Consider the following 72,089-nt stretch of genomic DNA (forward strand, 5'->3'; position numbering starts at 1 on the left):
GTGGTACAAAAGCTGGTACTAAAAAAGTGTCCAGGCTGAAGTCTTCCATGGGAACTGTGACCAAAAGCAATGGGTGCCATTTTGTCCGGCCACTCAGATCCACAGCAGAGGTTATTAAAGAGACGGGCAGGAGAGTAGAGACGAGGTGCAAGCCAACGTGCACATGCACATAGGTTGCAGCACGACATTAGACGCAAAACCCCCCCCCACATTCTCCAGAAAAGATACAACTTCGATACCCTCAGGATCTCTTCTTTTTTTTTTTTTTTTTGCTTTTGCAGTTTCATTTTTGGCTTTGTGCAAATGGAATCAAAGTGGTCTGGAAAACAACGCTACATTTATACAAATCCTGAAATGCTCACTTATGCATTTTCTCAAGAAAATATAGTCTTTCTATTACTTCAAATCAATTTGAGAGTATAAATTTCCTCATTAAAATCACTGAGAACGAAGATGAAAGCACAGGCATTGCATGGAAAAGTTCAGAAATGGCCTGGTAGGTAAAAGACAAACCAGAAATGGCATACTTTATCTGTCGGCACACTCCCATAGCAATATCCTGAAAAGGCAAAGGGAATGCATTTAAAGAATTCATATATATTTTACATAACTTAAAGCATCATAAAATAATCTGCACATGAAAATAATAAAACACAACTGTCAACCACCGAGACATAATTCTTTCAGAGAAGAAAGACTCCTACAATTTAGAATGGAAGATAGATTGGTTACTTTAGAAGCCAAACATTATCACTGTGAAGAAAAATAATGCCGTTGATGTGGAACAATAAGATAGAAAGAAAAAATTAAGTACAAAAGGCATAATAATAATAATAATTATTATAATTATAATAATAATAATAATCAAAGGACAACAAATGTATAGTTGTGAAAAAAGTCTTCAGTATCCACGGAAATATATCAACTGAAGCGTTACTCACTGAACAGGCAAAGTCCTAAGTTTATGTACAAAAGTAAAACTGAAAATATATATTTGTTCTCTGTACACAGCATTGTTCTTTTCAATTTTAAAAAGACCTTGATTCTTTTTTCTTTTTGAGTTTATATTTTGATGTGTCTATTTTGATGTGGTCTGGAGTCAGTCTAGTGAGATGACGTCAGGGATGGAGCCGTAAAGGGAGGTGGCCTCGGTGGTTGCCCGGGAGACCCCTGGGTGGGCGTGGCTGTCCCGGAGGCTGCTGGAGGAGACCAGGCTGCTGCTGCTTCCATTGCTGCTGCCTCCGTTGATGGGCACGAGGGCACTGCTGCTCACCGGCGTCCCTGGCTGATCCAGGAACAGCTGCGAGGAGCTGTAGGGCAGGAATCGGTTCAGCAGGAGGTCGTGGTCATCTGAGGCCGAGGCGGCCGCTGTCGCAGCCATCACCATGCTGTAATGCTGTGGAGGAACACATGCATACGCGCGCACAGACACACACACACACACACACACACACACACACACACACACACACACACGCACATATGAGAGCAGGTCTATAGAGATAGCTGTTGCCATCTGAAGAGCGTAGCAATTGAAATATGCAGTAGGATACAACCTTTTAGTTCATAATTCTGTATAATGCACTAGTCTTGCTGGGATCCAGCACATTCTTGATAATACAACATTCCCCTAGCACACAGTTCAGCCAAACAATTTCTGGTTTCAATATGATTAATGACTATTCAGTCCATTAACTAGCTGATTTGAGAAGAGGCGAACTGCTTTTAAGCTTAACTCCATGTCTCTCGCACCATATCAAAGTGAATCCTGCCTGCATTGATCTGAATTTTCAAAATTAAGAGAACTGACACTCTTGCATCGCACGGCTGTCAGCTTCCCCCAGCAGCCCTGACCAAGTATAATATTAAGAAGTGCAGTGATATTGCAAATACGAGGTTCAGCAATGCAGAGCGCTTCAAAAATGAACTGCAGGTACACAGGCGTGTCTGAAATGACTACAGATTTGAACACTACCATAGTGATCAGAAGGCAATGGCATCTGTAAGGCAACTGTTGGTGATGAAAATAAACATTAAATCCTGCCATGCCTCTATTTATCTATCTCAAATAAATTGTTGAAAGCTGGGCTTCCTCTTTCAATGGGCTGTCACACTCTAGGTGGGAAAACACTGCCCTCTGCTGGTGATAGGCTACTGACACCAGCCCAACATTACAAAGACAATGGCAACACTCCACCCTCCTCCCCTCTCAGTGGCAGAGACATACCTGATGATTGTCACCTTGTAAAAATGAGAAGAAATTCAGATCTGTGGAAAAAAATAACATAATGTATAATATTCAGTCCATGAAGTCCCAGTTCACTGATGTTTAGTGCGTCCTGAAAGATAACACTCAGTCATCATCAGACTGAACCTCTATAATATGCTGTAAAAAGTGACCCAAAAGTGTGTGTGTGTGTGTGTGTGTATGTATGTATGTGTGTGTGTGAATATGTATGTACGTGTGTGTGTGTATGTATGTGTGTGTGTATTTATGTGTGTGTGTGTGTGTGTGTGTATATGTATGTGTGTGTATCTCCCATCTACACGTACACACTGCAGGACGGTTCTCCATGCATCAGCCCGACAGCGTGAGCGGGGTCTGTACCTGATAGGTCGCTGGGCGTGTGGTAGTAGTGCCGGTAGTCCTGGATGAGGGGCGGTGGTGGGGGGATGTAGCTGGTGTCAATGGGGGGCATGCTGGGAGCTCGGGCCACCGGCGATGCTTGGGCGTGGAGGTTCAACACCCTGCAGGTGGAGACGGAAAAATACGCATTAACAGAGGAAGTTAAAGAAAGAGGAGTGGGAAAAACCCATGAAGATTAAAGCACGTTAACACAGAAAGAGTTAAGGGAAGAGTGAGCACATCGTAGTTGTGCTGTGGCTTGATCCCTCTTTAAGTCTCCATAAATTACTACACTGATTAAGTCTTTAACGTTGGGGGAGTAATAAAGAACTTCAGGAAAAAAAGGACCAAAGTGTAATGCAATTGGCAGTCTTTAGTGGAGCGCCTGAGGGTGTAGGCTTTTGAAATGAGTCTGTTGAAGACAACACATTGCAAGCAACCTCCAAATTCAGCAAATGGGTATTGAAACTACTCCCCCAAACACTGATCTTGGATCAGTACCTACCTACACCCAAGATATCTGGAGTTAGAATAAGGGGGTGGATATGCTGATCCTGGATCAGATAAGCTGTTGAACTAGAGTCTGCTGGACTAACCCTTTATTGATGGGAGGTGATACGGGGGACAGAGAGGGACAGGTCCTCTTCGGGGGCGGTCGGTCGTCGTCCTCATCCTCCGAGGAGCTATCCAGTGTCAGGTCGATTACCTCCACCTTCTTAATGTTGCTGTTGCCGTGGGACGAACTGCTTCTCTGCTCCGGCACCGCTGCCCGACACGTCCCTGCTGTCAGAGAGGGTTATGGTTACGTATAGAAGCTCTCCACACCTCAGCTCCATCACGCTTATGAATATAGAACAGGAGAGTTTAATGAGAAGAACAAGCTGCCCTGCCTATCTTATCACTGGGACACGCACATGGTTTTTCTACCCTGTGCCTTTTGTCCAGCTGCTTAAGAGTTACACAGCAGTGGACTGACTGCCAGCATGCTTTGGTCTCCTACCTTCCAGGCCATTATATGTTGCAGAGACCTCCTGCACTTCCTTCTTCGACCTCATGGGGGCCCAGTTCCCATCCTCCTTGAACTGGATCTCGTCGCAGTCCACGCAGCTGTTGAGTATCTCCATGAACAGCCTGACCCGGGATAGCGGGGGGGAGAGAGAGAGACCACCCACAGTCGGGTCAGGGCACAGGCTCTCCACTCTGCTCCTTCACCCGCACCCTCCCACTCACTACACCCACTCACTTAATGGAAACACAGCCTTCATGCCCTCTCCCACAGGAAAGGTCTTAATGCTGGCCTACTGTAGCAATAACAGATTCCCCGGCTAGGAGCAGCCTGTGTGAATTGTCAGGGCGGGGCATATGACTGGGAGCAGCCTGTGTGAGTCATCATGGCTGGGCATATGACTGGGAGGAGCTTGTGTGAGTTGACGTGGCAGGTCAAATGACTGAGCAGACACGGTGTGATTGTCATGTCAAGGTACATGACTGGGTGGGGCCAGTGTGATTATCATGGCAGGCGTCTCCTGACAGGGCGGGGCTCACCCGTCGATGATGAGGTGCTCGTAGGGGGCTTTCTTGTCGCAGACGGGACACACCCAGGTGGGCTTCTTCTCGTTCATCTGGATGTAGAGCGTGGCGTCGAAGCACTGCAGGTGCGAGCAGGTCAGGGCTCGACATGGGATCATAAGCCTCATCTTCCCCAGCTGCCACGCAAACAAAGGCACCGTGTTAACGCCGCAGTCATTACCGCTAAAACACTGCAATTTAAACAGCTCTGCAATTACGCTTTCAGAACTGTAGGATTAGCAACCCCCACCGCTGCCCTAACTGTGAGAACAACTACAGTTTCTTTTCAATTCTGAAAATCCAGGCAGAACTGCATCTCTCTGAAAAAAACCACTGGAAATGGAGATGTCAGGCTTACAAACAAAACAGTGAAGTAGAGATGTTGTAGCAATAAATTTCAACTTAGAGGAGCAGAATCTGAATCCTTTGAACCCCTCTGACTCTCTACCAGTATTTTGGTGAGCTGTTAGAATGGTAATCTTTCGACAGCTGAATAAACACCGCAAGCACATTCACGTACAAATGTACACATTTAATGTACGCTTTTGCTCCTTTCTTTATACAAAAAGATAACTTTGCATGGATAGATCTGCAACTCTTTGTAACAGCATAGCTTGCCCACCTGACCCTACTTATAGCAGCATTTCCAGTACATTCGCTGGCCAAAGATAATTGACATGCTTTTTCAGTGCTCACTGCACTTCAGTAAACCTCAGTGTTTACTGCATGTGGTTGCGATTCTTGGAGTAAATGTTTATGCATGAATAATCTGGCTCAAAACACGTCACCACAGAAGAATGCAGGTGCTGTATTCATTTCAGATACTCCTCCCGAGGCCAAGGTCAAAGTTCTGGCAAGAACAGAGGAGATACGGAAACAGTGTGTATGGTGTGTGTGTGTGTGTGTCTGTGTGTGTGTCCGTGTGTGTCTGTGTGTGTGTCCGTGTGTCTGTGTGTGTGTGTGTGTCAGTTTATGATGTCCGTGTGTGTGTGCGTATGATGTTTGTGTGTGCATGTGTGTGAGTATGAGTGTGTGTCTATGCATGTGTTGTGTGTGTGTGTGTATGATATGTGTGTGTGTGTGTGTGAGACTTAGAGTGTCAGTGTGTGTGTGTGTGTGTGTGTGTGTGTGTGTGTGTGTGTGTGTGTTTGTCTATGCATGTGTCGTGTGTGTGTGTGTGTGTGTGTGTGTGTGTGTCAGTTTATGATGTGTGTGTGTGTGTGTGTGTGTGTGCGTATGATGTGTGTGTGTGTGTGTGTGAGCGTATGTGTGTGTGCATGTTTTGCGCATGGAGCTGCAGCAGGTGTTGATGTGTAGTACCGGGCAGAGCAGGGAGACACGCAGGCTGGTGGTGGCGATTTCGCTGTCGGGGTCGGCCGTCAGCTTCTCTTTGACTGCGGAGAGGGGAGGAGGCGGAAATACAAACAGGCGGTGCTGGTTAGTGATCACCTCCGCGCTCACCGCGACATCGCTGCCTCTCACTTCAGCTTCTGCTCCAGAACCCCCCTGGATGGGAGCGAAACAGTGGGAGTATTGTTTCAACCCCCACCCCGCCACCCCCCCACCCCATACACATACACACACACACACACATCCAACCCCGCCTCTGTCTCCCCCTCCGTCTCCAAGGGTCAAGGATAACATTTACACAGCGTCTGAGCTGTGGGCAAGCACTTCCTGTTCCAGTGCTTTCCACAGGAACCACAAAGAAGTGTCAAAATTCATGGAACCCACAGTTTAGGAGGAGACGACATTAAATCCCCCCCAGACACCCCTTGATTCCCTTAACCCCCCCCGCCCCTTACTTAGGGCTCTAGAGTGGTCAGGGTTGCGGATGCCTTTCGACCGTAGTCTCTGCAACAGCACTGTGGAGGTCTGCTGTTTCACCAGGTACACGGCCATGGAGTAGCTCTGAGGACACAGACAGAGATGCTGCACGTTAGTTCACCACACACACACGCGCGCACACACACACACACACACGCGCACACACGCGCACACACGCGCACACACACACACACACACACACACTCACACACACACATACACACACACACACACACACACACATATACACACACATACACACACACACACACGCACACGTGCACACGTGCACACACACACACACACACACACACACACACACACACACACACACACACACAGTACAAACACACACCCCAGGGGCATGAGCTGCATTTTAGGATTTTGCCTTTTACATTTCGGGGTTTTAGGTCAGTTAACGATCCCAAAACTCTCATTGTTACAACGCCAGAACACCCTCACCGATTTTGACCGCTCAGCCTAGCCCACCTGCGCAGGTATTGCTGTAGCCCATCTGATAACTTGAAACAATTGAGCAAGAGCTCGCCCCAGGCACCGTTTACACAGTTTCTGTCTTTCTAGGTTTGAGGTGGTGGAAACCGCGAACGGGTAGATTTCACAGCAAAGGTATGCCCAGATGCTGTTAAGACATGTGTAACAATGACAAATACCAGGCCTGCCAGAGATGAGATCAAGGAGTGTTAATGCTTTTGTTCACGCAGATGGCTGAGATATCACAGAGTAGTATAAACAGCAAGGCAGCTGGAAGCAGGGTGCAGACACACCCGCTGAATGTAAACCAAGCTCAAAGCCAGCTCTCAATTAATTATTTGTGTTATCGTAATGAACAAATGCATATCTGAGTAAATGAGTAGGGGGTATTTGACAGAAACAGTACTGGTCAAAAGTTTGGACACACCTGATTATAACGGGAAACATGCATTCAAAGACATTTTGATATAAAGACTTATGCTTAAATGCTTGAAATTTGTGTCTTAAGCCCCTTTCGGACATGCACTGCAACCCTGAACTTATCTAGCCATTACAAGGAGGAACTGTATGTGAGAACGCAAATGTCCGAATCAGTCGGACTGGACATTAAACGGACTTTGGTCATTGCCCAGAGAATTGACAGCTAGCGAGTGGGCGTGTTGATGATGTTTCTATGATGCGACTGGGGCGAAACCGGAAGAATACAAACATCCGAGGGTGAAGAGGAAGTGTCATTTACATGAAGACGCCAACTAAAATGTTTAACGGGAGAGACGACGAGATGCTGGAACTTCTATCGGTAAGGGCTGCCGCCAAAACCGAGAGACTTGGTTGTTTATGACCAAATTACGAACCGGCTATGCTGTACACAAAATACTGCCATTTCTGCAGCATACTTTTTGCGTTATGTCCAGGCTCCTGCACGCTCTACCCAGACGCCACCCCTCGGCTAAACCAAACGGAGTATTTCCAGTAGGTGAGAACGTGTCTGACATGGACAATCTCCTGTTGTGTGCTACATGTGGGAAAGGGCAACTCCAGACAAGTGGACCTGACGCTGTCCGGAGTTCATATGAGAAAACGGCTTTAGACAAACAAAAAAAAATAGTTTTAAAAAATATTTTAAAATATTTTTTTGGCTACTTTGAAGAATCTAAAATGTAAGATAGTTTTGATTTGTTTAACACTTTTTTGGTCACTGCATAATTCCATTTGTGTTGTTGAATAGTTCTGATGTCTTTACTATTACTGTAATATGTGGAGTATAATAAAATAATATAATAATATAATAAAGAATAAGAAAAAAACCTTGTGAGTAGGTTTGACTGGTGCTGTACGGGCAGCAGCATGGTTTGGTGGTTAGCGATCTACAGTAGTAACCTGAGGGCTACATTTCAGTAATATCAGTTGCTGAACTGCTGTAAAACCTTCAGCTAGGAGATCAAACTGACTTGTATTAGTCAAAGTAATAACGTATGCAATGTAAGCTGGCCTGGATAAGTGTCCGCTGAGCAAGTACATAATATAGCGTTAAAAGCTATTAAGTGTGTAAGTTTTTCAACACCCTGGAATGCTTATTGAAAGATTTATGCAAATTGTAATTTACCAGTCAACCAAGGGTTTTTATTCCCTTTTCAACACATAATTGCTCATAACCTTTTGCTCTGGCATCCCAAAGTGAAATTTTCAGGGGCTGTTCAGATGTAAAATGCCCAGCTCGGCCTAGCCTTGACTTACCCTTCCAATTTCAGATGTCCACGACACCACAATGGTGTTGGGGACTGTGGTAGATAGTCTGACCAATGAGGTAATGTTGATGGGTCGGCTCGGTCGCTTTGGTTCAACACCATTTTTGGTTGGTGGAAGATATCCCTGGGAGAGAATGAGACAAAGTGATCACATGACAGACAACGACCAACGGCATCCACTCATACAAAGCAGTGCCTAATGGTGTCTTAAAATACCTCTACCCAAACACAATACCACAGCAACATCAATAAGACAAAGACTACTGAGTGGACTCCAAAATCTATTCCGCCATTTCGGCTGCTTAATAAAAAGAATTTTCTCATCTGTGGCAATACACACAGACAAACAATTCATGCTGGTGAGGACAAATGTAACGGGAATGTGGATTTGGAACAAAAGAACTGTTGGTGAGCATGTGGCTGCAGTGTCCTGACACTGTGGGCTTGTTCTTTCCCATCAGTGCTGCCTGGATTCCTTGCAGACTCGCTGGTCTTTACAGCATGAGGGTCTGCTGCTGTGGTGGCCTCTGTGAGCTACCGAGAGGACTGCAGGATCAGTGAATCCAAGCAGCATTAATTAGCCCTTTCCCACCTAAGTTCTAGAATATTTCCTACTGCCCCCCCCAGTATGACTTATTTCAGCTTGTGCACACCTGCTGTTCCAGAATTTGGTTATGATGTCATAATAATATTTCGAAATATAATTTTAAGAGTACATAATATATAAACTGCATATGGCAAATATTCGTATACTTTATTTTCGCTCTTGAGTAAGAACTGTGTTTCCCAGCTGCTTATGCTGCAACTTATGTGAATCTGCATTAAAAAATAAATAATCATATTGCATTTGTGGCACAACTTTATGTGAAAAAGCAGTGGGTTTAGAATGAATTTTGCTTTGTTGCATCACTTGTAAATAGCCATTCTAATCTAGTGTTCTAATCACACCGGTTTGGCCATACACTGTAGGGACCACTCTAGAACGATCACACCTGTTTGATCGTACGCGCTTAAGGGTTAAGAACGAAGAAAGAAGGGTAAACAAAGCACTGGATCTACACAGGTGGTCCCTGCCTGGTGTGGAGGCACTCACTGGGAGGTTGCAGGGCTTCCCATTCACTTTCACGCACAGGTTGGGAGGGAAATGGTCTTCCTGAGGGCAGCTCGTTTCTGACAGGCAAAACCTGGGAAGGGGGGGGAGAGAGGCAAGACCCTCTGTCAGCAACACTCAACTATAAGACAAAAAGGGGATGGAGAAGAAGAATCCCTCTATAACCCAGTGAATAAAACAGTATCGAAGCATGCTAAAAGCACTGCCTTTGGGTTCAGCGGCGTTGGAGTGAACCCTGAACATTCAAACCCATTCCAGAATACCGTGTTTGAGTAAGACAGGATACCATTTGTTTGAGACGGTTCTCAATTGCCCACTCCTGGTCCCATCATATTGATTGCGCTTGACCCAATTGTTAAGGTGTCGGCAGAGGTGTGGACCATCCTGTCAGTGTCTCTATGATGTCAAGCCATTTGGGATGACAAAATCTATTCAAATTAGGTCATGTCTGGTGGAATACACATTTTGGGGCAGAATGCTGTCATTTCTTACGCAAGCCTCCACAGAGGGGTGCACGTGGACAATACCAAAGAGAAAATCGCTTCACATGCCATGCAAGCAGCAATAACAGCACCAGGTGCTGACATTGTGGAAGGACAGGATGGAAAGACTGACAGTTGCAGCAAACATTTCAAGATTTCAAAAGGGAGGTCAAACAAAAGTGCCTGATGTTCCATGAGTCAGCTGAACAAGACTGCAACAACAAGCTCTACCAGACAAAGAGGGCTGGAGTGGGAGGATGTTGTCTACGGTTAGGGTCTATCTTTGCCTTTGAGACCATCTGTGTGTTATGGCTAACAGCATGGCAATGGCCTCCAGGCTCTGCTGGTGTGTGTGTGTGTGTGTGTGTGTGTGTGTGTGTGTATGGGGGGGGGGGGGCTAATATCATACCTTAGCTGGACTTGAACTGTAAAGTCACATTTGGTCCCAGAGATGTCCCTGCCAAGAGAGAATAAGGCAGAAACAACAGTCATTCCACTTCATCCAGCTACTGATGGATTAATATCCATCAATATGACTTAATTGTAAGAAGCACACTCTATCCAACTGTTGTTAGAGCACTTAAGACACTTCTGTAGAATTTCCCTGATTCATTCACAGGGAGCCATCACTTAATGAGAGACATAAAATCATTAAATTGCTACACTTTAAATCAGACGTAGTCTTCATGTGAGCCAAAAAAGAGGGATGAAAGGACCTTGCCCCCTCTAACCCCACCCTCCACAAAGGAGAAAAAAAAAGATACTTACATTGAGCTGCTGATCTGCTGGACTTGCTGAGGCGTTAAAGCAAAAGCGAAACACGTTTCCTGAAACCGTTGGCTGTTGTCTGAGGCTACAAAGGAAGAAAAAAAAAACAATGAGAGGAATAATTCAGCGGTTGAATGACAATGACAGAAAAGACCTGGTGGTTAACTGAGTCCATGAGAAGACTGACTCACAGGACGACTATGACAATGAGAGAAATGACCCAGTGGTTAACTATGACCAGGAGAGAAAGGACTCAGTAGTTAACTATGACCAGGAAAACAATGACTTGCTAGTTAACTACAAACAGTACAGAAATTATTCTGTGAATACCTGTGACTGAGAGAAAAAACTTTGTGATTAACAATGACTATGAGAGTGGCTCAGAACAATGGGAAGCCAATGGGTTGCAATATGGCCTTTCACAAATGACTAAGATTTCAGTTCGGCAGCCAGAGAATGAATGCTTCTAGTGGTAAAAATTGATGGGAAATGGGCTGTTTAACACTTAGAACTTCCTCTTCCTTCGAAAGCATCACGGGTGTGTTTTGTTAGAGGTGTGTACAACATGTTTTTGAGAGTGTGGGTGTCTTCGGCTGCGATATCAGTACAGATGGAGGAATCCAGCAGGTGATGACTTGATATGTGAGAAGGAGGCTCTAATCCTTGAGTCAGAAAACAAACTGACTAAATTCTGAAACAGCAGGAGATCAAAGTCTCCCTGCCACACTGCTGCTCACCAAGTCCGATGCAGCTGTGCACCAAACTACACCTCCTGACAAAAAGTGTGAAGAAGGCTGAGATAGGAAGTCTTATCTTACCACGCACACAAAAATAAACGCTTCCAGTGAGGCTCAGAAAAACACCCAGTTCAATCCAGGGCCACGAACTATGTCTTCAATGCGGCTGAGCAAGTCCACATGCAAAATGATATCATTGTGCAGAATGAGGAATTAAACCAAACATGGCCACAGCCTGGAGGCCGTCATTGTTCTTTCAGAGCCTTTGAGTCACTCTTCTCCTGCTGTGTTTGGACTTAAGTACAGCTAAGAGGCCCTCTCCCCTGTGAAAGTCCCCTGCAGTCAGTGTTGTGAAAGTGCTGGTCATAACCCCACCTCAGGACTAATCCCTGAGCAGCACCGCCCATCCCGAGCAGTGTTGGTTACGCAGCAGAGAGTGGTGAGACAGAGCCGCAGTTCCTCATGGGATAAGTGGATGAGAGCTTTGAGCTTCTGGACAGGGCTTTCAGTGAGGGAGCTGAGACTGGGGGGGGGGGGGGGGGGGGGGGGGGGGTGCGAGAGTGTCAGTACTGCAGCCATGCAGGCATCAGGAAATTACAAAAACTCAGTCAGGTTGACAATAACAATAACCACCCAGCAGAGCCCATAATTTTTTTTTTTTTCCTTTGACTTTATCTGTCAATCAGTCCCTTTCAAGACTCGTCGTAATTCAGCATAAACCATCATTCTGAAAACTGATCCGAAAGATGGCTATGCTCAATATTAGATGTCACTTTCATATTTACTGCTATTTATTGCCGTGTTGAATCAGTTCCCTTAACCTGAACTTCATCTGAATTTATGCATCTTATTACTGTTACTGCCATCTGTGTGACCTGGGCTTCAGACATGTAGAATGACACCAGCATCTGAACACTTTCCCTTCAGTGGAATAATGCTTTCCATACGCGCTGCTCTGTTCAGGGGAAGAGCCAACTAGGCACCCAGAAATAGCCTGGGATTACTCAATCCAATCTCTCTAAACAGGGAAATCTTCTCAGGACAGGAATCACAAGTCAGCGTACTCCCTGGCCTCTCTACTTGCCACACTGCAAACAACCCACAATGCACCTGCAAGTGCGCTGGAATTCACCATCAGTAACGACCTCTCTCTGATAACAGTGCTGACTAACTCCCTTTAATTGCACCGTTTGCTCCTAAAATACCTCCGCTCTGAAAATCAGAAACTGCTCAGCTTGTCTGTAGTGGGAACCGCGGAGGAGCTAATTGCTTCTCGTTTACAGGGAAATGCGTAGGGGGCCAAACCAATCAAAGCCCATGCCGATGCTTGCACACAATCAGAGCCTATCAACATGAAAGCACATGGTGCTCTTTCTCTCTCCCCTCTGTCTCTCTTTCTCTTTCTCTCTCTCTCTCTGCAGGTTTGGATCAATCATCTGGGGTACAATTAAACCTGAAAGACGGATTCTAGAACACATAATTAGCGAGATCTTTACCCTCGTCATCACTACAAAAACATTCTGTCCTCCCTCTACAGCTCTGGGGCTAAAAATAGCAGCACAATCTTAACCATCTGATTGTTCTTACAGCTGGGTGCAGGGCCCTTCTGAAGGTGGGAGCTCTCTTCTTATGATCGCTGTAAATTACAGCTCCAACTCCCAGCTCCTGCGTCCACGCTGCAGCCCCACCCTTTTCTTTAATTCTTGCATTTGTCTAGGTTTTAATGTCAGGCTGAAAACTCTCATAAACCAATGAAATGAAAGGAAAAGGAAGGGCCACTGAACCCACCAGCCAAACATCTGGGACCACATTACAAAGAAACCAATCAGAGGTAGAAGTTATTACAGTTTTTGGAGGCAAAAAAGGCAGGGTTAGGTGCTGTATACCATCAGCACAGACAAAGCCCTCAGCCTCTACTTGGGAAACTACCCGCATAGAGAAGTAAGTTGAAATGTTCAACCTTAGGCATACTGCCAAGGCATTCCAGAGCTACTGAATGATTTTTGGTAGAAACTTTGTGCTGGTGCTGTTGAACAGCATTGACCAGAAGATAAATGAATGAGCAGAACTTGTCAGAGATCAGTTATAGCCAGGGATCCTAGAGATAAAAAAGAATTTATGAAAAGCCCTTATTAAGCCCTGATTTTAATTGGCACCGCTGCCAATAAAAGTTAGGAGGCTCCTTTTGGAAAGCTCAAGTAAGAGGTCTGGCAATGCTCCAACCATCCCAAGAGCAGCGATTCAGCCATGTGCTACAAAATGAGGAAAGACATTTTCAAAGGCACTGGAGCTTTCTGAAGCTTGTTAGGCGAGACTAGGAGCCATCGAATCTCTTGTACAATAGGATTACAACTGAGCACTGAGGCAGATGATGTGAGTGTGTGTATCTGTGTGTGTGTGTGTGTTTGTGTGTGTGTGTGTGTGTGTGTGTGTGTGTGTGTGTTCTTATCAGGTTGTGTGCTCACTGGAGTTGGTGGCAGAGTGAAGGTCATGTTAAGTCATGTGGCGTAGATCTCTGTGTCTTTCAGGTCAGGTGGTACATGTTATGGTCATGTTTTGCATTCAGGTAAGTTTGTGAGCGCATTCTTTTCAGGTCAGGCTGCGTGTACGTTCAGATCAGGTTGTTGCGTGTGACCCGGTGAGGTCTCGGAGTGTGTGGAATGTCTGTGTGGTAACTTGTATGCTGACAGAGCACCGCAGTCTACAGGCATGAAATTGCATGTGTCTTAATGAAAACACAGGATGCAAAGTAATTCTTGCTTGCATACCAACAGAAATCACATTAGGCCCTTATACAGCTGTTCGATGGTGCTTCATCATCTTCCAGAACTCCATGTCTGATCACAGGGTAAATGGTTCCAGGCCTTTCTGTGGATATCGCGGCCATCTGAACCAAGTCAACATTCTAACAAGACATTGTTCATCTTACAAATGGACTTAACCAACCAAGGCAAACATTTCAAAGGCAATGTGGCTCAGGTTACACATATACAGAGGCTTAGGAATAACCATGCTGTTATGTTTAAGTTTCTGCGCAGAACACTTGCAATAACACTCCTTAAACCTTAAAGCGACATCTTCTAAACTTCAGTGTGTGGTAACAGAACCAGACAGAACACAGTTAAATAGGAAAAAACAACAAAACTCATCTGATCGTGTGAGATATTTAAGCACATGCAGATGCGTGAAGAAATATTTATACCTCCAACTAACCTGAACATTAACAAGGGAAATTAAACTGATAAAATCAAAGAGTATAGAATTACTGACTTCAGAGCTCGTGCTCTGAGGACAACAAAGATGAGTACATTCAACAGCACTGTTCACAGGTGTGCAACTACAAGACCACTGTACACTTTGCTACAGCAGAGAAGAGATGGGAATCACTTGCTTCCACTACAAAATATTTCATAACTGTTCGGTCTAAGCAGAGCTTAATGAAGCTGACAGGGACCTATTACTGTTAACAGGGAATGAGAGAGCGTAACAGATTTGGTTAACATCCCGGGAAGTGTGTCGTCTGGATGGATAAATGAGACTCAAGTCTGGCTGTAAGATTTCTCCATGTCACGGTCATCTGCGCAAATAACCCTCATGAAAAATATTCTCATGGCAAATATGGCCACTGTAATTGAGGGTAATTTTCATACTCCAATTATACCAATTATACCTCCCTGATGAATCTAAACGTATGTCTCTTCAGTACAAGAGAGACAGGTCATGCATCCTGCACGATGACACAGTGAGGCTTCATGAACCCCACAATGGATGGGACTACCCTCCACTGTCAATCACAGAATAATATGAACCAATCAGCAGAATGGCAAAACCCCATGACTTTGTCCAGTGTGACAGCTCCACCCACTTTAGTGTTTTATATGAAGCTTCCCTCTCTAGTCACTGTGTGCACAGTTCATAAGGAGCCAATGACAGGCCAGAGAAGTCAGCTGGCCCCTCCCCTAGCCCTGATGGGAGGCCGTGAATGGGTGTCTGCTAAGGAGAGGAGCCACCCGCTTGGCTCAAACACCGTGGCCGTGGGGGGTGGGGGGAGGGGCCCCTTCTTTCTGCATGAGAGGCCCCATTACAATTAATCAAGCTGCTTCATTACTGTCTCCCTGTCATTACTCAGATAAAGAGGGTCATCTCTAAATTATGAGTAATGAGTATTCATTAGCATCCACTTCAGCGGCAGAAATCTAATCCTTCGTTACATTCGAGGCGGCGAGTGTCACTCCGTTCTGTTTCCCGATCCGCGCACCCAGATACACCCAGATACCCAGATACCACAACCTGCGGAACACATGTGTTGACACACCTTCATGAACCATTACTGTGCTCTGTGTGTGCATGTGAGTGTGTGACTGTGTGAGTGTGTGTCATGTTTCTCTCGCACTGGTTTCTGCTTGCCCTACATTTTAATGTAAAATCATAACTTCTGGGTTCCTTCTGACAAAAGCAATAAACCTCAGAGGTAGAGCCAGACCAGAGAAAATCAGGTAGCTTGGCCAGACGGCCCCTGTGGATTGGGCTGGGTGGAGCAGGGCCTCCCTTGGGACAAAATTTTTATGCAAGAGACAAATGGCTTGTCTGTTGTTTTCCTGGCCTTTAACATGCAAATGTATGCTAATATATACATGCCTAGATATGCATAAGGAACTCATACTTTTTTTGCATTTTTTCCACCACAGAAATGTGAGTGACTATTTCAAGAATTATCCTTATTTATGGAGGCACAGAGGCAGGCTTAGTAACAGCCAGAGAGAGACAGGGACAGACACATTACATTACATTATTGTCATTTTAGCAAACACTCTTATCCAGAGCGACTTACATGGGATACAATTTTTACAATGTTATCCATTTACACAGCTGTATATTTACTGAGGCATTTGTGATTTAAGTCTTGGGTCTAACAGCAGTGGCCCACCAGGGAATCAAACCGGAAACCTTTCAGAGTCCTGAGTCCTTCAGAGTCCTGCTCACTACCAATACGCTACGCCCCCGCCCCCCTCACACTAAGCAGGACACAGACAAGACACAGGCAGGGAGAGACTGGGAGAAATACACAGATGCAGACTTAGAGACACATAAGACAGACAGAAACACACACAGCCGCAGACAGGCAGACGGGCAGACGGGCAGTCAGACCAACACTAACCCAGGCTGGTGGGCTTGATCAGCTCGTCCAGCATGTCGTAGAAGGGCAGCCTCTGCAGTTTGACGTCGGGGTGCACGGGGTGTAGGGCGGAGGGCAGGTGGGGCAGGCCCAGTTCGTGTTTGGGCCCCAGCAGGGAGACGGGCAACAGGGGTGAGGGGGCTCCGTGGCCGTCGTAGCCCAGCTGGGTGAGTCCGGCGGGCAGGGCGCCGGTGGTGGAGTGCATGCTGGGCAGTGCCAGCTCCGCCGGGGACACCATCTTGGTGGGGAAGCGGCGGCGGTACAGTTCTTTGATTTTCATCTGAACAGCGGGGCTGCAGCCGGCCTTCAGCAAGTGCAGTGCCTTCGTCAGAAGTTCGTGTTTGCGGCCGTGCTTGTTGCGTCCTGCGTATCCCAGTAGTACTTGGAGCTCCGATACTCGAAGGCTCATTACCATTTGCTGTCGTCATTGAAGGGGGCGGGGTTCCATAAAGCAGACAGACAGAGGGAAAAGGAGAGAGAGGAGGAGATTACAATACATTCAAAATCATTTAATTCTGTCTGCTATAATATTAACCAATTCAGACTGTATTGTCTTGACCTGCCTGGATTTCTGCCAGATGTGGTGCAGAGACAGACAGACAGGCTCACACACACACACACACACACACACACACACACACACACACACACACACACACACACACAGAGAGAGAGAGAGAGAGTACACTCTCACACACGTGCACACACACACACAGATACAGACACACACACACACACACACACACACACAGAGTACACTCACACACAAACACAAACACACCCACAGATACAGACAGATCTACTGCTCAATCGCATGGTCACTGGAGGTTTCATATTCCGCAAAATGGATTGTCACAGCTGGGAGTAAGAGTAGGAGAAATGAGACGTCTCAACCCAGCTCCACTCAACTGCAGCTGAGAGACCAGACTGCAACGTCCAGCACAGAACAGACTGTTATGCTAAGTTACGTTAGGGACACAGTAGCACGTTGGCCCTTTAGCAAGTGAACTAAACCACGTGTTCCCAGCCTTTCCAAAACCGGGCTCACAGATAGCACTCTACAGCAGTGGGTGGAATAATCCATTGGTGAAGACTACCATGAAGAGAGAGGCCAAGTTCTGCCTTGCTCCCTCTCCCTCTCAGTTTCACTCTCCCTCCCTCTCCCTTCTTTAGACACGCCAATAGAGACGTCTGGGAGAGGTGGGGGGGGGGGGGACACAGAGCTCTCGCCGACTCCTTTATACGCCGAAATGAACAGCCCCTCTCCCCTGGGACCTGCCTGCGCAATGACAACATTACACTTCCTGTACCGAGCCCAGACTGTTTACTGGCCAAACACACACACACACACAGACACACACACATAATCCACACACCCCCCCCCCCCACAGAGAGGGAGCACTGAGAGGGATGCTCTGAGTAGGGATGAGAGAGCAGGCTCCAGCCCCGCTATATGAAATATGCATGATGGCCAGGCCTGCTCCGCAGTGTCTACGTTAGGATGTGTAACATTCCTGATGCCCGAAAAAAAAACCAGGAATTAAAACAAACAGGGGAGGGGTAAACACAAAGCGCCGAAGCGCAGGGAGGCACCATCCTCGTGACCGCCCTATCTGTGCCACACTCTCTGCAAACTCACACAGCTGAGTCCTCTCTCTCCCACACTCTCTCTACAATCTCACACAGCTGAGTCCTCTCTCTCCCACACTCTCTACAAACTCACACAGCTGAGTCCTCTCTCTCCCACACTCTCTGCAAACTCACACAGCTGAGTCCTCTCTCTCCCACACTCTCTCTACAATCTCACACAGCTGAGTCCTCTCCCACACTCTCTGCAAACTCACACAGCTGAGTCCTCTCTCTCCCACACTCTCTGCAAACTCACACAGCTGAGTCCTCTACCACACTCTCTGCAAACTCACACAGCTGAGTCCTCTCCCACACTCTCTGCAAACTCACACAGCTGAGTCCTCTACCACACTCTCTGCAAACTCACACAGCTGAGTCCTCTCTCTCCCACACTCTCTCTACAAACTCACACAGCTGAGTCCTCTCTCTCCCACACTCTCTCTACAATCTCACACAGCTGAGTCCTCTCTCTCCCACACTCTCTACAAACTCACACAGCTGAGTCCTCTCTCTCCCACACTCTCTACAAACTCACACAGCTGAGTCCTCTACCACACTCTCTGCAAACTCACACAGCTGAGTCCTCTCCCACACTCTCTGCAAACTCACACAGCTGAGTCCTCTACCACACTCTCTGCAAACTCACACAGCTGAGTCCTCTCTCTACCACACTCTCTCTACAAACTCACACAGCTGAGTCCTCTACCACACTCTCCGCAAACTCACACAGCTGAGTCCTCTACCACACTCTCTGCAAACTCACACAGCTGAGTCCTCTCTCTACCACACTCTCTCTACAAACTCACACAGCTGAGTCCTCTCTCTCCCACACTCTCTGCAAACTCACACAGCTGAGTCCTCTACCACACTCTCTGCAAACTCACACAGCTGAGTCCTCTCCCACACTCTCTCTACAATCTCACACAGCTGAGTCCTCTCCCACACTCTCTCTACAATCTCACACAGCTGAGTCCTCTCTCTCCCACACTCTCTACAAACTCACACAGCTGAGTCCTCTACCACACTCTCTGCAAACTCACACAGCTGAGTCCTCTCTCTACCACACTCTCTCTACAAACTCACACAGCTGAGTCCTCTACCACACTCTCCGCAAACTCACACAGCTGAGTCCTCTCCCACACTCTCTCTACAATCTCACACAGCTGAGTCCTCTCCCACACTCTCTCTACAAACTCACACAGCTGAGTCCTCTCTCTCCCACACTCTCTGCAAACTCACACAGCTGAGTCCTCTCCCACACTCTCTGCAAACTCACACAGCTGAGTCCTCTCTCTACCACACTCTCTCTACAAACTCACACAGCTGAGTCCTCTCTCTCCCACACTCTCTGCAAACTCACACAGCTGAGTCCTCTCCCACACTCTCTGCAAACTCACACAGCTGAGTCCTCTCTCTCCCACACTCTCTCTACAAACTCACACAGCTGAGTCCTCTCTCTCCCACACTCTCTACAAACTCACACAGCTGAGTCCTCTCTCTCCCACACTCTCTGCAAACTCACACAGCTGAGTCCTTTCTCTCCCACACTCTCTGCAAACTCACACAGCTGAGTCCTCTCTCTCCCACACTCTCTACAAACTCACACAGCTGAGTCCTCTACCACACTCTCTGCAAACTCACACAGCTGAGTCCTCTCCCACACTCTCTGCAAACTCACACAGCTGAGTCCTCTCTCTCCCACTCTCTCTACAAACTCACACAGCTGAGTCCTCTCTCTCCCACACTCTCTGCAAACTCACACAGCTGAGTCCTCTCCCACACTCTCTGCAAACTCACACAGCTGAGTCCTCTCTCTCCCACACTCTCTACAATCTCACACAGCTGAGTCCTCTCTCTCCCACACTCTCTCTACAAACTCACATAGCTGAGTCCTCTCTCTCCCACACTCTCTCTACAAACTCACACAGCTGAGTCCTCTACCACATTCCCTCTGCAAACTCACACAGCTGAGTCCTCTCTCTACCACACTCTCTACAAACTCACACAGCTGAGTCCTCTCTCTCCCACACTCTCTGCAAACTCACACAGCTGAGTCCTCTCCCACACTCTCTACAAACTCACACAGCTGAGTCCTCTCCCACACTCTCTGCAAACTCACACAGCTGAGTCCTCTCCCACACTCTCTGCAAACTCACACAGCTGAGTCCTCTACCACACTCTCTCTGCAAACTCACACAGCTGAGTCCTCTCTCTCCCACACTCTCTGCAAACTCACACAGCTGAGTCCTCTCTCTCCCACTCTCTCTACAAACTCACACAGCTGAGTCCTCTCTCTCCCACACTCTCTACAATCTCACACAGCTGAGTCCTCTCCCACACTCTCTACAATCTCACACAGCTGAGTCCTCTCCCACACTCTCTCTACAAACTCACACAGCTGAGTCCTCTCCCACACTCTCTGCAAACTCACACAGCTGAGTCCTCTCTCTCCCACACTCTCTGCAAACTCACACAGCTGAGTCCTCTCTCTCCCACACTCTCTGCAAACTCACACAGCTGAGTCCTCTCCCACACTCTCTGCAAACTCACACAGCTGAGTCCTCTCTCTCCCACACTCTCTCTGCAAACTCACACAGCTGAGTCCTCTCTCTCCCACACTCTCTGCAAACTCACACAGCTGAGTCCTCTCTCTCCCACACTCTCTGCAAACTCACACAGCTGAGTCCTCTCTCTCCCACACTCTCTGCAAACTCACACAGCTGAGTCCTCTCTCTCCCACACTCTCTACAAACTCACACAGCTGAGTCCCCTCTCTCCCACACTCTCTGCAAACTCACACAGCTGAGTCCTCTCTCTCCCACACTCTCTGCAAACTCACACAGCTGAGTCCTCTCTCTCCCACACTCTCTACAAACTCACACAGCTGAGTCCTCTCTCTCCCACACTCTCTCTACAAACTCACACAGCTGAGTCCTTTCTCTCCCACACTCTCTGCAAACTCACACAGCTGAGTCCTCTCTCTCCCACACTCTCTCTACAAACTCACACAGCTGAGTCCTCTCCCACACTCTCTACAAACTCACACAGCTGAGTCCTCTCTCTCCCACACTCTCTACAAACTCACACAGCTGAGTCCTCTCTCTCCCACACTCTCTGCAAACTCACACAGCTGAGTCCTCTCTCTCCCACACTCTCTCTACAAACTCACACAGCTGAGTCCTCTCTCTCCCACACTCTCTACAATCTCACACAGCTGAGTCCTCTCCCACACTCTCTGCAAATTCACACAGCTGAGTCCTCTCTCTCCCACACTCTCTCTACAAACTCACACAGCTGAGTCCTCTCCCACACTCTCTACAAACTCACACAGCTGAGTCCTCTCCCACACTCTCTGCAAACTCACACAGCTGAGTCCTCTCTCTCCCACACTCTCTCTACAAACTCACACAGCTGAGTCCTCTCCCACACTCTCTACAAACTCACACAGCTGAGTCCTCTACCACACTCTCTCTGCAAATTCATACAGCTGAGTCCTCTCCCGCTCACACATCTGAGGGCTATACCAGCAGCACAGACCCATCCTCTTCCTGAGAGCTGGGCCCACTTTCTCTCACCAGGGCCACTGTTTCTCAGACTAGAGCTTCTCCACTGGAGTTTTAAAAATAAATTCACTCCCGTGCTGACTCTTCTTACACAAACATTCAATTCGGAAAATCTATAAATAAGCTATAATCAGATCATTTCAGGTCACCACTTAAGATGCTGAACCACCGCCAAGTTTGTGATTGACACGCAAATCACATGAAGGCGACCAGATATCTCTCTGTCCCCATCTATGACTGAGTATGACAAATCTGTCCAATTTGAAAAAGGTGTGAGTTTGGGATTTGAGAGGTCTCTATATAAGTAAGGGGTAGCTATGCTCTTTTACAGTCAGTGACAGAAAACAGTGAGCAAGCTCTGGCCTAGATTTGATGCACTTCTGACAAATGTGGTGAAAAATCTGAAAAGAAGAGCCCCTTTTTTAATCAACCACACCAAAACCAGTGTTCACTGTGACATCTTGGATTTGGGTATAAAGACAGTCTTTGTATTGGCCATTCATATCAGCTTAACCAGAAACCTAGTCTAAGGCATAACATGCATTTTAAAAAGGGACAAAAAGTTTTCTTTCCAGGTTTCACATGCGAAATTCCAAATGAAGATTTCCCCTTAGGGGTCAGTATTAATTTAGACACTGTACGGATGAGAGGGGAATGAGGTCACTGCTAGCCAGAACACTTGCAAAACTCTTCAAAGGCGCCACCTTTGCTGAGATGCAATATTCGAAACTACCACAGTTTACACCGCTAGCCTGACCTCCCCTCCCCCAACCTCCCTGGTCACATGCCACATTCTCTCTCGCTTGCTCTCTCTCTCTCTCTCTCTCTCTGCAGTGGCAGCACAGTGCAGTTTCTAAGGATCTCTGTAAACTGTGCAGCACTCTGATACATGACTGCTGCAGAAAAAAAACAAAGAAAGAACACCATCGGGAGGCCGCATTTGAAGAGATGAGGCTATGTCTCTTAACAAGTAACAGTGACACCTGCTCTCACTGCACACTTTCTGAGAGGGGGGCTGCATTACCCTTTGACCTCAGCTTTTGGGGGCATTTACAACTCTCACCCAAAGCATGTATGCTTAAAATGCAATTACAGTTCCACTGAGAAGATAAGCTGATGTTGTTAATGGCTGTGGAATGCAACCTACATATTTCAATTCAAAATATATTCAGTTGCACAATCTACGGGTCCAGCTCCCAGATCCACAACCCCATCCATATGTATGGGGTTGCCAGTGCAGAAAAGGTGAGATTGAATGAGGCATAAAGATAATGTGACAAGACTCATTTAGGGAGCTTAGAAACTCATCGTGTCATCATGTAAGTACGGTGCAGTGCGGAAACATGCATCTGGAGCACACGGTGTATCTGTCACTCTGCATAAGAGAGACTGTTCTGGTTAACTTACATGAAATTACCTCTTCTGATCTGATCTGTGGCAGTGACCATGGCACTATTTATTTGGGGGAATCAGTTCTGGAGGGGTTCGGCCATTTCTACAGGGAGCATGCAATAGGTAGACAATGAGGGGAAGGCCCACACTAGGCTTAAGCTGCTGAAGGCTAAAGTTACCCTATGAGCTGCTATCTTGAGTCTTTAATCAATTCTGTACTGAGCTGAGGCATGGCTCAGGCCAACAGGTATTTCTTTTCTGTCAGGAAACTTTTTCCCAAACGATAAAACTGATTTTCTGTGCATTCCCATATTCTTTCTTTCGGCCACGCTCACAACACTACCACACCTTTTCTGTCTCATGCTGTGGAAAAGCACACTACACAATGTAAATTTCACAAACACACAATGGTGTGTGAAGTGTTTAATTTGAATTGTGTTTGAGACACTGAACTCAGCTTTTATTGGTAAAGATTAAATACCCAACACTTCACATCTGACAGTAAATCACATGGGTTTCAAGCTACTGCTTGCATCCCTTAGGCATAGAATTTAAAGCACAGCTGAAGATCAGTCCAATCACTATAATGATAACAAACCTGTTCCAAAGCCACTATTTCATCATGCAGCCATTAAAAGAACACTCATATATACATGTGCCTTTCCAGCTTTTCCAAATATCTCATATGGAGAACATGTGGAATACTTTGCTGCACACTACTCTAAGAAAAGTAAGCGTCCTTAACGCACACTTTTGAGCACACTTCAGCTGAGTTGGTGCTGTCACGCTGGCAGGGAAACCAGTCTGTGTGGGGTGTAGGGGCGGCAGTGTAGCATAGTGGTTAAGGAGCAGGACTCGTAACCGAGGGGTTGCCGGTTCGATCCCCGCTGGGACACTGCTGCTGTATCCTTGGGTAAGGTACTTAACCCACAGTTAGTAAATATCCAGCTGTATAAATGGATAACATTGTAAAGAACTGTAACCTATGTAAGTCGCTTTGGATAAAAGTGTCTACTAAATGAATAAATGTAAATGTTTTTTTAACTTCTTTCAGCACACTGTGAGACTTCAGGTGAGATGCTGGAGTCAGATTCCCCCCGCCTCTCCGGCAGTGGCCTCAGACGAGTCCACAGGTGCGATGTAGGGCTGGGCAATATAGCCGTTGCGATATATATATATATATATATATATATATATATATATATATATATATATATATATATATATATAGCTATAAATCTAGCTATTTTTAGCGTAATAACAGTTATCCCCAGCGTTAGGTTTATTTTCCCTTCAGTCACACCTGATGCGGGAGCACACCTCCAGTTTCCCGAGGCCATGCGAAATGCTTCCGGAGAAAAAAAATGGAATATCTATTCAATATTGATATCACAGCGACAGCACTATGCTGCTTCCATGCGGTACACTCTTTATCTTTGTAGCCATGTACACACATGGCTACAAAGATAAAGAGTAAAAACATATGCTATGTGTTTTTCAAAGCTAATAAGCAAGTTAATCAACATATAGATACAAGTGATATTTTTCTGCCCCGGAAACATTTCCCTGAACTTTGGAGGTGTGCTCCCACATCAGGTATGACTAAAGGGGAAACAAAACAAGAATAAACCTAATGCCACATACTGGGGATTGCTGTTACTGCGCTAAAAATAGCTATTCGATATATATCGCGACGGCTATATCGCCCAGTCCTAGTGTCCTAGACAGCAAGAAGAGGGTCTGCACACATGAGCAGCAGGTAACGGCAGCTTACACAGCTCCTCTGGCACACTCCCCTGCCCTTCCTCTCTAACATAACCATCATCATCATCATCATCATCATCATCATCATCCTCACTCCTCCCGCTCCACAACTGCACACACCCAACAACCACACCGGTCCTGCTTTCCACAATCATTAATGCCATTAATGTCAATGCCATATGTTCTATGTGTGTTGGAGGTGAAAACATAATGAAACACCTTGAATTCGCACATATGAAACTGCATTTTATAAATTACTGAATCGAAAAACCAGTTTTAGCATAATTGTGAACCACAGCCATATCTGGTCTACCTAATAAAGGCAATTTCTATAAAAAGATACTGAGATTCCACCTCCGTAAGACATGCAGAAAAAGCCTTCTTATATAAATTTTATCTGTTTCTTAAATACGTTTGCCTGTTCCTCAGAGCTCAGCCGGTACTGCACAAAACGGAGCGGAGCACAGCATTTGCTCAGCAAGCTTTATCAGTCCATACCAATAATACAAACTGCTCTAATCCTTCCCCAGGCCCTCTCCAGACCTCTCCTGACCCACAGCACACAGTATGGAACCTGCCACAAACATGTTCTCACATCAACACAAGCACAGACATCAGCATTCTACATGAACACACAGACGCTGATATCATACACCTCACAATCACACTGCGAAAACAGCATGGTATGTGTACAGTCATTAACCCATAACATTCAAGCAACTTTCACTCAAGCGGAAGAAAAACCCATTTTCAACCATGTTTGAAATGGCAGAGTAAGATATTTCAAAAGCCGCTGATACTCTTTTTGATGTCACATAAAGTGTCCTACCTTGAGATATCTGTCCCTAAATGTTGAACAGACAGGATTATAAGGGAGGAGCCATGATGGGCGGGTGCTGTCTCTTTAAGCCAATCAAAACTGCTGTATAGAGGATGCTGATGGCGCCTGGATGACTTCAGTAACCGGATGCTTCCTCCTGTAGGCAAGAAGCTAGGTTTCAGTCCTGACGACAAAGGTGAAGGAAGCAAGCGAGTGCATTTTACCATAATCAGAGACAAGAGATCTCAAGGTGGAAACCCTTGATATGACATCAACGCAGCACTGATGGCTTTTTCAAACATCTTGTTGTTTATCGTTTTTAAAGATGGTTGGAAATGGGTTTTGCTCTTGCTGTTGCTGTGTGACGTTACCACTAGGAGCAACATACACACGCACGGTACGGGGTTAATCCGAGATGCAGATCTCTGTCATCCAAACACCTGGCACATGTAAACTTCAGCACTGGGCACATCTGGCCACAGGGGCAGGCCAGCCAGTTATGGTATCCAGTGACTAAGAGTCTATGGCATCTGGCTGCTGCTGATGAACCCCCAGCAGCTTCCACAGGAAACCAAGTGTCCAGTGAGTGGGAGTGTGTTTGTGTCTGTGTGTGCTTGCGGATGGGAACTGGGTGGGGTGGGGGGGGTGGTTCTGGTGGTCAAGCATCAAATTTCACATCTGTGACAAGGAAGGGAAAGCTGATCTACAAGCACAAAGCTGGTCCACCCTTACGGTCAAGAGCAGATGCTATGAATATCGGCAGACTACCACAGAGCCAGCACCATCCCCGATACACAATGGAGTTCCACGTCTCCTTCTTTTTACAAAGTCACCATTGTGGATTTTAGAGAAAAACAGGCTTGTTTTCGTGGTAACGGCTACCCACATTTGGTTTCTATTAAACGTTGTCCTTGCACAGAAAGGAGGAAAGCAGGGCGGGTGGAGGCGGGGGGGGGGGGGGGATTTGGGGGGGATAAGCCACTGAGCTTCCAAAACAAATGAAATTCACAACAGTTCCAGTGAAAACAGAGCACAGCAGACATGTGTGCTCCCAGGGGGACGGCTCACATTTCTCCCCGTCTGAGATCAGGGCCTCTGTCACTTCCCTGCTTCCCAGACTTGTATCAACACACATCCCACTGTTTAACGCTGCCCGCCACACGGCACTCTGTACATCCCCCTCACAGAACTGACCACCCCACACACCCTCTAACAACACTGACCACCCCACACATCCCTCTCACAGAACTGACTACCTCACACATCCCTCTAACAACACTGACCACTCTATACATCCTCTAACAGAACTGACTGCTCCATACACCCTCTAATAATACTGACCACTCCACACATCCCCCTCACAGAACTCACCACCCCACACATCCCTCTCACAGAACAAACCACTCCACACACCCTCTAACAGACCTCACCACCCCACACATCCCCCTCACAGAACTGACCACCTCACACATCCCTCTAATAATACTGACCACTCCACACATCCCTCTAACAGAACTGACCACTCCACAAATCTCCCTCACAGAACTCACCACCCCACACATTCCTCTCACGGAACAGACCACTCCACACACCCCTTTAACAGCACTGACCTCTCTAAACATCCCTCTCACAACACTGACCACTGTAGATGTCCCCTGCTTGACTTAATGTCACATTTATCATACTTATTTTTTTAGTGAAATTTTTCATTTCTAGCCTGTGTTAAGGAGCATACATACATACATGCATACATGCTTATAATATTGCCTGTATTCATCACCCTGATTACTGAACATGACATCAAACTAAAAAAAACATACTTAGTGCAACTGGTGTATAACCATGAGCTTGATTCAAAATCAGTTTTACTGCGCTATGCATGTCATATGTGTATGATAGAAAAAACATCTACACCATAGCTTAAGAGCACAGATCCTTGTTTCAGAGTTTTGTGTCACACCAAATCAAATAAAAACTCGTGTTTTAGACCAGGTGTATTCCATCCACAGTGGAAGTGAAACTAAGGATGTTCCAGTGCAGGGAGACAGCCTAATACCACCATGCTCTGTGTCACAACATTCTCAAACAGTACATTGGAGCACACAGAGCACACCTTCGTGTCATGGAAACGTACAATAATACATTACATCACAGAGTGTACGCCTCTATGTGATCAACACAAACAACACATTCCAGGCCGCCATGTACTACACCTGACAAAGCCAACAGTTTGCTGCAGCAGAGACTGCGTGTCAGTTTACAGGGCAGGGGGGGAAGCCAACCTCTATTCCATGCAACAAGTGGACAAGCTACAGGCACTGGAGATGGGGGTGGAGAGGAGATAAAAGGAACACAGTGAAGTGGAACAGGCGAGGCAGAGACAGAGAGATGCATCTCGTGCGGGCCCCTGCTGCTGAGGGTGGGGGTGGGGGTGGACAGGGAAGGGGGGTGGGGGGGTCTCGTGACACTGTAGTGTCTGGCATCTGAATGATGCCATATAGCATGCAGCCTCTCGCACGCAGACACAGGCGCTTTTAGCATGTGCCGCTCCGTTTTCACCCTCCGTTCCGACGCATACGAGACCCTTAACGAGCTGAAACAGCCTGCAAAACGCTGCTCTGAAGGATGTGGCGGGCTGGTAAGACGGGCCCTGCTCCGCGCAAGCTGCTTAATCTGTCAGAAAAATCCCCGTGCGACGTGACTGCAGCGGCTAGCGATCAGCTCCAATTTCATTTCTGCGGGAGAACACGGCCTGCCAAAACCCTGCTCTCTCTCTCATACATGCTGCCAAACACACGCACACACACACACACACACACACCCACACACACACTCACACACACACACTCACACACACGCATGCACACACACACACATGCGCACGCAAACACACACGAACGCACACACACACACGCACGCACACACACATGCACGCACACACACACGCACGCACACATACATACACACACACGCGCGCACACACACACGCACACATACACACACACATACAGAATACACTCTCATACATCTCAACCCATACACACTTACACACAGTCGACATACACACATACATGCACGGTACACACACATACATGCACGGTGCACACACAAGTACACTCTCACGCAAGCCAACCCATACACGCGTGCATGCACGCACACACACACATACACAGAGACACACAAAATGTACTCTCACGCAAGCCAAACCATATGCACACAAACAGGCACAAAGACCTGGACACCATCCAGACAAAGATTTCTTATCGCACAAAGGCTGCTCACTATACATCATTTGCTGGTTTGGCTGTAGAGCTACAGCCTATACTCACTGGGAAGGTGCGGGGGTACTGACTATAGGTTTAATACAGTAAAATGTAAAGTATTTAAAAAAAAAATCTTGTAACTGTAGAGAATCTTTGATCCAGAAACACATTTGAGCCAAGAGGAGAGGGGTGGAAGGAATTCAAAGCATTGCTACAATGCAATGTAATAATTCCCCACAAAAGCTAACAGTACGAGCATTTATGCAAATATGCTAAATATATCCTTTAAAGCCTCCAAACATCACAGAGATCAATCCATCACATATTTTGACATCCTTTTTGTGAACTAACCACTAAACCACACCCATGAATTTCTTTGCTGTTGTGATGATGTAAAAATATAATAACAAAGGCTGTTACATTATTTCTGAATGTCAGTGATAGAAGTGATATTAGGTTTTACTCTGAGAAACAAGCACTAACTCCCCTAAATGACCAACTGCATCAACTGCTCCACTGCACCTCCTGTAAAGACTCAGAATTAACTGATGTATGGAACCAGGTAGGTCATTAAGGCAGCAGATCCATGGTTAATCATGCTGCAAAAATTAGCCAAAGCTACACATTCCATCAAACTAGGACACCGAAGGGGCGTCTCTGTGTGCCACGGTTTGGATCCTCGTTACCGGGTTCAAACTGAGATACTAGAGAAAATATAAAACAAATAGATACAAATATAACCTGAAACAGACATCACAAAAGGTGCCTTTACATAACATAGCACTGCTTTCTTCAACCCTATCCTACCCTTTCAAAACTGGATGAAACTTGGTTTATGTAACCTATGTTCAGACAGGTCTCACAAACCATATTATTAGATATGATCGTAAATAATGAGAAAGAAGGCTTTCTAGGACAGAGCTAATGTAGCCAGCTAACATTTGACATATGACGGACTGTTTTCTTAACTATATAGTAGTAAACCTATGTTACAATAGTGATACGGTGAAGAACATGGCATTTAATAGTTTAAGGTCAAACCATACCTGTGTAACCGTACTTACACAGGAAAAATAAGTCAGAGGTCCTTGTTTTGCTTTGTCCCCTGAAATGCTCTCCAGAAACAAAACTATCAAACTTTGTTAAATCTCAACCTGATATTTATTTATAGATTATTTACTAATAACGTGATGCAAACACAGCTGGGCCACCTATCAGTGCACTAAAAGCAATGACCACCGTGGTTTACACGCATACAATCATATAGCACATTTTCAGCAAAACGGCCCGGGTTGCAGGGTTAGCCCTGAAATTTCACTCAGGCCGGTTCACTTGCAAAGAAAAAAAGTGACTTGATTTACAGTGTAGAGCTAGTTTCACAGGAGTGTGTGAAAGGGGATCAGTTGAAATAACATCATGTCAAAGCTGCCCTGAGAAGTCCTGAGTCCTCTACCTTCTTATTGCACACAGCCCTCGCTCCCAGCTGGATAGAGCACTGCTTTATTCTCCGTGCCAACGATGCCCCCGCCCCCCTTACACACTGACTCAACAGTCAAATACCTCATTTCACTATGTTCACTGGGGTGTGATGTCAAAGTCCTTAGTTAATTACACTCCACAAGACAACCTGCAATAGACGCGGAGGAGAAACGGCTACAACCCTTACCACGGGCTCGGCCCTACTGAGACAGACCAAGGCACGAAAACAAGGCGATGTTCCTTAGTTTAGAGAGCCCACTTCCTTCTGCAGCTCAAGTGAGAGACATCGTGTTTTGCCGATCTATTTGTTGACAGCGAGCAGTAATTCTAAGGTATGTCACTGGGTGTGGCATGCTGCCTCATGCTTATGTTCTCTGGTCTCGGCTTGGCACAACCTCAGCTGATATCCTCCCTGCAGGTTATTTCCCTCATACTTGTGTCAACAGCCGACTCTTAATGTTTATTGTTTATTGAAATCTCAGACGTAGAACGAACACCGCGGTGCAGGCTGTTGTTTTTGTGTGTTGGGCACACAGCTCAGACCTGGCTCTTGTTTTTTTTTTTTGTGTGTGTGTTAGTTAAACTCAGCTCAGAGCTGGACCTAGCTGTTATTTGTTACCTTTACATTTATTCATTTGGCAGATGCTTTTATCCAAAGCGACTTACAAGTGAGGTAAAATACAACACAAGCAAAAAAACATATAGTCATAGTCAACAATATTAGAAGTCAACAATACATACATATAGAGTCAACAATATTAGAAGCACTGCATGACCAGGTTTCAATGGTTGGCCAGGCAAGGTACAAACTAGCAGGTAAAGCTAATGAGTGCATTGAACCATTAGATTACTTTTTTTAAAGTTTAGTAGGAGACAGTTTTAGATATGAGAAGTTCATCTAGGGGGAAATGTTTCAGGTGCTCAGGTGAGAGTGGAAGAGCTGTGTCTTCAGATGTTTCTTGAGGACAGAGAGTTTGTGTGTTGGGCTAACAGTGTTCCGCTGTTTTTGATTTTTTTGTATGTGTTAGGTAAAGTCTAGTCAGAGCTGGCAGTCATTTGCATGCTGAATGAACTAAGCTCAGTGCTGGCCATGTTTGTGTTTCTTTCTGAGATGAACTCAGTTCAGGAATGGCAATCATTCTTGTGTGTAGGGGTGTAATAAACTTAGAGGTATTTGTGTGTGTGTGTGTGTGTGTGTGTGTGTTTTTGGTGGGGGGGGGGGGGGGTGAGAACAGATGAAAAACTACCTGTTAGATTATCGCTGCCCCGCTTTAGACCCCAGGCTGCCTGAACAGGAGCTATCAGAGGGCAAGGAAAGCGCTGGATGGCTGCCCACTTCCTCTCAGGTTGAGGAGGCCATGAGGACAATAGCAACACCTGATCTTCTCTATGGCCCTCCACAGCACCCCTGCCACAGCAGAGCCAAAACATGAACCCCCCCCCCCCCCACCCGCTGCATATCTGCGAGGGAACACCCAGATCAAGTTCCTCTTCAGAATGTCAGTGAAAACCCCCACATTTATAAGCACCAAATGAGAATCTGGCCCGAAGCAGCAGGCAGACCAGGGGGGACTCACGGCATGGCTCATGCTAGGAGTGGGGGTCTACATGACAAGCATCTGAGCTGCAAACCCCCCCCCGCCACCAGTCCCCAGGAGACTCTCCTCAACTTACTGTGGTCCAGCCCTGCACTCCAAGGCCAGGGCAATATACAACATGCCCAGACTGATGTGACCGGATGTGCATACTTTCTCTGCTTCGCCACCATGCTGGTGAAGAAGTGTGTCTATATGTCTGAGTCAAGACCAGAGTTTGCCTAGACCCTTTCTGTCAGGGACCAGGGTCATTTGGGCAGTGAACTAATGGTATCTCTTGCTCTAGGCCATGCTGTAGAGTCTGCAACTTTAGGTTGTCAGCATGATCGCTGCTAAGACCAAAATCAGTCACCTGGTCATGCTGACCAACATTTTTTTCCCCCCTCAATGTCACCCGAAGCAGTTCCTCTGAGTCTCGGTGATAGGGGCGGGCATTTAGGTGCTGATATTTTTACCTTTGGCTTGCCTGGCTTTACCTCTGTCAGATGGATTAGTATTAATAACAGTACTGGGATTAAAGCTCATGTCACAGAGCTCAGAGAGGAAGCTACTGTTGAAGGGGATGGGGGGAGGAAGCTAACTCCACAGAAGCAAACTCCTTGCTCCAAACTTCCCGAAAGAGTTTGAATCCTACTGCAAACACGGACTGAAAGGCTAAAAGTTTTCAAATTAATCCAAGACAAATTTGAGATTCTTTGCCCCGAGCGCCAGTGTCTTCCCGATAACAACTCTGTATGGAGGCTGTGCCGGCATAACCGGGCAATATGCTGATAGCGAAATACAGCACATTCTCTACAGGACGAGGTCAAAATGCAGACAATGGTGGGTTTTCAATTCTGATAAGCCACGGAACATTTCCAATGACTACATGTACGGCGAGATGGCATCCTGTTAGCACAACAGAGAGAGAGAGAGAGAGAGAGGGGAAAAGGAAAAACAGCGACAATGACATTTCTTTGCATACCTCCCCGGGCACCAAAGAGGACAAAGCCGCTGCTTGAGAATACAGTTTGTCCCCCTCATTACCATCTCCCAGGCTGAACTAAACAGGCTGAGATGGCTAGACACGGCTAGACACAGAAACACATTACACTAGTGGTCTACAGCAATATAACTCTAAACTCTGCACAACTTTAACATGGGGCCTGTCCAGTGCTGAGTGCAGCGGAAGTCAAAACACCCTGAAATGAGCAGCTCAGAAGAGTGAACCCAGCAGTCCAGCAGTCACTGCACCTGCCCCTGCCCCTGCAGATGAAAAAGCATGTGTGCTTGTGCACACACTGCACAGCTAGGAATTCCCCCATTTTTTTTTTCTTCTTCCACAGAGCACGGCTCCTCTTTCACAAACAGGCCGAGATGAGCTTTCAGAAGCAGCTGCTCTGTGTCGAGGTGCCCTCACCAGGAACAACAAGCGCAACCGTCAACATCAGGATCTGCGGATCCGCTCCTATAATGTTTCCTTAATGCTTCTGTGACAGAGTAAACGGGTGACCTTCAGCCGGCTCAGCGCTCGTATCGTATCGCGGACGGTTCCCGCGCCGCCACAACCTGTTCGTTAATACCCAAAAGAACTACCTTGAGCTTGACCTTTACTGTGAGTAAACAAGAGGAACTTAAGCAGCACAGGTCAAACTAAGGTGCACGGTACCTCTCGTATTAAATCTGACGGGCTGTGATGAGCTAAAAGCCACAAACTATATATATATATATATATATATATATATATATATATATATATATATATATATATATATATATATATTTTTATCTGAAAGGCTTTGTCAAGGATTCTTATCTTCATTTCATTTCTGGTGAATTTTTTAACAGTACTGCTCACAGTACAGAATGTCAGAAATGACTCATGTTCGTCTGATCGGTGGTTAAAAAAAAAAAAGAACAGAGAATAGGCCTGGTATTCTCTGCAAAAGAGACAACTTTCATTATTCCACTCCAAAGACATGCACGGAAATAATTAACTATACTTCCACAACCTCCCACTTACATGATTACATTACTAAGTACACTTACACTAATTAAGTTTTTACAGTAGTGGCAAAATATTAAAATTCATGAGATGGGAGAGAAAAAAAGATGCACAAGGAACATTGCATTTGTACATCCTGTGCTTTTCACAAACATGCTTGAAACATAGGAAATTATTCTTTTCAATTTTGTTCACTGCAGATCTTTACGATGAATACTACTGATCACCAGTCATTTAACGCAGGGATGTGGCATTTCATATCTGCTCGCTCACATTCTCCTTGTGAGGGTCTTTTCTGGGCCAAGAGCAGCAGCATGAATGGACCCTGTCCAGGAGAGTGGATGCCAGATCGAACAGAGGGGCTGGGGGCTACAGCGCGTGGATTATCCATGGCTACAGCCAACCCACAGAAGCTGCGATCTGGAATTCTGTGATCAGAATTCTGAAACAGAGTTTTGACAACACAACGAACAGGAATGGAATCAAAACAACAAAGCAATTATTACAAATATTACAACAATAAACAATTACTAAATGTGTGTTATTCGCAACTAATGAAGTTCCTTTGCAAAGTTAACGCAGACACACAGGCAATTTAAGATGCTTACTTCTCTTCCACAAAAGAATCTGCAGTTTGGCCTGCTATTCGAATAAAGGGGAGTGAATTTTTTTTTGTACACACTCAAAGACGCATGGCTCCTTACCGCATTTTATTAACTCGAAACAGCTGTGAAAAGCTTGATGATGATGGTGTATAACATTACAGTGAAATTTATCTGGACTTACGTGGAAACAAAGCACTGCATATAGTTCGGATTACCAACTGTTTAAAGTGTTCCTAAACTGCGAAATGAATACATATCTGAAACATTCTTTCACATTCAATTCAGAGGGAATTCAAATGAAGTGCACTAAACCATCTCCAAGGCGGAGAGCCATCCCATTAATCTTTCATTCTTATAACTGACATCACATGGTTGCATTGTCCTCTCCAATAAATTAGACGTGAATGGGGCCTTGATTTCAGGCTCCCTGCTACAAATTAATTTTTTATGACCTGAAAATGAGGCCTTAAAACATGTTCAGGCAGCCATTCCTAAATTATCTTGTTTTAATGCTTGAAAGACAGGTCTTTGGCATAGATCGCTACCACAGATTGTTACCAAAAACACACCTGTGGAGGATATATATTTGGAGCAAACAATCTTGAAGGAAACTGACTGATCACGTGGATTTTGTTCTGTCTGTGAAGGACCTCCGCCCCAAATACCAAGAGTTCTAACAGCCACAAACCCTTGTGTACAGTATCTGTTCATATGTATTCTTATATATCTCCTCCATGCCATGTTGATTGTTGTACCACTAGTGGATGGTATTTGTTGTTGACACCTTGAAAATCATTGTATGAACACACTATGAGAGACACTGGAACCAGAGTCAGATTTCTTGTATGCGTAAAAGCATGCTTGATCATTTAAGTCTGATTCTGATTATTCTCCAGAAGGGTGCACCGGAGAAACTAGTTTTATTTATATTCAGGTTGGGAATTATTTAACACAATTGACACATCAAGAGCAGAATGAAATGACATATATTACTCTGCTTTACGTTACTGATATGTGCCTCTTCTTGACGGCAAAGTCTGTAAGCGCTTAAGCATTCTACTTTCTAGCTGCAATCACGCGGTCAGCCCCGACTCCTTGTGTGTTTACAAGGTTTGTGTGGAGCCGGTTCAGGTTTACAACCCTGCCCTCTGACCAGCGGCAGGTCTCACGTCACAAACAAGGAACAGCGAACGTGCCAATCAGGCCATTTCTGAGCCAACAATAACAAACGAAACCAACATTGGGTTGTTATTTTTCCCCTCGAGGAGTAAGGAGGGGATCTTCAGCTTAGTTTTTCCAATAAGAGGGAAAAAAAAAACCCCTAACTGGTGGCAGCATAACTTTAAGTGCACTAGAATATTTCATTTCCAGCAATGGTTTTCTTGCCCTTCTCAGAGCACTAAGAGATGCACTTAGTGTTAAAAAGCTCCTTCCAAACGGGGAACCTATGAACAGTCACACCTGAGCTCATGAGGACATACTGCCCCTTACCTACAACCTGCAAGCCCATTAACCCAATGCTACGATGTACTACCACTACCAGGTGTATGCGTCACTCACGAAGTGGTCTACGCCAACCTCACATAGAGCCTTAGATTTGTTATGACTGCCTCAGCTTCTAATCAGAGTTGGCATGCTGAGGGTTAACACGTTAAAACAGGCTGTACAAAAACCTACAAATAGGTATCTGCCGCCCGGCTGGAAGCAATCTGACGAGCGGCAGACACCTCCACCCCCCTAACCCCCACCCCCCCACACTTTTCTTTTTCTGAGAAAACGTAATTGCATATCCCCACACATAGCAGGCTCTCCTGTTTAAAACTTCAAAAAGGAAGAAATCGAGACAAGATCAGGAGACAGGAGTGCAGTGAGAATGTGCGGTAAAAGCTGGAGTGTATAAGAAGGCCTCGTGCATTAGGCCATCCTTACTGTGAGCCTGGGATTTGGGGGTGAATGTTTATTTTTTAATGTGATGTCACAGTATTCCAAACTGTAAATTATCTGCATGCTACCTCACTGCTCATGTATATATGCCGTTCCCTCACTCCAAATAAAAAAAAAAAACTACAATTACTGCTACGTAAAATGACATATGTCCTTTTAAGTTGTTCTTTGCACAACCGTTTCGAGCAAGAATGACAGATAAGGGGATAAGACAAAGGGGATACAAACAGCAGGTATTCTGCTATACCTGCTATATAACTCTTGCAAATTTAATTCTGATTGGCACATTGTCACGTTTAACGGTAAGTGGGCAGAGCTCCTGAGGTGGGGCTGGGAGAGTTGTGGGACTGTGAAGTTAAGCATCAGCGTGTGGTTAACATTAAAAGCTAATGGGAAAATTAGCTCGCTTTGAAATGAAAGCTTCTACACCTTCCCTCCAGCGGAACACCTACAGAGACTGCATTCATTTAGTTCAATAGCCCAAATTTTGCCTAATTTCACAGCACTGCTGTATTAATTAAAGACACTAATTATTCTCTTTTTTTTTTGGACAGGAAAGACCAGACTAGAGGGAAGTGTTTGATTCACTTTTTACTCTTTACACTGATCTCTTCTCTTACTGTAAAAACATTTTTTTTTAGTATGAGGTATCTTAACAAATGCTCTACATTTTATGGCATGCTGGTTTTCGGTATAACCATACTATAGCAACCCTTCCCCCACACAGCCAGAGACAGCCAGCCTGTAGCAAAGAATGAGAAGAGGCATGCACTGGATGATGGGTAACCATGCCTGGACAGACGCTGATACAGACCCGAAGACTTGAATGGCACTCCCACATTTGTTCTGCGAAACCTCAGCAAACCTTTTTGCTAAACTTGCCCGGAGGGGGTGGATTTCACAAGCAAATGTTGTAGCAAACAACGTCTGGGCAGGAAACAGTCCGCACTCCTCACAGCAGATGGCAATGTTACGTTTTGGATCCATCAAAAGGAGAAGGCGCAGTTTGCGAGACCGCCATGGTTCTAGCAATCCACATTCTTTATTAGTTACAATTTTTTAAAAAAAAATTATGTTGCAAAAAAAGACCACAGATAGTGATTTTGCTAATATGAGCGCTAACAGGGTACGAAGGTACGGTTTTTGACTTTGCCCAGACACATGGAGCAGAGTATGATACATGCACAAAGTATGATCTTGGCAACATTTCCTCAATTTTGCATTTTGTCTGCTTCACTTCTTAACAGAACCGATCTGCTTTCAGTGAGCTGACTGCTTTAGGTTTATCATGAAGCAAAGACGCGATTCTGTGTGGCATAACTACATGTTACAACTGCAGTTCAACACGGACACTCTGTATGAATGCATGTGTGCACATAGATACACTGTATACATTTAACCCTGGGTGGGGTTAAGTTGAATCGTGACTTATGTTCAGTTCTGGTCAACGTCAGCTGAAATTATTTGGACTCAGAAAGGCCTTTGGATGGTACAAACACTGAAGCTCAGCAATGATTCTTCTGAGCCACTAGCTGGTGTTGTATGAATGTATCAATGCTTTTATCAACAGCATTTATAAATGCTATCAGCAGTGCACTGGTGTAGGGGCTCTGTGCTGTATTCAGCTTGCCCACCTGACTCATGTACATTTACATTTATTCATTTGGCAGACACTTTTATCCAAAGTGACTTACAAGTGAGGAACAATACAACACAAGCGAAACACCATACGGAGTCAACAATATTAGAAGCACTGCATGACAAAGTTCCAAAGGTTGGCCAGGCGAGGTACCAACCAGCAGGTAAAGCTAGCGAGTGCATTGAGCCATTACAACCAAACCATTACCACCAGACCATTGCGTTTAAACCATTACAACAAAACCATTACGTTAAACTATTACAGCCAAACCATTATTTTTTTTATAATATAGTTAAATAGGAGACGGGGGGGAAGTGTTTCAGGTGCTCAGATGAGAGCGGAAGATCTTTGACTTCAGATGTTTCTTGAAGACAGAGAGGGATGAGGGCAGAATGGATGAGGTGTGGAAGTTCATTCCACCACTGGAGGACAGTGGCAGAGAAAGTCCTGGATAGTCATTTAATGCCACGATGCGACGGGACCACCAGGTGCCGTTCAGTGGCAGAGCGTAGCAGTCAGGAGGGAATATAGGGTGGCAGCAGTGAGTTCAGGTACTTGAGTGCAGTTTTGTCTGTCACCCTGTGCGCAAGCATCAAGGCCTTGAACATGATGCGGGCAGCTACAGGGAGCCAGTGGAGTGAGACTAAGAGGGGTGTAACATGAGCCCTTTTTGGTTGGTTGAAAACCAGACGTGCCGCTGCGTTCTGTATTAGCTGCAGAGGTTTGATAGTGCATGCAGGTAGGCCGGCCAAAAGAGCATTACAGTAGTCCAGTCTTGAGATGACCAGTGCCTGGACAGGGAGTTGTGCAGCATACTCAGATAGGTAGGGCCTGATTTTCCTGATGTTGTACATTGCAAATCTGCATGATCTGGTAGTCGTAACGATGTGGTCAGTAAACTAACGATGTGGTCATGTAGCAGCAGTAACTTAGCTAAGCAACAGCCGCTATTCCAGTTTCAATTTCAAATTATGCTGTTTGTTTCGTTCACATGGGTAAATAGCTTAAGCTGATGAATTTAATTTTACAGTGAATGTAAGCTCACGACTACATTTACTTATGGCTAGAAAAACATCCATCATCAATGAGTTTTTAGGTGTTTTTTTTGCACGATGAAAAATGTTGTCTGAATCTTGTACACAGGAACTAATGGCCTTTCTTGTTTCATGCATGGAATACACGTTCACTGGCATGGCACACAATTATCATGATAACACCTAGTCAAAAAAAAAAAAAAAAACCACAGTCCGAAACACAACATTCCCTTGTTTATTCCTCTGAGAGCAAAGCTTTTAACCAAGGTGAAACTTAACAGCTTTATCTCTCCTTGGTGCTCTCAAAAGTGACACATCAAAGGATAGCAGGACAGAAAGTGACAGGAAAATGTGAAGGCTCCCCTCACGTCTTAATGGTACTGTACTTCAGGTTGGCCACTCAGATACGCACTATCTAAAGGACAGCGCTATCTGGCACTTCCAGCATTTTGGCTTTGTCATTTCGTCACAGGAGCCTGGTGAGAACATCAGCCTGTCTGAGGGGCACTGAGACAACACGGACCATGGAGTTGTACCAGGACACATTCAATCAGTTCACCTTCAACAGCCAAATGGAAGGTAATGCACCATCTATGAAGTGCACTTTTTTTTTTTAATACCAATCAGCGTAGTGTTTCCACTCCTCAAGGGTAGAATACAGCTGGAGAGCTCCTGAGGGCATGTGGTTAACTTCAGCATCACAGTTTTACAGCGATTACCTAGAAAAGGACGTGCATACTCTTATTCTAAAAGCTAATGGCCCTCCACGTTCCCTGCCTGACCTTTAGAGCATTGCAGTGATTTCTCCCAATGATTTCTAAAAGCTTCCACTGTTCATGCGGAAAACTGAGGAAAAAAACATCTGAGTGGCAGGACTGCAGAACTACAACAAAGCAAAAAAAAGAGGGAGAACTTTGAGGAAGTTGGGCAGCTAAGCTCCATATAGTTAGCCCACGTCTACACTTCCTTCTGTGTGAATTAGTTATTTAAAGATTAACCCAGCCCCCACCTCTGCCGCACCACCTAAACATCTCAATCTGAGCGACAGTTAATGTCACTCCAAATCAGTACGGCCGTACAGCCGGTCTGCCTGGACTGCAGAAAAATTAGGATAAAAATGGGGCCGAACATGACAAGGGGAGAGATGGAGAGTATTTCCTCTTAACTGTTTGGTCAAGGGGAGGAAAAACAGGACAGAGATCACTTGGCTTGTTTGTTACTCAGGAAAACGTGTCAGAATTTGCAGGACCTGCTTGCAGAAGCTGTGCTTTTTTTTTTTTTGAAGACATTGACTGAAGTCTATACTGAAGCCCAGCATTGCAATTTAGGTTCAGCACATCAGCACCGAGGAGACAAGAGTGTAAATTAGACAAATTGAAGAGCAACTGAAGGACAAACACCACCACACGTAGCCTTCACAACAGCACAAAAAACGCACACAACAAATCCATTCAACTCCCGGCAACACTTTCCATCTGAAAAGCCCTGTTTCAAATTCATTAGCTCTAGACGCCAACCCTTCAGAAGTATCAGAAGTACATTTACGTGTTCACACTTCAAAAAAATCAACCAGTGAGTCATCAAGCACAGAGTACTGATCTAGCGAAGGAGGGCAGCAAGTCTTCTCATAAAAACACACCGATCAGCTGACGATCATATGGTTGCAGCTACAGCCATCAACATTCTAGAAACACATTAAATATTCAGATTCAGTCCTCCAAGTACATCACTCCAGAGCAAACGATATGTGTATTTCTAGCCCAAGCAGATCTGTTGCTGAGCCCTTAATGCTGGCAGCTTTTCTACCCAAATGGGGAGAGACAAGCTCTCTCCCTCTCCGGCAGCACCCAGAGTCCAAGAGTGGAAGCTGCTAAATAAAATAAAGACAGCCCACTTCTCACATTATTCACTTTACCTCTGAAAAATGTGGACACCGTCATGAAACCACTGTGCTCGAAAGGCAGAAGCAAGTTCAGGACCTTGGCCTCTAAAAAATTAACAAAATCGATGTAGCCTTTTTTTTCCAGATACTCACGCTTAAAAAAAAAAAAATTATAATTTTACAAACATGCATTATCAACAAAACCAACAATTATACCAGGACATGTAAATAGCAGAATGCAGCACAGTTCGCAAGGAATGAAAAAGACTATGTATCAGAAGCACATATCTGAAGTGCCTTAAAGGAAACCTGGACAGGAAAGAAAACAGGATTTGTTCATTTCAACAAACCGAATCTTGAAAATTATTTAAAATACACAATGGAAAATCCTCCCGGGTATTAATCTCAAACAGACTCGCGTCGTCGCCAACTTTCACGAAACTCTGAGGGGGGGGGTCACGCCAAAGTCAAGTTAATGTAACATGGAATCAACCGTGTGGACTGTGTTGCCATGGATTAGCCCGCTAGCTGAGCTAACAAACAGCAATATGCATGGCTTAAGGTGACAGCCAACTCAAAACAAGAGCATGCACCTCAGATCTTTCTGGTGTGTGTGTGTTTAACAACACCACAGGCTCTTTTTAAAATCAACAGCCTGACCAAGACCCCGCAAAGCAGGCGGTACCAAGACAGGCCCTCACTGTAGCATCTCCATCTGACGTAGGGAGATGTGGTCCCAGAATAGAGCCGGTGGGCGCCTGGACTTCCGATCTCGCTTGCTAGGATCTGCCCACTCTCTGCCCACTCTGCGGAAGATGGAGCGCTTGCAAGACTTTCCACCCACAGGAGAACAAAAAAAAAAACCTCACAGGGCACAACTGCCTCAACTGCATAATGCGATTTATTAACCAAATGCCTATTTGCAACTGATTCTATTACAATCAACAGAGCTGAGAGGGCAACCACTAAGAGAGAGCACTCTAGAGAAAAAGAACGCATGAAGAAACTACAACAAAGAGCACAATACCTCCGAAATTGACACTCTTCCCATTTCATACACCTGATGAATGCAAACTGATCAGAATAACATCATATCAAGACACCCCCCCCCCCCCCCCCCCCCAAATTAGTACTGTAGCAACACGTGTGACTCACACTGATGTCTCAAGATGACACGATCAACTCAGATGGTCTAATTTTCACACAAATTCCAGCAAAGAAAACAAACCCAACTAAAGATAAGGCATTTCCATTAACTACCGCAAAGATCCCAGCAGGTGTGGCTGAAAGAATAACAAAAAAAAAGGAGTGAAACATAACATTTTGGCCCACTCAAGGACATCAGGAGACAAATGGGAAAATGCCGTATGCAGGTCTACCAAGTCTCACAGCTAAGGATATCACATGAGAGACGGGAACACGAAGAACACCCGGCCCACACCAGACCGTGAGCGCATTTTCAGCAAGAAGACAGGCCTAAAGTACAGCATGACATCATACGAAATATTACAAAACACCGGTGGAAAATCCCTGAAAATAGTTTTATTCCCCAGTTTTGGACACTCTTGAGTGGCGCCCGTCTTTTGGCTCCCCACACACTCCTGCCACGCCCACAAAAAGGAGGGGGGGGGGGGGCACAGAGCAGAGCAGACAGAGACAGACAAAAGGTCACCGTAACTCACCCATCCCACACGCCCCAAATCCTCCCCACAGCGCAGAAAAACGCTGACATCACTAAACTTCGGGCGAACCAAAGCCCGGCGCTTAAGACCAAGAGAGCGCGAGAGAGCCAAACAGTACCCTGCAGGTTCCCGACACGTTCGAGCAGAGGAGACAACGCTCCTCTGTACTCTGCTGGCGAGACACGGAAGAAAAAAGGATGATAAAAAACCACACCAATCCAGACCCCATCGTGGTCAGCACCTTTGTGTAAAACTCAAGTAAACGCATCATAAACAGCAGCCAGGAAAACAACTGCCACTGTTTCTAAATGCCACTGCACTTCCCTCATAAAGTGTTGGTTCAATCAGCCAGGCTTGCCGTTACTACACATTTTTTTTTTATAAGAAGGTGCTCTGGGCTCATAATACACAGTGACCTTTTAAAACCTCACAGACCCTGTCTTACAACCTGCGTTCATAGCTCGGGGTTTACAGTATTACCTGCCTAAATGCTAACACAGCTGGCCGTCTCTCTCTCCCCGTCAAATCCAGAGCTGATTCCCCCGCACTGATCAGGGACCGTGAACAGGTCAACCTGTTGTCAAAGTGATGACTTTATCAAATTTTATGTTGCACTGCACTATCTGTAATGGCATGCTTAAAGGTCTTGTCAAACAGCACTGACCTGTGCCTTTAATATTACAGAGAGTGGTCAGTTCAACTCATTAGATGGGTACCGTGCCTAGTGATGTTGCAAATGACCTGAATAAAAGCAGCACCCGTTTAAATTAACCCATGTCTTACAGTGCAAACTTTATCCTGCATTTAATCTTTGACATTTTAAAACATAATTCCTGGACTGCATAATTCCTTTGTTTTTAACTAAATAAACATTCACAAATAACAGCTAGCAGAGAAACCACTTGTAAACCACAACTTTCATAACACGTGTATCTATACTAGAGGTGGGGTAATAATTCAGACACAAACAGAAAATTTAGCAGCATTACATTTCGCTTGTCTACCAACACACCCGCGAGTGTGTGCGCGCACACGAACACACACGCGCGCGCGCAACGCGAAACATCTCAGTTCTCTGCTGCCTGCCGCAGAAGAGCGATAAGAAATATCAGGGATATCTCTTATTGTTTCTACCGTCCTCACCCAAGTTCCAGTCAGACATGCACCAATATAAAATGATTAACGAACAACCTTATGTGAACAGGCGCCGTGTTCGTACAGGCAATCCGCTTAATTAACTCAGCGACATCAGAACAGCTAGAAGTACATAACCTATCAACTTAAGCGCACATTAATAAAGCGTAATTGTAACTGACAATGAGCTAACTTAAACGATTCTGGACCCGGTCACGAAATAACGCCGTGTGCTCGTGTTAATATAATTAGCCAAAGCAATGAGTTACTTCACAACATGTTATAGTCTAACAAGATTATGTATTAAGAGGCGCACAGCTACAATGCAGCTTGCTAAAGCCACAATTTCCAACTGTTTGGACACGATTAGCTAACAAGTGAAGTCCCAAAAAGACTGTTTTTCCACTATCGGCAACTGAAGAATACGGTTCTGTGAAACCACGGCTACCAGCGGTAGTCAGTCGTCAAAATATCCCGAATACGCACATCGGCAGAAAGTTTTGCTAACTCCTCGGCTTCCTCCATCCAGTCTTTGAAGTCTCTGAAATAAAGGCAGCAAATTATGCGAGTGTCGGATTCGATCAATGAAGATCCATCACGCTGATGGGCTTGCAAAAGCATTCTACCTTTTTTACCTTGACAGTATGTCAACACCGCCCGCTGGTCTGTCTAACATCGATTCATTGTTAGCTAGCCAGTCTATGCCCACCGCATATGATCACCGTATCACTGGAACTGCAGGCTACGTTTCTGCCCGGTTACAGCCGAACGGGCAATGCTCAGTAGCTACCAGAGGGGAGAGATGTTCGTCAGTGTTTCTAGCTAGGTAGACAGCGACAACACAGACGTGTCTCAACATCAACAATAACATGCTCTCGACAGAATCGCTGGCTACAGTTTAACTTCGACTTCAGTCCAACACACAAGTTGTATGCAAAACAAATCTCGTTCTCCGATGTTTCACAGGCAACAAAGTTGACTTTGCCGAGTATAACAGCGACGAATAGCCAAGTATATCAACGTGATTTAGAGCTGCGCCTTACCTTTAGTTCCGCACTCTCCGCCATCTTGTTATTCTGAGCGCAAGCGTGACCAGCCCCCAGCACGTGGGACGGACGTGTGGCATGCTGACGCATGAGCCCGAAGTTGAAAAATTTAGCGCCAGTTTTTTTTTTTTTTTGCGTGATTTATTAACGCTTCTGTGCACTTTGAATGTTGTGGTGGCTTCACCACTCCCCGCCTTTACCGGTCAGGCCAGAGGTTCCTTTCCGATCTTGTGCCTTCAATATACTATTTCAAATATAGAAATAACAATCTCCAAATTAATACAAGTTTTACCTCAAAGTCTGATGTAAAAGGGTTTATTGCATATAGATCAAAGATCACATACAGTAAACCGGGCTGGTCCACGTGGATCAAAGCAGTCCATTCACCCTTGAGACCCAGGTCTGAGGATACCCCTCAACCACCTTTTCTTATATACCTTTTTCCTAGTCCTTCCCACTATGGGGTCCACCTGTTTACCCCCCTTTCCTTGGTCCTCCCTCTTTTCCCTTTTCCGGTCTGACCAAGCTTTTACACCATTATTTATGTATCTCTCATAACCACTCTTTATTTTGTCTCCGGCCACTCTGGCTTTTCTTCCATTATTTTCACGCTAAGCCATGCCATATTTTTTAAAACCGGTGACTCCCTTCCATATTTTAAGTTGGCAGTGGCCCAAGTTCTCTGCGTCCATTACATCTGGCCTACAGTGATCCCTAGGCCAACATGGTGCACTTAATACAATTTATGCGGTGGGCTCATGCTAATACATAGTGTTGCTAAGCTAATACAGTTTTTTCCTACTACAATGTGTTTCATCCTTATATATCAGGCTCCAACATGAAATTCAAATGTAGCACTCTGAAGAAAATTGAGTTTTCCCAGAAGTGTTCTTGCCATTGTAGTGACATAAACATATGAAATTGTTTCAAAATGGCTAAGAATTGATTTCAGGTAGTCCCCCAGTCTTTACTTTCACAAACCTTCTGTTTGTCATCCAAGAAAAAAGCACAAATATTTAACTGCAACATGAACTGATATCATGTCCTACTGGAGAAATCTGGTTTCCAGAGGGTTTATCACCACCTCTGAAAGAAAGGCCTTTGGAACAGTACTGTCTTCTTTTCTCAAATAAGTCTGCATCCTAAATAGCACTTTTGCTTACTTACTCTTGGCATCACCTCTCAAAAAGGCACTGGTGCTTGCTAATTCACAAATATGAGTGTCTCAGTCCTTACAACCCTTACATATCTAATCGCACAAAATATAGACAAATAAATTACAGCAATACCATTGCAAATGCTGACTGTATATTGTGACTTTTTTCTGGTTTTGTAAGATTATTTTTACTGTACATACTGTTGTATTGATAACACAAATTTTAATAAATTCTGATGGTACAGCATCTTTACTACCTGATTATTACCTGATGTTTCTCTATGCTGAAAGCCTTTCAGCACAGATTATGAATAAAATAGTTTATTTTTGGAGCAGGAATATAATTGTCTTTCATTATGCATAAAGCATATGGTGAGAGAGTATTCAGACCCCTTCACTTTTTGCACGCTTTGTTGTGCTATAGACTTAATCAAAAACTGGATTAAATGTATTCGTTTGGACATCAATGTACGCACAATTACTCATATCAAAGCACATTTATTATAATTTATATATATATATATATATATATATATATATATATACATATATATAAAAAATTTATTAAAAACCAGAAACTCTCATGTAATATCTCATTTATGTATGTATTCAGACCTTTTATTCAGTACTTTGTAGAAACACCTTGAGCAGCAATCACAGCTTCAAGCCTTCTTGGATGAGTTTCTACAAGCTTTGTGCACCTGGATGCGGACAGTTTCTCCCATTCTTCCTGGCAGATCCTATGATGTTCAGTCAGATTGGATGGGGAGCGTCTGTGAGCTGCCATCTTCAGGTCTCTCCACAGATGCTCTATGGGATTCAAGTCCGGATTTTAGCTGGGCCGCGCAAGGACATTCAGAGAGTCCTGAAGCCGCTCCAGCATTGTCTTGGCTGTGTGCTTCAGGTCATTCTCATGCTGAAAAGTGAAGCTTCACCCCAGAATGTGGTTGTGCTGCACTCTATCTTAGGTTTTCTTCATGGTCCTCTCTGTATTTCACTGCATTCATCCTTCCCTCAATTCTGACAATCTCCCTGTCCCTGTCCCTGTCCCTGAGAACCACACCCAAAGCATGGTGCTGCCACTACCACGCTTTACCACAGAGATGGTGTGAAGGGGAGCCTTCACCTCTCCCTAGGAAATAAGTGTTAATTGTGTTCACCTGTTGTAATTTGTACGAGAACCAACCTATTGCCTAACAAGCAACACCTGATAGATTGAAGGCTGATTACATTCAGCCTTTACATTTACATTTACATTTATTTATTTAGCAGATGCTTTTATCCAAAGCGACTTACAAAAGTGCATACAGTAAGTATAGCGACAGTACGGGGACAGGATGTGTACAGTTCCACAATGAGACAGTTCTCAGCTGAGAGCAAGGTCTGTTTGAGGACACAGTACTATCAGATTTGTACAAATACAGCCTATAGGGCAACTAATATGATACACCTTCAAACAGCAAACTTCAACAACTTCAAACGGCGCAATGAGCATCAGGGTAAAGGCGGCAACAAGAAACAATTTAAAAAGCACAATTTTAAAAAGCACAGCAATGTACGACAGCACTGATGGGGGGGGGGCAGCAATGGGTCAGTCCAGGTAGAGTCTGAAGAGGTGCGTCTTCAGGCCCCGTTTGAAGGAATGGGGTGAAGGAGCTGTCCGTAGCGGGACAGGGAGTTCGTTCCACCACTGGGGAGCGATGTAGGTGAAACGCCGATGTCTGGCAGAACGAGCACCTCCTGCCTTGAGCATGCACCATGATTACATACAGGTGTGGCTGGAGAGCAGGAAGGAGGCTCGTTTTGCTTGTGCTGTCACTTTGTGTTGACTGATTTCTTTGTCTTTGTTGGATTTTAAAATAAGGTTCTTTTTTTTGTTCTTTTCGGCTTGTTTTATATGAGAAGTTTTGGCCAGCTTCTCCACAGACTGTATTATCCAGGGGATGAGCAGTATCTGCTTTTCGCCAGAGAATAAATTTTTGTCTCATCTGACCAGAGAATCATTTTCCTCATGTCCTCAGAGTCATTTAAGTACCATTTGGCAAACTCCAGATGGGCTGTCATATGTTTCTTAGTCAGGAGTGGCCTTCATCTAGCCACTCTACCATAAAGGCCTGATTGACAGAGTGCTTCTGAGATGGTTGTCCTATCTTGTTTTCCTGGCAGGTTCTCCTATCTCTGCAGAAGACCTCTGAAGCTGTTAGAATGTCCAATGGGTTCTTTGTTACCTCCCTGAGCAAGGTCCCTCTTGCCTGGTTACTGAGTTTGGTCAGAAAACCTGCTCTAGGAAGAGTGCTGGTGATACCAACCTTCTCCTATTTCCCAATGATGGGGCCCAGCGTGTTCCTGGGAATATTCAGAAATTTAGAAATTGTTTTATACCTATTCCCAGATCTCTGACACAATTTGAATGTGTATGCAGAGAGTTCCCTGGACTTCATGGCTTGGTTTTTGGTCTGGCATGCAATGTGAAGTGTGGGACCTCAAATGCACATCTAAATCATGTCCAGTACAATTCAATGTGCCACAGGTGGATTTCAATCAAGTTCTACATTACATTACTGGATATCCATTTATACAGCGGGATATTTACAGAGGCAATTGTGGGTTATGTACCTTCCCCAAGGGTACAGCAGCAGTGCCCCTGTATGGAATCAAACCAGCAGCCTTTCCGTTATGAGTCCAGCTCCTTAACCACTATGCTACACCACTGCAACACGGCGAATTCCGGAACATCTCAAGGATAATCAAAGCAAACAGGATGCATGCGAGCTCAATTTGGACTGCAATAGGAAAGGGTCTGAATAATTATGTAGATGACATTTTTCACTTTTTTATTTTGAATAAATTTGCAAAAAAAAATTCTAAAAAATGTTTTTGCTTTGTCAATATGGGTTATTGGGCATAGATTGCCAGCCAAAAGAATACATTTAATCCATTTCATATTAAGTCTATAATGCAACCAAGTGTGCAAAAAGTGAAGGGGCCTGAATACTTTCTGAAGCCACCGTAAAGACTGAAACTGCTTTCTCTTCAGATGGTAAGGTCAAAAAACATAGGCCCAAGTTATAGGAGAGAGTTTAAGAAACACTGGGTCTGCTGCATCAGAACTGGCAGACCAGGGGAGTCCATGCCCTCTCCCAAGTGCATTCTGTCCACTTTATTATGAGATCACAAATATTAATTCATGATTATCCTAGAAACATCACAGTTTATGGTAAAAGAACACAACCGGAAAGTATTGTTTACAGAAATCATATTAATATTTGATCTATTAAATATATACATTTTTATATAAGATCACACATCGTACTGATATATAATCCCAATGCAAACATTGTATATACAGTAGCCAATAAAATGGTGTTAATAACACTGCTGTGGTATGTGTCTGTTTGATAGCTAGCATGACTGACTTAGTCTGCTCACTATCAGCATATTATGTACTTGCAAACCTCTGTGAAAATACCTCTGCTGAAAAGAGCAAACTAACATAGCGGAAATTGAATTTCTTGGATATTAATACATCAGAGACCACATGCACACAGCCAAATGAATGTTCAGTGCTTTTAAACACTTATTTTCATGATTACATTTACATTATATTTATTCATTTGGCAGATGCTTTTAACCAAAGTAACTTACAAGTGAGGTACAGTACAATACAAGGAAAAAACATGAGACAACAATATTAGAAGCGCTGCATGGCCAGGTTTTAATGAATGGCCAGACAAGGTACAAGGTAGCTGGTAGAACTAACGAGTGCTTTAAACCACGGTTTCTCAACCAGTGGGTCGCGAGACTTTCTCTGGTGTGTTTTAACCGAACGCGACACGAAATTTACGAGAGACGCGAATGCATGAAAAGTCAATGGCAGAAGGCGAATGGGCGGAGTTTGCGGCTAAAAACGAGCGACGCGAAATGGGCGAAATGAGTGTTCGCTTCAGTTAAAAGCATGTTCAACTCGAGCGAAAATTTCGCCTGGCGAAAGCCAATCACCTTCAAGTAGGGCTAAAAGCCACGCCCATTTTCCCAGAAATCTAAAATCAAACCTGCTAGCAGCGTGGTATAGTGAAAAGTGCTTGTTGTGATGTGGCGCGAAATTCGCTTGTTCATTTTTCAGGCAAGCGATCAAACCTGCGCGGGGAAAGCGAAGCTTAGTACAAATTGCCCATTGCCCCAGGAGTATAGAACTGGGGATTGCCGGCGCAGCCCGTAAGGGCACTTCATACAAGGCTCATTGCGATATTTGGGCGACAGTATTGTCGAATCGTATTTTCGAATGTCGTATGTCGCCCTTTCCCCAATTCCACCGTGCCTGGATATCATTTCAGAGCGGCAGTCTCAAGTGTCGCATTAACGCGAGTAAAAAAAGAAAAAAATCAGTTTGCCTCATAGTATTCCTAATGATTGAAAATGTTTGTATGTTTTCGTGAAATTAATTATAATAAGCATATACTGTACTGTAGCCTATGTCTAAAGAGGCATTTCAGTTATTTATTTCTTTATTTCTCCCCTTAGTGGGTCGTGGATGACTGGCATACAAAAAAGTGGGTTGCAGTAGGCAAAAGGTTGAGAAACCCTGCTTTAAACCATTAGATTACATTTTTTAATTTATTTTATAGTTTAGTAGGAAACAGTTTTCAGACATGAGAAATTCCTTTAGGTGGTAGTGTTTCAGGTGCTAAGGTGAAAACGGAAGAGCTGTGTCTTCAGATGTTTCTTGAAGACAGAACGGATGAAGTGATTAGTTTACAGTTTTTCCTCAACTGCTTAGACACAATTCCTGGAACAACTCACCATTTTCTCAAATCTTCACACACAATTTTAAAAACTCGGGTGACCCAACTAGGGTGACCATACATTCTCTTTTTCCCGGACACATCCTCGTTTAGACGCGTGGTTTAGGTCCCAAAATGAGGACATGTCCGGGAAAAAGAGGACGTATAGTCACCCTACACTCAACAGTACAAACATCTAACTTCTGGGTCCCAATCAAACTTTGGCCTCAGAAGACAACACACACAAGCTGTCAAAAATACAGACTACATGACTGTTTGTTACACACTGGGGGAATTAATTCAAAACACTGCTACCAAAATGTTTAGAATAGGTTTTCAGAGAAATAATTTGGAACTTTGTAAAATCACAGCACTGACTACCCAGATAACCCTTTCAGGAACACCCTGGTGAGAGAAATTCAAAACAGTATTGTAATAAATACCTCTTACATTAGTGGATAAGGGAATACTACTGTATATGCTGTTTTGGTCAAAAACCTGACCTTTGAAATGTCACACTGACAAAATATGTAAGGAAGAGTCCATGCACAATAAATTACCCAATTTCCAAAGCTTTACTGTATTTCCAAATGCAGCTAATGTACAGGTTACTCAGCATCAGCATCAGCGTTCTCATCATCTCGTCTCAGGTCTGGGTCAGGCCATAATGTCTCATCAACGTCACACATTATGCTTGCTTTTGCCAGGCAGTGTGGGAAAAATGCCCTTGTGTGCCTTATCCAACCCTGGATAGACTCCACAGACACATCACCACAGGCGTCCACCATTGCCTCCAGGAGGTTTTGGGTAGGGGTTGCAGTCATCCTCCCCTCTGGCCAGGAACTTGTATGATGGAATGGTGGCCAATGATGTTTTGCCCCCTTTTGCACATTTTTGTTAGGTTGAAACCTGCCTCGTCAATGAAGATGTACTCATGTGGGTCAGCCATGGCTCCAGCTCAAAGATTCTCTACAGAAGTCAAAAAACACATTTTACTACAAATACAGTACTGCAGTGTACTACTGAACTGGAATGAAAGATTGTATACTGCAGTCACTGTAACACATTACAGTACTATACAGTACTGTATTGATATGCTGGAGAGATGGGCCATCCTGTACATACTGTAAAAATTCTGTACAGTATAGCAATTACCTGCACATACTGGAATCATTCCTCCTTAACTCTGTTTGAATTCCTTTCAAAAGGCACACGGTATAGCTGCTCTGTCCTTATGTGGTTCTTCAGAACGGTCCGGTCAATGCTGGAAATGCTGATGCTGTCAATTCCTTGGAAGACTATCTGGTCTTCAACTATTTGGGTTTTAATTTCCCTCAATTGGCATTATTGGCAATCACCATATTCACCACGGCAGTCTCCTGCTCAACTGTGAGAAGTCTCCGCCTACCTCCAATAGATGGCCGCCTCTCAGTTCTGCAAAAATGAAATTTTACCATTACTGACCTATGCTCATCCATTACAGTGGTACAGTAAAAACTACACTGAGAACAAAGCAGAGATTCAGTCTATATGCACTATAATATAGATTCAGTCTATATGCACTACAACATTGCATGTATCACAGTAACAACAAGGCAAATGACCAGTTTTTCCTTCTGAAAGTATGGACAATGGATGCAACCGTGTAATGGCTTAGGGTGGGTGGCACTAGCTGTCCAGCTTCTCTCATAGTCCTCCCATGTATGAAGACACGATGAACTAGGGTGGCATGGATTTCATCTGAGATTGCTTGTCTTTGCTGTTGTCATCCTCGTCCTCTTCCTCTTTGTCTTCCTCTCTGTTGTCTTACAACTTCGGCATTGTTAGGATCCATTGTTCCAAAGCACATGGACATGCCTCTAGGCGCTATTTATTGAACCTTTATTGCAATTTATTGCAATTTATTGCAATTCTGATTGATGTGTTAACAATTTTGAGGCTTATTGTTTGCACCTGGAGAAATGTATGATCTTTTGAGTTAAGGTTGTGATGAATTGAGTTAATTATATTGAGAGCATGTGTTTCTGAATGAACATATAGTGCAATGAATGATTTATTTGGCCACTTTTGTGTAAGGTTTTGCAGAAAGAGTTTTGAATATTGAAAGTGTGGAAACAGGTGAATAGTGTTTTCAGTTGTGATAAAAGTGTGTATCTTTTGAGAAATGAGGCAAGGCTATAGGTTTTCTTGCTGAGGGAACCGGTTATAGTGTGTTAGCAATTGGGAAAAACTGTAATAGGTAAATTTGTTAGTGGTAGCCTCCTGTCAATGAGTTTCACAATCTAATGTTTAGCCTACTAAAACTATATCTGTGGGAGGACAGTATATAGTTAAAAAAAAAAAACTAGAGATGGACTAAATAAGGAAATTGAATGCTTATCGTAGATGTTCTTCAGAGTCCTTCACAGAGCTAAATAAGCCAAATGTTTTTCTTGCTTAATTATACATAGAGGTATCTGTACATTTTTGCAGAATGAAGACACAAGCAAAACAATTTGACAGTGGACTTCAAAGAATGACCACTCATAGAACTAGTCATCATCACCTCATTCAAGTCCTGTCAGGACAGCACCTGTCTCCCCCAGCATCCCCTTATTCCAGCTGGCCCCCCACATAAGAACTGATTGCAGTGCCTCTGACATGGGTAGGTTTGTTTTGAAATTGTGCTGGTTCACTTTGGAAAAAAGTGCGTAGCCCAAATTGTTTAGCGTACGTTGGCCTCATTTTAACATCAGTCTTTTTAAGACCTAATGCTTATTGGTAAACTGTGTGGCATAGTAGTGAAGAGCAGGACTTATAAACAAAAGGTTTTGGTTCAGTTCTCCACTGTGGCACTGATGCTGTTCCCTTGGGCAAGGTACTTAACCCACAATTGCCTCAATAAATATCCAGCTATGTAAGTAGATAAAATTGTAACCTATGTCAGTTGCTCTGGGTAAGAGTGTCTACTAAAATGACAATAAAGTAATATAATGTATTATATATGTATAAAACTAGTAAATTCTCATTTGTGAGGTTATTCAGGCGCATGCAAAAAAAATGTAGACAGAACATCTGGAGAGACCGCTAGATGCACGTGTGCCTGGTGCACAAAAAATATTAATTGCTTCATTAACTTTGCAATAGAGATACCTGTCCATTTTGCAATATACACTGAACGGGTATTAATGAATGCAGAAAGCCTCATGTTTAGCAGCTTGGTGTATCTGTCTAGCATTTTAAACCATATATCCATATCACCATATATCATTTAATTCAGTGCTGTTGTCGATCCTCGATAGATAGGCTTTACTACATTATGTTCAGACAATAGTATTATCTCTTCATTGTATCATATTGCAAATGGTCAGCTTCCTTGGAAGCTTTGTGTTACACAACAGGCACAGGTAATTGGTTTGTAGAGCCACAATATGCCACGTGAGAGTTATGTCAGTGCATTAGGCAGTGAGATTTACATTACATTACATTACATTACATTACATTACATGCATTTAGCAGACGCTCTTGTCCAGAGCAACTTCCATCACAATAGAACATAAGTGTATCCATTCAATTTAAGCAAGCAACAGTGTCAGACCAGGCTAACAGCACTCCCAGACCAGTTAGTGTGAGCATAACACTATTCAAGCCTTACCACACGTTAACTTGTGCACTTTGACAAAGGCCAAGTATACTATGATAAAACAGTCCCTAGAACACAAATTATAATACATCGTAATACTACACATACTACACATATATACACATTGGGGTGATTTGATGCCATTTAGGCTGCTGGTTGTGGGATGTGGTAATTCATTCAAACAAAATTGTTTTAAACAACTGACAATCTCTGTGAAGTAGGGAATCAGCTGAAAGCCTCTTTTTGGAGGGATTTGAAAAAGCCACACAAAACTCATAGGCAAGCAGTTATGACAGATTGCTTTTACTAAAATGTGGAATGACTCTCCAATGCCCAATTGACTTAATGAGAGTTTAGATTCATGTAGCGGTTTTGTAATCGCTGCTTGTCATGTTATTTAGTGAAAAATATTCTTATTTTTGTATGCATGTTAATCCTCTTCCCATATTTTATATAGGGCTTCTTTGTGACCCTACAAGTTTGTATCCTTCTGAACAAACAGTCCTCACCCTACAAAGTCCATGTATATGCGAGTGACACAATGATGTGAATGTTTGTTGTTATAGTAATAGAATAGAATATAGTATAGAATATTTGTTGTTATAGTAATCCTGGACCAGGAGTAACATGTCAAGCAAGATGCGTGCATACAATAAAACCACTTAAACAACTACATGTCAATACATCATGCAGTGCTATATCAACCAGTGCCACATATATAGACTGCAATATTACGTTTAGATGTGGAAGCTGAGATTCAGTGTGAAGAGGAATGTCTTTGGTCTGCACTGGAAGATCGTGAGCAACTCTGAAGTCCTTATTCCACCACATGTGCACCCTAACAGGCAGGGGGAATTACCAGGATGTGTGAGCCCAGAGAGTAAGGACAGTCAGAAGTCCCGGGGGTCATAGAGTAGAGTGGTCAGTGGAGTGGAGTGGCTTCCTGTTATCATTTGCATCAAGTTCAAAACCCTGATGCTGACATAGAGGACAGTGAATGGGACAGCTCCCTCATGCATACACACTAAGTAAGTCTGCTAAATGATGCAATGTAATGTATACTTACAATTAGTCTTAAAACCCTGTGTTCCACCAAGATCACTATGATCTGCAACTGTGGGGCAGCTTACTGTCCCATCCTGACAGAGTTGCTCCTCTCAGACACGATCCCTGTTTATACTGGTCCCTCGGTGGTGAAATAAACTCCCCACGGGGGACAGGACAGTGGAATCACTGGTCACCTTTCGACACAGACTGAAGACTCAACTCTTCAGACTGCATCTCAGTTCCACCTCCATCCCCGCCCCCTAACACCTGCTACCTCTAGTACTTGCTGTTTATTTTATGTGTGGTATTGTGATGTATTTTGGTTTCTGTGTTCTAGTGACTGAGCTATGGTAGTATACTTGGCTTCCGTTGCTAAGTCAGATTGCACAAGTTAACTAAGGGTAGAGCTTGAATAGTGTTATGCTCACACTCTAACTGGTCTGGGAGTGTTGTTAGCCTGGTCTGATGCCATTAATCATTCAGCTTGAATGGATATACTTCTGTTCTCTCGTGCTGGAAGTCACTCTTGATAAGAGCTCTGCTAATTGAATGTATTTGCACACAACAGAAGAAGCGTGTCTTTTTCCGCACTGGAAGATGGTTAGCAACTCTGAAGTCCTGACCACCGTGGAAAGCTCATTCCACCACACGTGCACCATAACAGGCAGGGGGGCGTTACCAGGATGTGTGAGCCCAGCGGGAAGGGACAGTCAGGAGTCTGGGGAGGTCACAGAGTGGAGTGGTTGGGCTGGCATGTGGCATTCGATGACAGATGGCAGATATGGAGGAGCAGTTCCCTTTGCTGTTTGTTACCCCATCACCTGTGTTTTTAAACAGATACAGTCTCCTTCTCTTGACTTGTAATCTTACATGTTACATTTACTTTACAGTACATTGTTGTCATTTAGCAGATGCTCTTATCCAGAGCAACTTACATAGGTTACAGGTTTTACGTGTTATCCGTACATACTGCTGGATATTTACTGAGGCAATTATGAGTTAAATACCTTGCCCAAGGGTACAGCAGCAGTGCCCCAGTGGGGAATTGAACCAGCATCCTTTCAGTGATGAACCCTCCTTACCACTATGCAACACTGCCACCCACATAATGATATGTGGTAAATAAAGGGGTGTAGTGGGCAATATTGGCATAGTTTAGGCAAACATATGCTGTGCATCACTTAAACACATGTACATAGATGCACTACAGCTGTGCGTACAATGCATTAACACCCATTTATACCATCTGACAGACATCAGTGTGATATAGTGCTATGTAAGTCACTTTGGTTAGGAGCCTCTGCTAAATGACAATATTAGAATGTATTTCAAACACAATATTCTGCTCAGATTGTATAATGATTTACCGCATGCCCAAGTTACATGAAAGAATTCAGGAATCGTTACATTACATTACATTACATTACATTACATTACATTCATTTAGCAGATGCTCTTATCCAGAGCTGCTTCCAGCACAAAAGAACAAAAGCTTGTCCATTCAAGTTGAATGAGCAACAGTGTCACACCAGGCTAACACTCCCAGACCAGTGAGAGTGAGCGTAACACTATTCAATCCCTACCACAAGTTAACTTGTGCTAACCTGACTAGACAAGAGAGGCCAAGTGTACTATACTTTTTAGAATAGTGTATCTTTAATCCTTTTTAAGCAAAAAGTATTTTTGTTGTAACTTGGTATTATGTTGGTATCAATAGTTTGACTGGCAGACTTATTTTAACAACTCTGCTAGTACAAACTCAAGAATAATATATGATTTGATAGTGTAAATAACCTGGTATTTTCACGCACTGAAAGCATTTTTGTTCATTAACATTAGAGCCACATGGACTTTGCAACTTCTCTTTGCTGCTTGTTGACCTCTGTGCTTTGGAAAGACAACACTCTTTGGCCATATAAAAAAAAGATAAAACATAAAGACGAAATTAACATTGTATGCATGGATTGATCACTATGAGGTCTGTCAGACTGCATGAGAGTTCTAAAACTCATTTGCAAGTGCTGTGATTGGTCATATGATGTTTGAAAATCTGTGAGTGGTCACTGCTGTGAGCTCTTTTCATTCTTAAACTGAGTAAGAATGTAATAATGTCCCGGGCCATGAGCTTAACTAGATTGTCATTGATCTCACCTGCATTCAGAACACGTAGCTCTAATGTCCTCGAGTGTGATGTAAACAGCGAAGGGTTTTTAGTGTGATTACACTATGGATGAGTGTTTCTCAGAAGCTGCTGGATATTTGCTGTGATCGCACATCTTAATTATACGGTAATGAAGAAAACACTGTACATGTTGAGAGTCCTGCTAATGGCCTGAAATAACACAGTGACAAGAACATGATAAATGGTGATCACCCTGTTAGAAAGCATTGCCTCTGAGCTATTCAGTCATAATGAAAAACTCAAAAGGAAAGGAGAATCTCCACTGATTAAGACCCGCTTGCTGTAATTACTCTTCCCTCTTTTGGACATAAATATTTTTCCTGCTGTGCTGTACTTTCCTAGTCTGTGCGGAGAGCTGAAAAGTACTGCAGACACTGCACTGCTACTTTGCATGGTCAGGCTCACACTGGGTTTGCTGGGGGAGCGACTCCTCATTCCACAGCATGAGGTGATGCCCAGGCTCAAGGCCATTAAAGAAGGATTCATCTGGCCCCATCAGCACATCAGAATTAGAGGGATTTAAACTCCGATCTCTGGTTGTTGACATTATACTACCAGAAGCGCTTCACAATCGACGGCCAACGCGAAGATAGCGTAGTTGAGAACCTGCCACTTCGTCTCGTGAGGCGCCTCTGCATTCGGCTCAACCGGCCTAATATTTCCCAGCGTCACCACGGCATTGAGTTGAACCGGTCTAAGAGGCATTTCCTCACGTCTTTACAGTTAGTTACAGAGTTTACACAAACAATGAAATTGTAAATGGGATGTCTACACCATATCTACATTGGAGTAGTTGAGCGGACGCCAATAATACGCTGATCCGATTCAGATTCTATTAATTAACAATGAGATTCGTCTCCATGAAAAATAAATAATGAAAATGTAATTATGCAAATGTACATTTTTTCTCCGTGTTACGCTCAGTTGAATGTCCGCGAACTCATATTTTTGCGTAAGTGAAGAATGTAACACTTTCTAAAATCCATCATCAGCGTATGCTTCAATACACTATCAATGCTGTTTCATTGAATGCTGTTCATACATATTTCCAGAAGATGTCGCACTTGTATTAAATACAAAAAACAGCGCATGAATCGTGTGAATAAGACCATATCTGCATGTAAATACAGCTGTTAATCAGAGGGTAAAATAGTAATTATCTCAATTTTTATTTTTGACAGAAGAATTCAAATGTAATATCGAGCTCAGGCATGTTTCAGAGTACAGCAACACTTAACGAGGCACACCAGTTGCACAAGCAGAATGCAAACTTATAGTACTCCTCAAGAAAACTTCAAGAAGTAAGTAAAATACTGGAATGAGTTGTTGAACTGTAAATACAGCAGCAACAACAGTAAAATAAAGTCAAAGTCTGCCAAACTAAAAAATTATATACACATAAAAAAACAGTACTGAATTTTAACCTTGTGCATATAGTTTATGACACTGGAGTTGATTTTAATTTACACTTGGAGATGGGCTGGCGGCTTCCGATTTTATCATTCATATTAATTAATTTGTTCTAATAAACCATATAGTCTACCTAAACAGTCAAAGGACAGATACCTTTCAGGGACTACACAGAAGAATCCTCCAGATTGCGGTCTTGGGTTTTATTGCTTTTAATTGGCTGTACGCGAACCTGTACAGGGCTCTACTAGTCGTCGGGACAAAATAAAACACAAAAACTAGGCTTTAGTTTCAGTAGCCTACATGTGGATATCCATCATGTATATTGAAGGTCCGAAAAAACAAACAAACAAAAAAAAAACAAATACCGTTTAATTTTGGTCTATTGGATTAACATAGCTTTTTTGCTGATAAAAATGTGGGTCACAAAAGCCTTATACAATATGTCTACTGTACAGTTTATACAAACGTATAAACAGAAAATGTGTCAAACATATTTAAGTCGCCCTGGGTAACGGCGCGTGCCAAAGAAATGAATAATACCGCTACCACCGCCATTATTGCTAATCATTCTTGATACTGTTACATACTCACGAGACTATTTTACCTTCACTTCGAGCCCCTGACGCATCCGTTGGCTCAGTCATTTACTGTTCAGCCGGGTAGTCTTATTCACCGATACCAGACTTTCCCTGTACGTTGTAAAATTTGTACAGTTGCAATGAAATTGTTGTGGGTTTTTTCGATATTCTGTGGAACCTGCACTGATTTATTGCCCTTATCGAATAGTGAAATTAATACTTTTTCAGCACTTTGTTATGTAATAAATTGATTAGTTTATCCAAGAGAGTACCCCATACAAACTTCTCAGGGCGGATTCTGGATTTGATGAGCAAATCCATTTATACGATAATAGAATAAAAACTGAGAACACTTTGCGTTTTGATCGGTTTTTCAGTATGTTTGATGTTGTCAATAACAAGGAGAATGTGGACAACGAAACAAATCAGGACAGGTTACTCTGAGAAGTGAAGAAATTCGGTAACATTTTCTAGCATACTCCCTGTATGGAAATAATAATAATTTTAACCTTAATGTATGCATATTTCTATGTGAATGTGTATGTGTGGTTGTACCATTTCGCTCACAAACCTAAGTGTGAAATCCATGCTTTTGGAAACAAGTGTATTCCGAGATCACAGAACAGTAGAGACACACACATAGCTTTCTGCTTCCTGGGAAATTATAAAACAGAATGTTGATTGGTCCAAATAACAACTTTGATCAATGTTTGTTCGTATGATTCAAATGGGCATGTGCTTGAGGTTCTTAGCTGATTTTTGGACCTGGATAGTATACTCACTGTCATAGAAATTGTATAGTCTATACAATTTGGGACACTCTACTACAGGGCTGTCAAGCAACCCCGACAAGTCCACTAAGTGTGTAAAACGGGTTATTGTTTTAAGTGTAATTCTCATTATTATTACTAATAATACTAATGCTACTACTACTATTACTACTACTACTAATAATAATAATTTAAAGAGAGCTTTAATAAATTGAATTCCCAAACGAGATTTTATTACACATATAGGTCAATAGGGATGCCTTTTAAAGTGCTTTACATCAATATTATACAAAGTTAACGGTTTCAGATAAGAGCAAACAACAAGGATTAACAACAACAAAAAATAAATTAAAAATTTAAAAATACATACACAAATTAAGTAATAAAACTACTAAATAAATCGAGATAGAGTACTATTTCACAAACAAAGCTATCACGGTATACATGTATAGTCATTGCACATAGCCACATAATATATATCAATGATATCTAAAGAGTTGATGGTCATGTTTTCAGAGTAACATATAAAATCACTTCCAAGAGGTCTTTAGAACTTTATATTAACAATCTACAGTATGTACAACAAGCCTGCAACTGTTTTAATTTGGGTTCATTACTATCTACTCAAGAGTTCAAATTCAGTAGTGAGGATGCTCTCAAACGCGTCAAATATTTCAGCCACCAATAAATCCACTTCAGAACCATGTAAATACCGGAAACATCTGCATGTTTATGGACAACTCGTTCAGCATTAGTCCTTAGACAGCGGGGATGTACTGTACAGAAGACGTCGCCGATGGCGATGCAAATAGTTCCATATGACAGCAGCTCTGCCCCTGTTCCAAGATTTCAGATCCCGCGTTTTTTTTTGGGTGAGGTGTGACGTCACGGGTTCAAGATTTGGAGCGGAAGAGCTACGGTGGCAGCAGAGGAGGTTTGAATGAGCATGTTCCGGTGCAGTGGCGCGGGGTTAGCATCTTGCACGAGAAATGGTGTAGTGCGTCGTGAGCTTCTAGGGAGAAAGTGAATAGATCACTTAAAAAGTGATATACACCCTAATTCAGACACACAGAGACAGATATATAAGCATACACACACACACGCACACAATAGTAGCTCAGCTACTTTTTGAATTTACTACTCTAAAACATTTACATATAAAGTATACTACAGCCGACTGCTTACATTAGCGAATATTTTTGTCTTATTCAACTGCACAGAAAAGCAGCTGGTTTCGTTTTTTCCCATGGCAACAGACATCGATTACCACTCAACAGTTTCAATGCATAATAAGAACAGGTGCATAAAGATACATGACGATGCTGTTTTTATGTGAAAATTGCACAGCACAGGCAGCTAGTTAAATTGCGTAATGTAAATACATTTCAGTCACCAAGGGACACATTGTTGCTAATGTACATGTAAAAAGACAACACAAGGATTTCATTATTTGCCACTGGAGTATAGGCTAAGGAATTTTGACAATTCATTATTACGTTTTATATTATTAATTAAATTGGTTTTCAAGTTCAAACTTTTTATAATGTACACATGCTCAGAGACAGTTGTTGCTGTTTTTTTTAACTTGACCAGATTTAATTTACTCCTGATATGTACATAACCTGGACAATTGTATACTGTCACACTGAGCCTATGCATTAGATTCGAATATAATCATACGGTATACTCCTCTTCCTGGATTATGGCAACATAGATGCATCCAGCACTAACGATGTGTACACTATTAATGACCTGCATGGTATTCTCCCCTGATGAATTACATGCTTTGAAGGCCGGAGTGTGACTGTACAAATCACCTCTCACTTTTTTTTCCAGTGCTGTTGACTGACCATCAAAATGGCAACATTTTCTTCTTTTAAAAGATCAATTACCTTTAAGCTTTTGCTGAATAGCATAGCGGGCCTTTCTCTCCTGGTCCAACTCGCTGCACAATGTGTCTGAATAAGAATGAAAAAAGGAAACTCGAGAATGAGGAGAAAGAATGCAAACGTTCTGTATTGGAGTTTGCTTTAAAATCTGCATAATATAACCCTGTGATATTATATTTATACGAGACATCTTTAAAGTATTCTTGTAGTGAATTAGAAGTAGCTAACACAGCTGCATCAAATTGTTGTCCTATTTATAAATAATTCTGACATCTACATCATTTTTGTATCAGGTGTTTTGATCGCGTTGATTAAGTTAAAAAGCTGAACAATAGCGTCACCTGTCATATGTCATCACTGCAGTAAATGTGTAATTGTCAATGAAATTTGAAGGCTACATTCCTGCTGTAGAGGTTTGCAAACGCGAAGCTTTTACGCGTCAGTTTCCGTCTCGAATTTCAATGTAGTCAAGAGCACATTACTGTCTGCTCAATTATTCTTCAGCAAATATGCCTCCAAGCACAATGACCATTTAATTGCTAAATCACTTTCCACTTCCCCCATATTTCTGCCACGGTTAATACGCATGAGCAGCAAAAATCAAAGGGAATATAGATTATCAGATTTTATTTTAAAGCGTTGTTATAGCCTAAATTAGTTCTTTTGTCTTAAATTTACAGAGGAACCGTCCAAAGTGAATAAGAATAATTAACAAAATAATGTTAACGTTAAAAGGTAAAACTAGACATTTTAATCAGTGTTAAGCATTTTGGAAAGATTCCAGTTACAGTACCAGCTGTTGGTTTTAAACAAGAGGCTTGTCCTCGGCTCACCTCGGACAATCTGAAGCTGCTGGACCATTTCTTCTCTGCACGAAAGCTCCCTTTTCATTTGATCCTGAAAATTATCTGTGGGGTAATTATAACACCAAACATCGTGGTGTTCAAGTGTTAGTTGTACACTCCACGCCCCCAAAAGGGGTAGAACAAGTAATTCATGCTTGCCGAATTGACTACAACAAAAATATTTTGCCAGGTCGTCAGGATTATCATATTAGGACAAAATATATAATGGTAATGTAAATCAGCTGGAATAGTCTTACCGTTTAACGTGCCATGAATACACAAATTATACGACAGAAAATGTTAAAACTGTTATAAGTGTAAGCAGTTTGTTTGACATTACACTGTTTATTTACTTGGCAAACGCTCTTGCTCTTGACACTAATATTTACCAACACATAGAACGCACAGAACATGTTCTTTTCCTGAAAGAACATACCTGCATGGCAAAGCTTTTTAAAAATCTTCCAAAGTTAGTATATGTACCTTTCAAACTTTGAAATTCTCGTTCCAACTTTTTCCTGAGCTCCACCTGCTCCACGAGTTGTTTCTGCAATTCATCTGGAAAAAAATCATACACAGCTTAGAGACCGATTCAACGGATCGCACAGCGTCCAAGTATATGTTTTCAGCGGTAATTTAAATACATGCAAATATACATGTATAAATATACATAGTATGTGGGTGTAACGCTCCTGTTAAAACAAGCACGACACCATATTCAATACGTGTTGTCTACAACAACTACAACTATTAATAATACGTGCTATCATTAATAAGCATGGTTATGGAACAGGTTTTAAAATGTATTTTATGCATTGAGAAAATGATTTGTGCTGGAAGACATTTTTTTATGTAGCATAAGATCACATTATTATTAATGCCTCTGGGTGGAAAAACGGGACAACGATAAACGGCTGCGGTACTTCGAAGAAAAAATGACGCATTTGAATATTTATGTAATTTTGTTAAATTTTTATGCTACAAGTATAACTTGCTTTGCCTTTGCTTGTAACAAGATATACATTGGACATATAGTATTGCAATTATTTTGTTGTGAAAGGCAACTACTTCCATCTTTAATATAGAACTAATTAAACTGGAATGCAAAAATACCATTCGTTATACTGGTGGCTGCCACGGTGTAATTAAAACAGAACTGAGTTCAGTGAAATAAATAAGTAAATAAGTAAGTAAGTAAATAAATAAATAAAACTTCTGTTCGCAAGGTTCGCACAGGGTATTACAGAATTAAGTGAAATATTGACCGACATTGCCAATAATAAATAAATAAATAAATAAACAAACAAACAAATAAATAAACATTGGTCTTACATCGCACCTCCGCGGCAAAAAAGGGTGACTGAGTTTTGTTCAGTTTAAATACATTACTAATTTTACTATAATACAGAAGGCTCATTGTTGACATTAAAATTATTGATAATGTCCATGTTTTGGTTCAGCTCTACCATGTTTTTAATCAAATTACAACGATTCCCACGGTTAAATCAATTTAGCTTAGAAGACAAGTGGTGCAGGGTTTTGACGTAAAACAGAAGGAAATGGAAGATTCCCACATCCTCCATAATAACCTGTAATCGTATGTAGCTGTGTAATTCTGTTTCCGAGTAAAGGAGGATAATCTGCTGCTGAGCCGTAGTTACAGTTGATTTATCAGACAGTATATAGCGATCTCTGAGGTCGTTTCTAATTGAGCGCATTAGCGCAAGGATTGTCCTGCGCTTTACTATGGCAACAAGGGCGCTCCTGGAAGGAGCGACCTGAAACGTGACGTCACTCTCATGCGCGCACTGCCTCGAGGATGACCTTAACTCATCGTTGTGTAAAGCTATCTCAGTGCAACAATATATATATATATATATATATATATATATATATATATATATATATACATATATATTTTTAAGAACAGGTTGCAGTAACATACACTAAAATATATAGACAACCTTCAATCTCAATGTGTCAGGACTGTTTAATCCAATCGTAATGTGATTTACCTTAAACTTCGCTTAAGTAGGCCTAAAGCAAGTCTTCAAACTTATAGTAGCCTATACTTTTTCTGTAAGTTTCACCAATGAAGTTGACAAATGAACTCATTAATATGCGTAAGCAAAGACGATGAAAATTATTTTAAACATACGCAAACTCTTATTTCCTTGCAACCTCACTGCATGTGCATTTGACAACACCAAGATATTATGGAAACAATGTTAAAACTGAGTGAAGATAGCCATACTCTACTTTGAAAATTTTCCGGAGGTTTGTGGAAAGTACAAATAGGTCGCATTCTACTGCACTTTTCATATAGGGTATATTGATTGGCAATGTATCATCAGAATGACTGATATTGTGATTGCTGGATCATATGGCAGTGAATTATAAACTCAACCAGACATCATGCACGAGCCATCTGTAGAGGCTCATAAGCGGTAGAAATGACTGTTTCAACTATTACGGCCTTCAACTATAAAGGCCTTCAAGAAGGAGATAACAAAACAGTTGTATTATATTTAATATGAATAGTGCGGGCATTGATAACGTTTTAATCACAGTTACACAGCTACGACCTTTTATTTACCTCCCAAGTATTTAGAAGCTTGCTGTAATAGGCCAATTGTATGACTGCTAACAATATGCATTTATTTTAAGAGAAATTAGTTTCAGTACGAGGTTAGTGAGGATTGTTAGTTAGAAAAAATAAGCGCCGGTGATTATGGGACCGGTCTTCCAAAAGCTCTCTACTTTATCTGAATGCTCCTGCATTCTGTAATTAGTGATAATGATGTTGAGCATCTCTTCTGAGACAGTCTTGAAACCCTTGTGTTATATTTAAAACGAACAATTTTAGACATGAATTTTATTCAATTTCATGGGGTCACGACCCCGCGTTTTTTTATAATTAATTTAATTTCGGCTGTTGATATTCATTGTAACTTGGCAGTCTTACCTTTAGCCATTTTCTCTATATCTTTTTCAATCAGATGGACTCTGCGGACATCACTGCTACCAGCCTCTTCGCCTGCGCACACATACAACACATTCAGGCAGGACTCAGCGCCGCGCAATCACATGTCGTGCAGGATAATCGGAAAGCAACATGATTTGGAACTGATCTAATATATCACGACTGAAACGTAAAGGGCAGTTTGTCAGAGTAACGCAAGGAACAAATAACGTGCCAGTTTGACCGTCGCGCAAATGCATGTAGCTACGTTGAAGCGCATACGTACACACGCACGCGCGCGCGCGCACACACAAAAAGACACAGGCACACACGCACACCTATCAGGCACAGCAACAAACGTGAGTAAAATACGGACTCACCTCCTTCTAGCTCTCTCTGGCCTTCCTTGGTCACCCCACTTCCACCTTGATAACATGCCTTCGGCTCCCTCTCCTCCGCTGTAGACAGAATATCTTCCTTGTTCGGATCGATAGCTGTTAATTTGTTGGTACAGAGCAGCCTTTGTAATAGACTGTAACCGCAATCGCATTGCATCTGATAAAACATGTCCTAGTACTTTATACGAAAGAAATTATTTTAAGTACTAATCACTTTACATTTGTAACATCTATGTTAGCTTAGTTTATGGAATGTAAATAGAGACTGACATGTGAGCACATTTGCTATCAAAACCACAAACATGGATTCTTCTAGAATGAAAATATTAACACAATAAAATCAGATGTAACATAATAAAATGTTGAATTTAGCGCTCATAATACCTATTATGCAGACTGATATTGAACCTGTATTATAGAGAAAATATGACAATGAATTTGTACCGCTGGACTCCAGCGAGCCGCATTGGTAATTGGCTGTTGATCCGAAAGTAGATGGGGCGTTCAGCGGTTGAATGAGATCATCCCTTTCATGTGTGTACACCTGTAAAATTAACCAAGCAATTAGACGTAATTATCCGAAATTTTCTCATTCCGTACATCTCAGCACTAGAGGCCCATAAAAAATAGGGACGTAATAATAGCAGTTTATTGTAAATTGCTGCTCCTTTTCAGAATCTTGATGACAGCTCAAAACCAAATTAAAATTGTATTTTGGGCTCGGTAACAGTATTAAATATAATTATGATCTTTTCAAATAAAATGACTGGAATTTAGTAGTGGCAGATAATGGTAGCTTTTCGAATCTCGTGACCCGTTTTTTCCCATATCCTCATTTAATATAAATATAAGCTGCGTGCAATGTCTTATTATGATTGAGCACTAATACATATGCAATGTAATGACGCTTCAGATGTGTCTCATTTTCTGCCAGTACGCAATTTGTATAGAAATTGCTAACTAATTACTATCATGTCTAAAATAGATAATGAGATCGTATTTTACTATTTATACTTATTACTTAATTATCATTATTGTTGATGATGATGATGATAATAATACTAATACTAATACTACTACTACTACTACTACTACTACTAATAATAATAATAATTCAATGTATATTAAATGTATTTCAAACGGATGCTTTTACGGTGCCATCCAATTGATGCTGTATGTTCCATTATTAGATGTGTAAATAAAGGTCTGAATTTTGTTTATATTTCTTATACATGAACGTGCATATAGAATTTCATTAATTCCGTTCATTAAAACAGCTGACATGTTGTCAATTCTCTCTTGTTGCCAGGTCTCTCTTACAAAATTATTTTACTCTCAATAGACCTCTCGTTTAAATAACAATAGATGAAATGTCCAATGAGCTACTAAAAACAGAATTCACTTTTATCATTTTAGATTTTATTTCACTGTGCGCGTTTGATTGACGACTTCACCTGAGAAAGGTCTTAAAGAAGTCACACTCACTTCGTACACAGATGGATTCTTATTGCTCTCCGCCACCTGCTCGCTCTGCATCTCTTCCTGCGCGGATGCTGTCTCAGTAAAACTCGCTCTCTGGGGGTCCTGAGGAGCAGGCACGCTCTCGGCCTCCGATTCCTGGCTCTTTTGTGGACTTGCTTGAGAGAGGGCCAGGGCTGGGGGGCTCTGACGGTCCTCCACGGAAAGTTGGATAGATTCTTCGTCTTCCTGTGCCCTGTTCGACTCCACATCCACGTCCGGCTCGTCTACACTGTCCACATCCGGTGACACGGACCTATAGCTAGAGCTCTCGCTCATGAAATCTGGGGACAGGTAGCCGGAACGAGCTCCGTTGTAGGTGTCTCGGTTACCGTAAAGCTTGGCTATGCTCTCTGCGTCTTTGACAACGGGTCTGAAAGCAGAGATGTAGCTCATTTTTCTCGGGGTTGGGACACCTTCCATTGACCTGGTCTCATCCCCGGATTTGTCCTCCTCATTCCTGGTGGACTGAGTGCTGGAGCACCGCTCGCTGTCCATCATACTGTCCTTTGGCGTGTTAGTGCTCCGGTCGCTCTGCTCCGACATGTCTAGCTCGTTCTGCCGGGCGTTTATCAGCTCTGTGGGAGGTTTCGGTTGTGACTGGGGGTAAGACGGCATGGGCAGGCTACCTGCTGTCGGCCAAAACATTGGGAAAGACGGGTAAACGCTGTCCTTAGGCGCAGGCCAAAACACACCTGACAAATTGGTCTTATTTTGCTCACCCATTCCTACGCCGTCATCTTTCTTTTGACACAATCCAAAAGCCGGAAATCCGTACGGATGAGGGAAAAGCGGTGGCGGGATCTTTTGCAGCATCCCGAAACTCTTGCTAGGTACAGGAATGACCGGATAGCTGCGAACACCGTTTGCTAAACTCAGACTACCTCGGTCCTCGTCACAGCGTAGAGCTTTGTGGGGGACCTCGGGTGAAGCCCTCTGTGGAAGGTTACTGGGGCCCTGTGGCTTCAGGGGGGAGGAACTTTCAGACTCATTCATTGGCAGCGTCCTCTTGCGGCTGCCCCCGTTGAACATGGCCTTCACATCTTCCCACGCGTGGGCCACGTCTTCAGATGAGTTTTTGTCTGTGAGTTTAAGATGGCGCCTCCAAGAGTTAAAGTTAGCAGCGTCTGGCTGTGTGTACTTTGACTCGGGTGTGCGATGAGAGTGAAAAATGAATTTGTTGGGAGAAAAATACATGTTGCAATATGTGCACTTGATGCACTTAGCTCTAGAGCTATTATATCGGGCAGGTATGAAGCTGCCACGGCTTCCCCATGCGCATTCGTGGGATACATCGAATGCAAAATTTTCAGGGAGTTTTGGAGGGCTATGAGCCCCGAGGAAGGATTTACAGAGCCTCTCGGCCTCGCGCTTGGTGATCATTCCGCAGCGCCTGGAGGAGATGGGCATTGCCCCTGCACGCCTCAGGATCTCGAGCTGAACTGGGGTGCACTGCACACAAGTGATTCCAAGAGCGACGCGCCGATTGTGGATCTCGTTGTAGCTGTAGTTCTTTAATAAGGTGTTGGAAATTTGCGCCAGACAAAGTCTCTCCTGACCGTCTATTACCAATGAAACGATTGGTACTCCGTATAACGCTGTCTCACTGACTTGGTTGGGTTTAAGGGAGCTGGTGCCTGAATAGGGCTGAAGTTCTTGTTTGGAGCTGGGGGAAGAGGTGGAATCTCGTCCCGCTGGAAGCTGACAGGGAATCGACTCCATTCCTGGAAGTCTGCGAATTGCGACCAAAATGGTTATGTTAATGTGCAAAGAAACCGTGCGTTAAAATAGACAGACCTCACATTAAAGCAACCGAAAAGAGGTGACGGCAAGTGCGTTTGCTACTCTTTCAGTAGAGTTTCAATTCAGTTGTTTGTGGGGGATATCCAGTGTAACAACCCGATAATTTCTTGAAATTACATTTTTCAACGCTTCTAAAAAAATTATTTGCTGTTTGATACGTATAACTATACATAGCACCGACAGCATTTATTTAGGAACATTAAATAAACTGTGAACGCGAAATTCACATACAATTTCAGAAAAAAATATCAAGAGAAATAAAATCACATCTGCTCATAGTAATCATAACAACAATACAATGTTTAAATAATACGTCATATAAATAATATTTACAACCTTTACAAGCCAATAGGATTTACTGTGAACAGGATACATGTGTGCGACAGTTTAGTCACCGCTGATCATCGGTATTTAAAATGGATCCGGGGGCTTTTAAGATTACCTACAATCCCTCTCTGGATTTTATGGCAGGATTGTTTAATCTAAATAAATGTAACACAGCTAAATTAATATTTTTATAAATACGAAGAAAAGATCTGCCCGATGGGTAAATAAAATTACGAGTGTTGAAATGATGTCGTCAATTGCGCTGCGAATATTTTCTATTCTAATACCATGTGAGTACTTACTTTCTCAGTTTCGTCTGGATTGAACACAGAACCTGGAAAAATAGTATATGCAATTCATTATCTGCACGAACCTGGCCCTCCTCTTAATGTCTTTAGCTCGGCTCAGAAGCAACGGAGATTACTTAACTGTGCCATTTAAGATGCTAACACGTAAAAGACCAGAAGGAAAACATACCTTGAGCCCTGCCAATGAGCTTACGAGAGAGGAAAAGAACAACTAAGCCGCTTTCATTGTAATTATATTGATTCAGACGTGCATCTCGGAACTGTTAATAAAACTCCAGCCCTGTATAATTAAAACAACGGAAGAAGTGCTACCAAATGCAATGTGCCGTTCCACCAATTCACGCGCTTAGGATAGCCCAGAGTACAAACTCCGTATTTAAATAGAATCGACAATATTGTACATTCAAGATCAAAATATCACTCGGCCTACCGATCCTGTTTGCACTCGAACTTTTAAATTCCCTTGCCGTAGTGAATATTGCAGTTATTAAAATAAATGTGTCCTTCCCTTGACATCGTGAAACGCTTCCTAAAGCTGTGCAGCAGAATAAAAAATATAAGGACGAACATCGAAGCTAAATTTTATGTTCTGGCAACGACGGATGATTGTTTTCAATAGAAATTACATTCTTAAATACGTGGCAATAGCTTCACTTCTGCAAGGAGAAGGAATGGGTTATATGAAATGATAAAGACGACTCGGCGAACGACGAAACTTACCCTTTATTCGATGAGAAACGGGCACTATCAGGAATAGTCCTGGGTCTGGTTCTAAAGCGCTATTTGAATCCTGTGTGAAGATCTTGCTTAGCTGTCGAAGTATGTCTGTCTTCTGATTTCTCTCGCTCAGTGCAGCGAGTGGACTTCCATCCTGCTCGACTCTCGCGCCGTTTGTGGAGAGCTGAAGGAGAGTGACCACATGGCAGTCCTGGCCTCTTCGTCAGTCTTCACTGAAGACGCTCCGCACCGAGCAAGTGACAGCTAAAATAATGGCAAGGCACACCCACTTAGCACCAGCATATTTACATTAACTGTTTGCCTTCGGGACCGGAGGAAACGCCAGTCACCGCTGTCATCCACACAATTAAAATTCAGCTTGTGGTCTTTTCAGGAGAAGAGAGGAATAAAACAAACAACACCAATCTGACGACAAAATACGTGCTCCATATATGTTATTCTACATTAGAGTAATTATTTCAGGGCCTGTCTAGATGAATATCGGCGAGATACTTATTCCTATTGATTACATTTGCCCAACCGGACGGTACAAATAGGGGCGCATTGTTAAATTGTATTAAATAAAGGAATATCAAAAACACAGAACTGAAATTAAACCCTTCTTGGTACATTGAGTGCAGTTTTTGTTTTGACTATAATTTTAAAAGAGCATGTACATAGTATAAGCTATTTTGGCAAATAAGGATAAAGGAGGATTGGCTCTTTAGATCTCGGACTTCTTAGATTTACAGGTCATACAGCGTGTAATCTGAAGTGCGGTA

At 43.4% G+C, this 72,089-nt stretch overlaps 2 protein-coding genes across 5 annotated transcripts; both read right to left on the reverse strand.

The window, feature by feature from the left end:
- Nucleotides 1-1,052: 1,052 nt before the first annotated feature.
- Nucleotides 1,053-45,009, reverse strand: LOC118781882 (E3 SUMO-protein ligase PIAS1-like). Of its 4 annotated transcripts, none has more exons than XM_036535016.1 (15): nucleotides 44,989-45,009; nucleotides 25,714-25,861; nucleotides 16,519-16,954; nucleotides 10,624-10,708; nucleotides 10,265-10,312; nucleotides 9,356-9,446; nucleotides 8,252-8,386; nucleotides 6,001-6,106; nucleotides 5,516-5,589; nucleotides 4,172-4,332; nucleotides 3,627-3,757; nucleotides 3,223-3,406; nucleotides 2,609-2,748; nucleotides 2,228-2,268; nucleotides 1,053-1,396 (listed from the first exon to the last, which is right to left on the reverse strand). In XM_036535016.1, exons 3-15 carry the CDS (start codon nucleotides 16,949-16,951, stop codon nucleotides 1,100-1,102), a joined length of 1,926 nt encoding a protein of 641 aa, XP_036390909.1. In that variant the 5' UTR covers nucleotides 16,952-16,954; nucleotides 25,714-25,861; nucleotides 44,989-45,009; the 3' UTR covers nucleotides 1,053-1,099. The 4 variants fall into 4 exon arrangements, with proteins under 4 accessions (XP_036390909.1, XP_036390906.1, XP_036390908.1 ...); XM_036535013.1 differs by having other exon boundaries at nucleotides 3,223-3,409; XM_036535015.1 differs by lacking the exon at nucleotides 25,714-25,861 and having other exon boundaries at nucleotides 3,223-3,409; nucleotides 44,989-45,003.
- A 16,409-nt stretch (nucleotides 45,010-61,418) lies between these two features.
- On the reverse strand, nucleotides 61,419-71,524 carry LOC118782255 (SKI family transcriptional corepressor 1 homolog-B-like). Its single transcript, XM_036535559.1, has 8 exons — nucleotides 71,311-71,524; nucleotides 68,120-69,884; nucleotides 67,079-67,178; nucleotides 66,240-66,311; nucleotides 63,758-63,832; nucleotides 63,263-63,337; nucleotides 62,433-62,498; nucleotides 61,419-61,552 (listed from the first exon to the last, which is right to left on the reverse strand). The coding sequence occupies exons 2-8, from the start codon at nucleotides 69,872-69,874 to the stop codon at nucleotides 61,455-61,457; spliced, it is 2,241 nt and encodes a 746-aa protein (XP_036391452.1). The 5' UTR covers nucleotides 69,875-69,884; nucleotides 71,311-71,524; the 3' UTR covers nucleotides 61,419-61,454.
- Nucleotides 71,525-72,089: the final 565 nt, after the last annotated feature.

This window comes from Megalops cyprinoides, chromosome 8 (genome assembly GCF_013368585.1).
Source record: "Megalops cyprinoides isolate fMegCyp1 chromosome 8, fMegCyp1.pri, whole genome shotgun sequence".
NCBI lineage: Eukaryota > Metazoa > Chordata > Actinopteri > Elopiformes > Megalopidae > Megalops > Megalops cyprinoides.

Bases quoted from the DNA above. Each gene is read 5' to 3' on its own strand.
- LOC118781882 (XM_036535013.1), bottom strand. From the start codon at position 16,951: ATGGTAATGAGCCTTCGAGTATCGGAGCTCCAAGTACTACTGGGATAC. The intron at 5,590-6,000 runs GTAAGGGGCGGG...CCCTCTCCGCAG, and splicing joins TGACCACTCTAGAGCCCTAA to TCAAAGAGAAGCTGACGGCC. The intron at 2,269-2,608 runs GTACAGACCCCG...TTTTTTCCACAG, and splicing joins CACGCCCAGCGACCTATCAG to ATCTGAATTTCTTCTCATTT.
- LOC118782255 (XM_036535559.1), bottom strand. From the start codon at position 69,874: ATGGAGTCGATTCCCTGTCAGCTTCCAGCGGGACGAGATTCCACCTCT. The intron at 67,179-68,119 runs GTGAGTGTGACT...TTAATTTTACAG, and splicing joins AGAATCCATCTGTGTACGAA to GTGTACACACATGAAAGGGA. The intron at 63,338-63,757 runs GTACATATACTA...ATTACCCCACAG, and splicing joins AGAATTTCAAAGTTTGAAAG to ATAATTTTCAGGATCAAATG.